Source organism: Equus caballus, chromosome 19 (genome assembly GCF_041296265.1).
Source record: "Equus caballus isolate H_3958 breed thoroughbred chromosome 19, TB-T2T, whole genome shotgun sequence".
In the NCBI taxonomy this organism is placed as follows: Eukaryota; Metazoa; Chordata; class Mammalia; order Perissodactyla; family Equidae; genus Equus; species Equus caballus.
Window position 1 is genome coordinate 58,863,106 of NC_091702.1, and position 72,089 is coordinate 58,935,194.

Sequence of the window (72,089 nt, forward strand, 5' to 3'; positions counted from 1 at the left end):
CTTTTTTTTCTGTGGGAAAAGATGCAATGTTGAACAGCTGGCTTTTCCTTTTTTTTTTTTTTTAAAGATTTTATTTTTTCCTTTTCCTCCCCAAAGCCCCCCAGTACATAGTTGTGTATTCTTCGTTGTGGGTTCTTCTAGTTGTGGCATGTGGGACGTTGCCTCAGCGTGGTCTGATGAGCAGTGCCATGTCCGCGCCCAGGATTCGAACTAACGAAACACTGGGCCACCTGCAGCAGAGCGCGCGAACTTAACCTCTCGGCCACGGGGCCAGCCCCTGGCTTTTCCTTTTTTTCTTTCACTGTTTCTGTGCCACAATTAACAGGGGACACTTTATAGTTCAGTCTTTTTTTTCTTCTTCACAACAATTAAGGGGAAAAATAATTCCTGATACTGCTTTCAAGCCAGGCTGCACCAGCATTGTGCCTGGGAAGGAAATGGCTAGGTTCTGGGACAGGTGGGTTTTTCCACCAGCCAAAATACATAAGTCGTTGGAGGGTTTCTCTCCAGCCAAAAGGCAATGTTTGACTATTTCATCTGAGTGCTATATAACTTTCTGAAAATGTCTGAATGTCTTATGCAGGCGGCATGCCTTGAGATAACATCTATCTCCCTGGGTGTATCCAATGTACCTGCAAAGTCTGACACTTTTTTGAGTCATTTAAAAAGCCACAGGTTGCTTGCTGATTAACCAAGCACCCCAAAGCATGTATCTCAGCTTTTTTTTTTTTTTTAAAGTTATACATCTATCTTGTACTCAGAAAGTTATACAGATGTTCAACATCCCTCACCCACACGTGTACTGGTTTGGGGTGGGGATGCATGGGGGAGAAACACTGCTCTAAGGCGGCAAAGAAGAAGACCAATTTGGCAGTGGGGTAGAGTCAAATCTAGTTTTCCAACTCATCTTTATTAAAAGTAGCTGGTTATGACTTGCAGCAGGCAGACAATGTTACTAATTTAAAAAACAGTTCTCAGGGGCCTTCTCCTTTAGGTTATTTCCCACATAAATCAGTTACTTCACCTATTTCCTTCCTTTAGTAAATAGAAACAGGCATTTGCCTTTCTGATCTTTCGACACTTTTATTAGTATCAGGAACAAGTTAGGTCTAGATTGATAATAAAATAAAAAGTCATCTTCTGCCCATTTTTCTAACAAAACCCAAAAGATATTACAGATAAATTTCAAACGTCGGTTATGTCAAAAGATGTGACTTCTATATTCTCCAGCAGCAGACAGAAGAGATCAGAGATCCCTCAAGAACCACATTATAAACACAAACCCACGTGCAACCTCTCCCCATGAATTTGCTTCTCCCTGACACTCACCTCATTTTTTATCTAGCTGTTGGGAAAACTGCTTGATACACAAGCCCTTTTTGAGAACTGTAAAGCTGTGGTCAGTTCTGTCCCCTTTCTTGTATTTTCTAAATCAGTAGCTGCAGCGGACAGTAGAGCTATAAGGAAATTCCTTTCAAGATTATCTCTTCTATTATGTTGGTTTTAACAGGGAACCCCAAAACTACAAGTAATGGACTTGAAACAGATGAAGCATCAGATGCGTTAAGCATCAGGATCTTGTTCCTGGGGTGGAACCAACCCTCCCCGACGCCTTCTTTTTGCTCCTCCGCCGCCTTTCTCCTCCCCCAGACCCTCCCAACCGACAACCCCTCTCCTGGCGCTGGAGTAACAGTGGGCACTCTAATACTTCAAGCCTTATAAAACACTGTTAAATCAAATACACTGTTCCCTAATGAGACAAAGATCATGTTTAAGAAAAAAAAGCCTCTCACTGGAAAGTTCCTGAGCTAAAGGGAAACCTACGATTTCCACTCTTTGCAACTGTGAGAACTTTGAATTTTGAGAGGAAAAATAAAGGAGGTATCAACGGGCTAGCAGAGCCTTCAATACTGCACGTCTCCCTCTCTCTCCTTCTAACCCCCACTCACTCGGACGCCCTAGGTGACCACTACGCCACACCCCCGCCCCACACCCGCAAAGGGTTGGCGGGTGACCCCGGCGGAAACTCTCACCGCCCCTGCTCCGCCTGTAAGTGGCAGAGGGAGGAGGCGCGGCCGACGTGGGGCGCGGGACGCCACGCCCCCACGGGGGGCGGAGCCGCCTCCTAGCCACCTCCTACCCAGAGGCAGGGGAAGGGGCGGGGCCCGAGGTGACGTCATGCAGGAAGCCCGCCCTGGTTGGAAGGAATTTAGAAGAGCCCCGGGCGGGAAGGAGGCGGAGTCTAGTTTCCCTGGTGACGGGTTGCCCGGCGGTCGCCTGGTAACCGGTCGCGGCGGTCCCGGCTGCTGGGGCGCGGGCGGCAGAGGCCGCCGAGGTCTGTGGGCCGGAGCCCACGCCAGGCCCTTTCTGCCTGTGCTGCGATGGCGGCCGCCGCGGCGGTGGTGACGCCTTCGGGTTTGGAGGATGGGGTGTCTCGGTCCCGGGGCGATGGGGCGGGGGAGGTGGTCGTGGAACGGGGGCCCGGCGCGGCCTACCACATGTTCGTGGTGATGGAGGACCTGGTGGAGAAGCTGAAGCTGCTCCGCTATGAGGAGGAGCTCCTCCGGAAGAACAACCTGAAGCCCCCGTCCAGGTGGGTGCCCTCGTCCCCCGGCGCCCGGGTGCGGGCCGGGCCCCGGGGAGATGCCCTCCTCCGGCCTTCTGGGGAGCGCCAACGGGTTAGCAAGCGCTCGCCTCCATCTTCCTAGGCAGGAAAGGGCGCTTCGCTCCAGACCTGGCGACGGAGCCCGCGGAGTTTAGACTTGGTGTTTTTGTAGGGAGTAAACAAGTTCTGGAACGGCAGAAAGGACCGGAAGAGAGGTTACCTACTCTTTAAAGCACACGCGCATCTCTGCAAAACACAAACTGTGTTTTTTCTGATTATAAAAGTAATAAAAGTACTTGTAGAAAACTCAGAAAAACACCAGAAAGTGTGTAGAAAAATACTAAAATCACCCATAATCTCATCCTCAGAGATGATGCCATTATCATTTAGATCTGTCTCTAGAGTTTGTTTTCCTCTGAGAGGACCTGTCGCTGGAGCTGGCAACCTGGGTACCTAGGACCTTGTCGAGCTCTGCACGTACAGTTAGCACACTTGTTGGCTCTTTGCTATGGTTTAAAAGACTTCTGCCTTTGCACTAACGGTACTCTCAGAAACTAAGTGGAAGAGACAAATGAAATGACAGCTACTGGAATTGTCGTTTTATCACAGAACCTAAAGTTCTGCCCTTGTTCTGGTGGGGAAAAGTCCATTGTATCTTGAAGGCAATTCCGTGAGTTGCTGAGGGTAACAGACAGCCAGAGCTTTCTCCTCCACTCAGTGTAGCGTAGTGATAGCCAGATAAATAAGCTTTATAGCTTTTCCTTCATGTTAATACTTACGTTTATTTTATTTTGTAAGAAGTAATTTAGATTAAGAATCTGTAGTACTTTCTCTTAATGGCTGTGGCTAGGCTCAAAGAATTTCCCATGGCGGTACTGATCTCATTCCTTGCTCTCTTCCAGTAACTTGAATTGTAAGATGTGTAGGTTTTCTGTAAACTGTCCGTATTGGTAAATCAGTCCATAGTAGGAGAAAAGTTAGAGGAAAAAGTAGTGTTGTTTGGTCCGTGATAGAAATTGTAGGATTGGGAGTTATTACTTAAATGAATTGATCGGGATAATACAGACAACCAACATTTTCTATGTTAATAAAACTACATTTTTTTCCCAAATGTATTTTTCAAACTAAAAGGAAAATGGCCTTAGGGTTTTATTAATATCACCTCTGTATTATTTCCTGTTTCAGGAGTTCAGCAAGATGTTTGCCAGTGGTTCTCAAAGTTTAGTCACCAGACCAGCAGCATCAGCATCACTTGGGGCCTTAGAAACGCAGTTCCACAGATCCGTTCCCAGGCCTGCTGTATCAGAAATTCTAGGGCTGGGGCCTGGAAGTGTGCATTTTAACAAGCCTTCCAGGTGATTCTGATGCATCCTATGGTTTAAGAACTGCTGTCCTAGGTCTGCAGTATCTGTCAGTGTCCATTCCTCTGTCCAGGAGTTATCACCTGATAAGGAAAAGATGAGTTGTTAGTGTTGGGTGTTTTGAAAAGGTTGTAAGCATATACCTGGAAGGACTTCATGGCCTTTTTTCTCCCTAGCTTTCTGTTATCTTTCAGAACATTTACACTTATCCTGCCGGAAAAAGTTTGAGAAACGTGGAGTAGACTGCTGATTCTTATGAAGAATAGTTATAATAGCTATAAATACATTATAAACATAATAGTTATAGCTATACGTAAAAAAGCAGAATAAGATCTTTGATGAAACTGACTTGAGTGTTGTTGCTATCAGGTTTTATTCCTAACATGTTTAGGTATAAATCATGTTGATCCTCACAGGACTGTTTTTAGTAGGCTAGGTAATTTAGCAAAGGTCAACAAATGTTTGTTAGACTGGGGGTTTGAGACACAGGGCTCCTTAAGCCTGGCTGCACCTTAGAACCAACTGGGAAGCTTTTGAAACATACCCATTCTGGGGCTTCCCTCCCAGAAGTGCTGATTTAACCCACGAGGGAAGAAGCAATGTTTGACCCAGTAGCAATGGTTTTACAAGTTCTTCAGGTGATTCAAATGTGCAGCCAGTTGAGAAAACCTGTTTAACATGGCTGATAGGTTTGAGCCGATAACATACCAGTGACATTGTAAAAATGCATACTGAATAATCATTAAGGTCTTTTTTTAAACTCTGAGATTCTCTTAATTCCAAATTACCATTTTCAGGAGATACTCTCTTATTAATTATTCCTTGCAAATGGTTTTGGCAAAAGTTCTACAAGCTGTTTTTTAACATGCGCTGCATCCTGTGGGTGTAAAGTCTTTGATCTAATATTTTGTGTACAGTAGCAATTGCCCTAATCTAAAGTTGATTAAAAACTTTAATATGAGTATTGTGGATTACTAGAAACTTTAGAGTAAATTATCAACGCCTTTTGATTGTAAGACCATTAAAAAAAAAAGTCCTATGGTCATTTTGGACTTGGCTTCTTTAGTTACTGTAGACTTATCTGCAATCTTTCATATTTTGTATTCCTCCCTTCCCCCTTGTTTTGAAATAGACACTATTTTGCACTGCCTACCAACCCTGGTGAACAGTTCTACATGTTTTGCACTCTTGCTGCTTGGCTGATTAACAAAGCAGGGCGTCCCTTTGAGCAGCCTCAAGAATATGATGACCCTAATGCAACAATATCTAACATATTATCTGAGCTTCGATTATTTGTAAGTGTAAAGAACTCTCTTCTTTCTGCATGTTCTCAAGTTATGAATTTCAATATTGGTAATTCAGCAACGTAAATACTAACCTTTTAGATAATCCACTGTGAAAACTATATATATTAATTTATTATATATAATTAAATATATATACACGCATACATAGATATATAAAATTATACCTGGATTCAGTTCCGAGTAAAACTCTCTCACAATGGTTGATGTTATTATTGCCACTTATAAAAATGGTCAAGATACACTCTTTATAGCCCAGAGTAATAATATCTTCTTAATCTTGATGTGTCTCAGAAGTAAATTTATGCGTGCTTAGTTCTCCTTCTAAAAAGTGATAAAAAACTAGGAGGCTGAAACACTGTATTTTGAAAGGGAACTTTGATTTAACAGACCATGAGAGTAGTTGTACTTTTCATTTTTGACTTTTCCTGGGGACAGGAGGGAAGAATTTTTGGCACACGTTATTAATTTTTGACAAGTGAGTCACTCTGTCCTTCATGTGGTTGTTTAATGATATGATACCAAGCTAGTCGTTACTGATTTTTCACCCTAACAAGATCAGTGACTTGTTCTGCTGTCATGAAGTTATTGCCTTTTAATTTGCTGCTTTGACAATAAAACATCTTTATTTTCCTTTGGTTTCTTATGTATCAATGGATTAAAAAAAGACTAAAGAGATGGATTTCTAAGAAGCAATGTAATTACAGTTATTTTATATCATATTTGAAAAATAGAGAAGTAATACGTTTATTCAGCAGTACTTTGCTTGAAATGTTTTGACATTTGGAACATAAATAATAAATAATATCCTATTTATCTTCTGTATTTCAGGGGAGAACTGCAGATTTTCCTCCTTCAAAATTAAAATCAGGTTATGGAGAGCATGTGTGCTATGTTCTTGACTGTTTAGCTGAAGAAGCGTTAAAATATATTGGTTTCACCTGGAAAAGGTAACGCTCAGCCACCCTAGTAATAGGACTTGTATGTGCATAGCTTTTTCCTCTGAGGGTTCGGAGCTATTTAACTGAACTGATAAGAAGTATTTTCTCTTGATTGTTCAAAACTGAAAATGCCACAGGTGATTAAAAAAGGTCAGCTTAGACAAAACTGAAATATCTCGTGTCTTCAAAACCATTTCTGAAGTAATGTGTTAGATATTATTGTGCCCCTTCCCAGTTCAAATATATAATTCTTGAAAGTTTAACTGTAACTATATATCTTTGTCAATTTAGGGAATTTAAAAAAAAAATCTCTTTGCATGTATTTATTTACGTACACAAGCATAATATATACGTGGAGGTAACTGATAGCTGCAGATTTAAGGAAAAAATGGGAATTAATGTAGTACTTTAAATAGGATTTTCTCCTTTGCTTATAGGGACTGGGGTGAGAATAATGCTGAAGAAGCCACCTGACGCTGTCTTGGACGTTGGTCATTGCTTCTGTCTCTGACCTGACAGTGCCTCATTTGTGCTTCTATTATCATATTTATCCCATGGTATTTAAATCATTTGTTTACAGGTCTGGCTTTTTTGCTAGAGATTATGAAATCTTCGTATGTACTCTGTGGCAATTAGCATAGTTCTTGGTATATCATAGATGCTCAATAAATGTTGACTGCATGGATGAGGGAATAAAATATTCAGAAACTGTCAATTTATATACGTTATAATTAGAAAATACATAAATTTGGTCCTTTGACAATTGGAATTATTGGTAGGTCAGAGATTGTGGAAGGTATTATTCAGGTAAAATATAAGCATTGATTTTTAATTTAGAACTAACTTCTGTAGAAAGGGGTACATATTGTTTCCTGTTAATATTTTAATGTATATTTAATTACATTCTCTCAGGTAAATAATCTATTCCCTATTAATAAGTACTTTTAAAAATCCACTTGGCTTAGGTTGAACTGTATGAAATTACTAATATTCATCTGTTTTTGAACTAAAAAAAGGCAATTTCATTGCTTCAACCCAAACAGTACTAATACTTCTTTACTAGATTCTAAGAAAAGATAAGTTATGAGATGTGCTGCTCCATTGGACAGTTTTTAAAATTACTAAATCTGTTGCCCAGTGTATTCTAAATTCACCTATTAGTAGCTAATAGAAGCTATTAGTATTTCAACCATTGTTCGATTTTGTACTTCCTTTGCTTCTGGGCCTGTCTTATTCTTGGCCATGTATTGTGAGGTGGATAATTTATAAGGACTGTGTATACATGGGGAAGAACAAGGGGAAAGCATTGAAAAGTAATAGGCCTTAGAGCATATGTCAGCTATGTCATTTATAAATGGCGTAGACATTACCTCTTTACAGACGATTATTTTATATACCTAAATATACCAAAACAATCCTAGAGCATTTTTGAGAGATAATCTAATTCTAATTAATGAAAATTAGGAAATTTATTCTTTAAGAAGATTGATTTGGTTCACAGTACTTTCCTTCCTTAATATTAAATGTTGATTTTTGTATTTTGTTAACTTGTCAGAGGTATTGGTTTTTAAAATAAGTTTCCAGAAATAAATCCAAAAACTTTTAAGTTTTTTTTAATATGGGAAATACATGTCATTAATCTTGATGGAGAAATGGTTGTTCAATACTAAGTGTTGGGACTACTAATTAGATTTTGGAAATGAGAATAAAGCTAGAGCCCTTCTTATTACCTATATCAAAATTAACTTCAGATTGATCGAAGAAGTACATGTGCAAAATGAAACTAGAGCCGTACTAAAAGACCAAAGGGATGTGGGATGTGTGGTGTGAGAGAAAGCCTTATATACGTGATGTTAAAGCTAGGATCCGTGCAAAACAGTTGCCAAGTCTGTGTAAGAAGAATTGTAACAGTCCTGAATAGCCAAGATTATAGGTAATAAACTAGGCAAAATATTTTTAACACAGATTAGGCAAAGCATTAACTTTCTTAATATAGAAAAAGTCAAAGGACAAAGGGCATAGATAGGCTTTTCACTGAAAATGAAACACAAATAACTAATTAAAACATGAAAAGGTATTCAACCACTCTCATGAGAAAGAAATGCAATTAAAACAAGAATGAGATTTTTTCACTTAGATGATTGGCAAATTTTAAAGTTTTTATACCATATTGGTGAATGTATGGAAATGGGGTCACTATTGTTGGGAGTGTAAATTAGGCTAACATTTTGGAAGCTGGTTTTGGCAATATCTAGCAAAATAATAAAATATACAAAGTTGTTGAACCAGCCATTCTGCTTGCATAAATTTATTCTAAATGATATACATAATGATAAATGTATAGAGATGATCTTTGCAATATTGTCTAGTGAAAAAACTAGAAACAACCTCAAAGTTCAACAATAAGTTGCTAGTTTAATTATGGTACCATTGTTCAGTGGAATACAGTGCAGGTATGTAAAGCAAAAGAAAGATGTATATGTACTTAAATGTGGTATTAATATCTACTAATGTAAGCAAAGAAAGTATGTTGGATAACAATATGCATGGTATCACCCCATTTGTGTAAACTTATTTTTTAAATTTAGAGATAAACGTTTTTGCTTCTTTACGTGGAAGATTTCAGGAAGAATACGTGAAACATTTAACAATGGTTTTGAAAGGAGGAGGTGAAAAGGACAAGATCTGATGTAGAAGGGGTCCTTAATTTTCACATTATAGCTTTCTGTCCTGCTAAAATGCTTTGTTTTGTTTTCAACGCTTATCTCATATTAAGCCTTATTATTTTAGACCAACATACCCAATGGAAGAATTAGAAGAAGAAACTGTTCCAGAAGATGATGCAGAATTAACGTTAAATAAAGTGGATGAAGAATTTGTGGTATGTGTGTTGCTGAACTTTTTGTTCGTTTTCACCTGTTGATGTCTTTCCCTTCTCTTAATTCCCCCAGACTTCCATTTTCTGGGATACGTTTTATTGTTTCTAGAGAAGAAAAGCTTTTAAATAGAGTACAAAGCATCAGTTGTTTAAATCTTTGGTTATGTTAATGCTCGTGTTCTCCAATAATTGAGGTCGGAATTTTAGCAGAGGTTCTTAAACTGTAGACAGGAAGTAGTAGACCACTAGTTATATGAGTAAACATTTTATTAAGAACCATTCATGATCTTAAATAGGCCATAAATAATAAAGAATTTAGAAAAGAACATTAAAATTTAGGGATTAGTACATTCTACTTCATAAGAACACCATTTATTTCTCAGAAACTTCTTCATGCTTCTAAAATTAGGATGAGTACTTCCCTGCAGGAACTTTAAAAAATACTTATAAATATCAACATTATTTAAATTGTTTGGCAGCATCTGAACCTTTGCCCATTCTTAACATCCTATCCATAGTGTGAAGCTAAACAATCAAGTCTCTACAAGGGATTCGACTAGTGAAATGCTAGAGACAAACAGCTCTTTCTCAGGACCAGAGGTGGATTGACCCTCGTGTTTTAGGAAGTATACATATGATCTGAAATTGAAGTGTTGGCAAAAAAAACTTCATAGTGTATTTTATTGTCATAAACCAATTAAATTTTTTAGGTGATTTTTGAAATCAATAGGTAATAAATATATTCTATATTTCAGCTTAAGGTAATTTATTAAACTACTCTATGCTACAAAGATATTCATCATTGCATTGTTTTATAACGAAGGCTGAAAATAACCATTAAATAAATTAGCCTGTATCCCAATAGTAGAATATTATGTAGCCATTAAAAATTGTTTACAAAGAAATGTTAGTGAGAGAGGGATGATAAGTTATACTAAAGCATAAACTCAACTATGTAAAATATGGAGAAAAGAAAAATAATATCAATATGTTAACATTAGTAATATATGGATAGAAGGATTATGGGTGATTTTTCTTTTCTATGCTGCTTTGTATCTTCAAAGTTTTTAGCATGTATTTTATTAGCAGTATAAATATCTTAAAGCATGTATATAAAAAAAGATGACTCTGCTATCTACAGAAGGAAAAAGACCACTGTAAAACTAATTAGTTTAAAAGTTTTATTTTTAATGTGATAAATTTTAAAAGTTAAGGTAGAAATATATTCATTCATTCTGAAAATGTTTACTGAGCACCTATTATGTGGCAAGACCCTGGTAGTAGTGCATGTATGAAAGCTGAGGCGGAAGGAGCTTACTATGATCAAGGAACTGAGAGGAAACCATTGTGGCCAGATCTCCTGAGTGACGGGGCAGGAGGCTTAAGATTAGCTGGGAAGATAGGCCAGGTCCAGATCATTTTGGGCATTTTAAAGAGTTTAGACTTTATTCTTGGTGTAATAGATGTTTCTATTCAGGTTCAGAAAAATTTAAGTTCTCACATATTCCTGATTGTTCACCTCATTTATTCCACTCAAGTATTTTCCTCATCTTTTCTTAGTAACTGTTTATTAGTTACTAATTTATCAATCTATACCTGGTCCCAGTGCATCAACATTTAGCTTCAAAGACATATAACTCAAAACTGCCAGTCAGGAGAAAAAAGTACAAAAACCTGCTAATCAGAGGTCTGGCCCTGTGGCCGAGTGGTCAAGTTCGTGCGCCCTACTTTGATGGCCCAGGGTTTCGTGGGTTTGGATCCTGGGCACGGACATGGCACTGCTCATCAGGCCATGCTGAGGTGGCATCCCATATAGCACCAGCAGAGGCACTCACAACTAGAATATACAACTATGTACTGGGGGGCTTTGGGGAGAAGAAAAGAAAAGAAGATTGGCAACAGATGTTAGCTCAGGTGCCAATCTTAAAAAAAAAAAAACGTGAAAAAAAACTCCTAGTAATTAGAAAGAAAACTCTATGAGGGCAGAAACAACTTTTGCCCCTTTTTTGGGTATCTCCAGTTTATTGTGCAGTGCCTGGTGCATAGTAGGTGTTATTAAATATTTGACCACAAAATCATCTGTCATCACATTGCTATGTAACTTTTAGAAATTACAGCTGATTTTTTTTCTGAGAACCCTTTAAAGTTCAAAGTGGCATTATTAGGTGTATAAATTAGAGAAACAAACTAGAAAGCAGCCTCTTTGCACATTTCTTCCCAACTGTGAGGTCGAGGCCTTCTCCTGTCATAAGACCAAACCAAAGGCTTTCCTCGAAGGGTTGCCTCTGAGTGCATTAGTTCCCTTGTGTCATGTCTCTTGAATTGTTTTCTTTCCCTCTTTGTTATCGTCGTCATGCTATTCTAAGGAGTCCTCTCTTCCTTCTCCCATTCCTCTTGCTATGGAGAACTGAATCAGTGCCCAAAAGCCTTTGAATGGTGGGGTATTACTTCACTTTGTTGCCAGAGTTTGTGGGGTGCCTCAAGGATGGTGCACATCACTTCTGACAGAGTCAAGTTCTGCTATAATCATCTAGAAGCTAGAAAGCTTTGGTTTTAAACTAGCCAAATCAAGATAGGACACTTTGATAACTGTAAAAAAAGGGAAAAAAAAGTCTTGGTCACAACACAGGTATTCTCACCTGCTGTGTATAATCACATCCTTAGTAATTGGCCATAAAAGAAGAAGGTGCATATTAGGCAAAGAAATGGTAGGAAGTTGTTGAATGTCTTCCAGATTACTGAGATGAGAATCCTCTTAGTTTATTTTAAAACTATTTTTTCTAAGTCTGTTTATATTCGAATTCCTTTTGAATGCTCTCTTAATAATATTTAGTAAGTTAAAACCCTTTTTCTGGTATCTACTATTAAAGCCGTTTACCTGTTAGTGTTCAGTTCAGTACAGTCCCACATTTATTGATCGCCTGTGTAAACAGTGCTGATTAGCTTATTGTAAAGGCATTATAGACTTGTCTCTCCTCCCAGGGGCGTTGTCATTGGCATTTCAGTCATTTACTCAGGTTGTTAAGTAGACCATTGTCAGTGCAAACACAGAATAGACTGAACTGCTTTGCATGGGTGTGCATCAGTATATATGCTTCAGATTTAAGATGTAAACAAATCAGTTTGTCTACACCGCTATATGCCACTGGCCCCCCCCAAACAAAATCAATAAATGCCACTTGAATGTGTAGAATCTACATTTATATTGGTTCATATTTTACTAAAATCTTTCCTGTTGCCCAAAGATTAGCATAGTTCTCGTATCTTACCTTAGTGGCCCCACCCCCAGAGTTCCTGAGTAGATCTGGGAAGGAGCCTTAGTATTTGTATTCTAAAAAGCTCTTGGGTGATGCTGATGCTGCTGGTCTCAGAACCACATATTGAGAACCACTGTCTTACACACTTGTAAATTCTTGAAAATAAGGATTGTCTTTGAAATCTACCATTGCAGTTTTTTTAGAACTCTACACGTGGAAGTGTCTACCAGACGACACTCAGCTGGTTTTTTTCCCTTTACAAGACCTGAGGACCAAGCTCCATTGGCTTTATTGCTATGCCCTTAAGCTTAGGATATAGGTAAATTTGTTTCACGTACTATGTCACTTGTCACCACAAAGATTTGAAGAGAAAGGGGAGCTCATGTTTGTTTTGTCCTACATGCTCATAGAACCTGCTCAGAATCTGTGCTTACTGTATATGAGGGGAGGGATTGCCTCTCAAAGGGTTACTTCTAACTCCATCCCCAACACTTCGTCAGACCAGCTTAGAATCTACCTGAACTATGCTTTTAGATAGTTAATATCTAAGATACAAGGTTAATATCTTAAACATATATATTTCATACCTTGAAATAGACTTAATATTTTAATATCTTTAAATAGATTTAGGGGCCAAGAAGTACTGGTGACTTATTAACTTATTAACCTTGAATGTGTAAGACATGAGATGTCAAAAATATGCATTAATGTGATTGGTCCCTGGAGCAGGTGAGAATATTCTGTGTCTGTCAACCTCTCATTTTTGTCTATTTTAGTCATATTTCTCAAAATTTCCATTAACTCCTTCACTGTCTCTTTCAGATATGCCACTTGGGACTGTTTAATGTTCTGTTCCTATGTTTATTTATCCCTAGTTCTACAGCATGGCGCTCTTCTGTCTTCTTTCTTTTCTTCTTTCTTCAGTGCCTATGAAAAAGGACGTATTTTAAATGGTACCATCAAAACCTCAAAAAAAGCAGATGAGCTGCTAATAATATTATGCCCTACTTCATGCAGGATATTAGGCTGTTAAATACCCTTTCCTGCATTAGTCTTTATATCGAGCTTAGTATATTATGTATGTGAAAGCTGGAAATACATTTTTTAAATGATAACTTTTTATGATTATTAACTTTTAAAACTCTCTTATTTTCCTAAGGAAGAGGAGACAGACAATGAAGAAAACTTTATTGATCTCAATGTTTTGAAGGCCCAGACCTATCGCTTGGTAAGTTATGTGAGATACACACAGGACCAACAAGCAGTCAGTACATGTGTTCTGATGTTGGAGATTAAAACAAGTAGAAACCATTGTTGGCCATTGTTTTATGTGTCATTTGAAAAGTAGCTCTCAAAATTTTTTTCTATATATAAAATGTTATAATTATAGCAAATATAGCAATACAGAGGGGCAAGTGGGAAGCCTCCTGTCTGTACCATGGAAAATCAACACAGTAAATTCAGAATAATTTATTTGCCTTATGTCAGTTTTTATTATGAAAAGACATATATTATTGGGTTCATATCATGAAGAATTCCTTGGCTACCCCACCCCAAGATGATCTCTTCATTTATCATTTACTGCCTTAGTATTGTTAGTCAGTATTAGTTATTATTAATGATTTCTGCACAAGTTGAAATGTAATATAACATGATATAATGTTGATGCTAACTTGCCTGAGTGTATGAGTTGACCTGAATACTTTTAATACTTACTAGGCATGTGACCTTGGCCAGGTTTCCAAACTTCTTGTGCCTTATCTTCCTCATCTGAAGAGTGAGGGTAAAAATACTCCCTTTTTCGTAGGATTTTTAAAGCTTAAAAGAGTCACCAGAATACTACTCAGCCATAAAAAAAGACAAAATCATCCCATTTTTAACAACATGGATGGACCTAGAGGGAATTATGCTAAGCGAAATAAACCAGACTGAGAAAGACAAACACCAGATGATTTCACTCATACATGGAATATAAACAAACACATGGACAAAGAAAACAGTTCAGTGGTTACCAGGGGAAGGGGGGTGGGGAGAGGACACAGAGGGTGAAGGGGAGCACTTATGTGGTGACAGTCAAGAAATCATGTACAACTGAAATCTCACAATGATGTAAGCTATTATGAACTCAATAGAAAAAAAAAGATATGCAAAAATAGCGAGGAAAATTTTAGGCATGGTTAATAAAGAAGGAGGTTTCCCAACCAGGGAAAAATAAAGATTATTATGTGTAAAGCATTGATAACAATGTCTGGCACATAGAAAGTGCTCAGTAACTGTTGGCAAACACCAAAAGCACGTTCCGCCCTCATACTTCCCCTCCAATCTGATTTGTACAAGCTCCTTGATAACAGGGATAACTATCATTTCTTATAGTCTCCAGAGTGTAACCAGAAGATACTGAATAAATACTTCTTAAATTAATGAATGTATTTTTTATTCCTCAGTTGAAATTATATCAGAATAATGTTAGCATTTAAATCCAAACAAATAAACTGCATTGTAACAATACGTTTGCAGATCACTTTGTAGTTTTCAAAGTACTTTAAGACGCATCCTTTACTGACCTCCTGAGGTATTTGGGTAGACATCGTAATCTCCATTTTACAGATACAAGAACTGAATTTTATAACCTTAGGCCAAGTTAATCTTTTAAAAAGCTAATAAATTAAGAGTAGTTGAATTTGAACTCAGTTTCTCCCAAGTCTATTGCTTTTTTCCCTTTATCTTATTACAGTTGTTCAACAGGACAGGTATGGTTTGATTCCTGCCTTAAGCAAGAACACTGTGTGATTGGTGTTCCTGTATGTGTTGAAGATGATGATGACAAAGTTCTCCTAAAGTATGAGGAAAAAAACAGAAGTGAAGATGCATACACAGTTATTCTCAGAAAGAAACTGTCATTAGTGTTATTCATTCTTACATTGATGGTGTAAATAGAGGCCTGTACAGGCCGCCTGGGATTCCCTCTGGACAAAGTAGTTTGAGTATTGGGAGGGAGGAAAGTAATTTCATCTGCATCTGCTGGTACTCTAAGTCCCTGTTGGTCCTGATTTCAGTTTTTCATCTCAATTAAGCTAAATAAGGAAGAGTTTACTCCCAACTGTGCCTTTTTAATTATCTAGGTGTTAGATCTTTTGGACAAGGATTATATAACATATACCCTTTTGAACTAAGACTCTGTATGGTTGCATTTTCAAAGAGGAAGTCTGAACACCAGGTGTTTGTGGATGGTCAGCCATGGAGTACTAAAGAAGCAGAAACCCCTTTCATATTTTAAAAAATCTGGCAAGTTTATGATGTTGCCCACCAAAGCCATCTGCCTGAGACAGCTGGATCTGACTATAGCTTATGATGTCTCAGACTGCTCTTTCCCCAGACAGAATTGCTGTATAGGTTAGTAACAGAGATTTAAGATTTTGTGTATCATGCAGCAGGTGGACTCACAAAGCAGAAGAAATGTTATTTTAGTAAAGTTGAATGTGATGAATTCTTCACTGGAACAAGAATGACATATACTATCTAGGAAATGGATGTACTAAATGTACATGTGACTGCGCCAACCCGGCAATGTATGGGTTACTGCACTGCCTCTCTACCTGTGAGTTAGAAACAATAGATGCTTCTGCAGTCATTCTCTGTCCTCTCACCCTGCTTTATTTTTATTCACACCATGGCGTTGTATTAATTTCTGATTTGTTTAATGTCTGTCTCAACCACTAGAATGCAAACTCCTCTAGAGCAGGAGCTTTTTTCACTTGTGCCTTGTGTGTAGAAGGTGCTTGACAGTGAATAGTATCCAATGAATATATGCATGAAAGAATGCTATTTTATAGTTTTATAGGCAAGGCATAGTTTAATCTTCATAGAGAAAAGAACTTCTCAACAATAATTGATTCCTCTTCTATGTACCATGTAGGATAATGCAGGGGGAAATCTACTTATATTCCTTTCTTTCATTAAATAAAGTGAAGTCTAGACTCTGGAAATCATGCTCATGATAGTTCAAGAAGTTGGGTATACACAAGCATTTTCCTGAGATTTGTGGTAAATAGAGCAAGAGAAAATGCAAATGAAAAAGACGTGTGTTGCAGATTTGTGTTCTCTGGAAGTGGACACTGAGACAGAGTTTGGGATACAAGTTGTTTATTAGATGTGGACACCTGGGAAAGGAAGGAGGAGCGAAGGATTGGGCCGAGGGAGGAGTCTGCCTGTGATGGGGGCCTGACAAAGCCTTGGCCAACCTGCTGCGGAGCTCTTCAGCAGAGTGTGGCCTGCTTGGCTCAGTTCCTGGGGAGGCCATACCGCCAGGTGTAGTGAGGTGGTTCTCTGCGGGTGAGGCAGAGCCTGAGGGAGGCGACAGCAGGAGGCTGTCTGCTGGCCACAAGCGCTACAGCTGAGCACCAAGTTCTTCCTTGAAAGGGGACCTGGTGGCCCATCCACTCACTACTTCCTGTGGTATCTTTGAAGCCTGTCACTGCTAATTCAAAGAATTTGTAAGGAGACGCTGTGTGCCTCTTGACTAAACTTGGAAGTGTCTGCTTAATTGGATCATGACACAGTGGTAGTGTTTCACGAACATTGAAAATGGTGTTCTAAGAAAACAGTTCCTCCTATAGATGATGAGAGCTTACAGTGATAATATTGGTTTGTTTTGGAAGCAGCTGATTTTCAGAACAGTTATTTACTTTGAAGTTTAAGGATATATTTAAAGGCATTCTTGTTGTGTGATCCTCCCCTCTAATTCTATTACCTGAATTATGGTTTTGCCAAATATAGTACTTTTCAAGAAAACTGTAATCAGTGAGGGATTGCTTTATCTTCCAAAGTTTCATTTGTAGGTTAGTTATTTGAATTTTCACATAGCTTTTCTAAGAAGGAAAAAAGTTATGAATGGATGTTAGACTTTAAGGCTAGCCCACAAAGTTCCACATTCTCTCTGTCCCTCTGATTCCTGAATGTTCTTGAAATCTGAAATTTAGCCAAAGCCTCCCCAAGAGCGGTCATGGGGGAGGACACCGGAGCTGTATTGAAGCCTTGACAGCTGGGCAGGGTCTGTGACGGTTAGGGAGACAGTAGAATGTTCAGAGATGTGCAGGTGGGAGCAGGGAAGGAAGGCTTTGCTGGCAAGGTGTTAGTTAGGGAGGTGTTCTGGTCCTTTCTGTTCCTAACTTGAGTTTGTCAGTTGGAAACTGCCTGCGTGTTGGTGGTAGCTGCGCTGTAATTCTGAGTGGTCTTTGTAGCCCCCTCCATGCTGAGCTCAGTGGAATCACAGCAGCAATGTGCTGGCAGCGTAACGCACACGTGTCATTCTCCTCTTCCAGGGAAAAAGATGGGAGGGAAGCTGTGCGCTCTCCGAATTCTATTTTTAAATGCCCATCACTTCATTTCAAAACATTTTTTTCAAACATGCCACAGATACCATTCTTCCTTGAGATGCTAAATTTGAGGTTTTAGAAACCAAACTCTGAGTTATACAGCATAAAACCAACTATCTCAAAAGGTTTAAACACAATTGGTTTTTAATTACTTAGCATAAGTTGATTGTACCAAGAATGAAATAATTTTTAGGTTAAAAAGCAAAAGCTGTCATGAAGTAAAAATCTGGACTTAGAATAAAAATGTCCCTTCAGTTTCAGTTTAGAGTATCGTGGCAAGTCTGCAATATCGTAATCGAAAGGGGGAGAAGATAGTCTACTTTGGTTAATATCTTAAATACTTGAAATTGTTGTTCTTTAACGTATGACTTACGCTTTATTTCCTGACACAATATCCTTTGTGAGTAATGCAGGAAAACAATACTGTTCCACAACATAACTTGCCCCATAGGTTACCACTGGTTCTGATTTTTGGCTGAGGAAAATGTTTTTTCTCCTCTTTTCCTAGAACATTTGAGTGTTAGTCCTCTTGTCTGTGCTGTGCTGTGAGAAGTCTGTGGTTCATATTTCACAGGGGAAACAGTTAAAACACTGCATGTTTGAATGTGATGGAACATCTTGTGACTGAGGAAGTACTTTTATTTCTCTGGTAACTCACCTGCCCAGCCCATCAGTTTTACATCTGGAGGTGAATAGCAAATGTAGGTTAGAGAAAAAAGCCGTACTCCTCGCTGCTCAGAGGAGGCTCAAACGGCAGTTCTTGCTGGGTGTAAAAGAGAATTTTGCTTGATCTTTAGTGTAGCTTTTGAATCCACACTTGAAATAGGGAAGATCCTCATTTCCATCCTAGTTTTATTGTGAGCCTGACAAGAAGTAGGAAGGAAGGACTTTTCAAGGTCTCTTCCAGATCTGAGTCTGTACCTTCAAGGCTGACACAATGGCGGAAAAGCACCCTTAAGATAAAATCCTGACCGCGGGTCACTAGCCACATGGCCATAGTGAATTAACCTCTCTGTGACTCTGCTTTCTTGTCTGTTAAACAGGGACACAATTCTTCCCAGGGTTGTTTTGAGATTAATATAACCTAACTTGGGGACAGCACCAAGCATGATGCTGCCTAGAGTATGCACTTGATACATTTCTTATTTCGTATAATTTTTCACCTTTCCTAGAGATTGGAATTAGTTACCAACGTTCTTATGTGCTTTAGGAGAATAGAAAAAGTTCCCATCTCTCAGTACAAATAAGTTTCTAGATTGGCATGAGTATCTTTTTTTTTTTGAGGAAGATTAGCCCTGAGCTAACATCCACCACCAATCCTGCTCTTTTTGCTGAGGAAGCTTGGCCCTGAGCTAACATCTGTGCTCATCTTCCTCTACTTTATATGTGGGACGCCTGCCACAGCTTGGCTTGAGAAGCAGTGCTAGGTCTGCGCCAGGGATCTGAACTGCTGAACCCCGAGCCCTGAAGCATAGTCCGCCAACTGAACTGCTGCGCTGCTGGGCTGGCCCCATGGCACAAGTATTTTTCAGTAAGAAGTTTATATAGGATATAAGTTATCAAGAAGCTTGCATTTTGATATAAACTAGGAAGCCCTGGTGATGTCATGGCTTTATTTTCATCATCTGTCACGTGGATTATTATTGAAGGCCCGTTAAACTAAATCTGCTGTCTCATAAGATCTCCCCTACAAAAATGACTAAGGGGAATTTGATAAAAAGTAGTATAATGATTTCTTCCAGGAATCTTTTGAGAGCTGTCATTTTATAAGTGGATAGGTTATATTTCCTGAATTAATGCTAATAGCAGATATTTGTTATATAATTCAGTGTATCAGAGGGGTACCCAGAATGTGTGCTTTTTTCAGTCTTCTACAAGCCTATATTCTTTAAATCCATCCCCTCGACCCATCCACCCCTAGCAGTGGTAGTGCTTTGACTATCAGACGAGTGATTCATTTTCATCCAGGGAATCTAGTTAGTCGCTAAGACCTGTGGACGCTGCCTTTGAAATACCGCTCATATCCATCCCTTCAGCTGTCTTTTAAGGCCAGGTCCTCATCATCTCCTGTCTGCGTTATGTAACAGTAATGTCCTAAATGGTCTTTGGTCCTTATCCTTCAATTCCAGCCCCACCCTTCCCAAAATATTTTTCACCCTCCTCCTCTATCTTGCTTACCAAAACATGACTTTTATCAGGTCATTCTGAGTTCAGTAACTTTTGATGGCTTTTTACTGCCTAAAGCTCAATTTATATAGATTATAAAACAGTAAATTTTTGGTCTGGCTTTCAAGACCTTTAGCAATTTGACAACTGTCCACGTAGCCAATCTTATTTTCTTCTGCTGGAATAACTTTATTCCAGGTTAACGGGTGCTCTCATAGGTTTTCAAACGCCTCATGAGCGTATCTGCTGCCATCTTCTTTTCCTCTGTCTGTTATCTAAAATGCCTTCCCATCATCTCTGTACCTGATTCGTATGTTGAAGATTCAGCTCAAAATCTGCCTCCTTAGTAACACCTTTCCTTATCACTCCAGCCCCATTTAATCCTATTACCCACAAATCTTTGACCCATAAGTTTTCATAAAACATAACTAGAATGTTCTTCCATGAGAATTTTTATTATTCACTCTTTCTGGAATAGAACAGTACCTGGCATATAGTAGGCACTAAATAAAGATTTGCTAGATAAATCAATAGAGTCATTTTACCTTACTTGTAACTCTTTGCTTCCCCTCTGGCTTAGAAGACAAAATTCACATTCCTCAGCCTAACTTCTTTCACAGTGTATGCAACTCTTTTTGTTGCTCCCCAATATTCATCTTTCTAAGCCCCTAGTGTCTTTTTCTCGTTGTGATCTTCACAAGCCATTTTCATTCCTATTTCAGTTTTCTGGCCTATGATGCTTTCCTGACTATAAACACTTGGCTTGTCTCTTTTCTGCCTATTTATATCCCATACATCCTTGTAAGGTTAGATTTAAATCTCACCATCTCCATTAGAATACACTTCTCTTTCTTATTCAAACTACTAAAGCATTCACCACCTGTACTGGCTAGTTTTTGGAGGTTAATCAAACTTACGTTTTTGCCTGCTTTTAACGATAAAACTTTATTCTTTTTAAAAGTGAAATATAGTCCTTTTTTTTAAAAAAAAAATGAAGGCGCAGAAAAGTACAAAGAAAAATTTTAAAATTTCCCCAGATCTCAGCCCCCAGCTATGAATATTATATCCCTTTGTGCAGAACTGCCCTGAGGTTATGTAAGATGCTAACATTTGGTGAATCTGGGTGAAGGGTATATGGAAATTCTTTGTGCTATTTGTATAATTTTTTGTAAGTCTGAAGAAAAATTATGACAGCGCCACATAAATAGATTAATGAAGTAGTGCAGAGTTTGTGAAATAATCCAGATACGTAGCAATGTCAGTATATGAAGCAGTGCAAATCAGTGGGGAAAACTGAACTATTCAATTAAATGGTGATAGGATAACAGGCTATCCATTTGGAGAAAAAAGATGGACTCCTCCTTCGTATCTTACACCCTGATAAACCCCATATGGATCAACAAATTAAAAAATGATGAAGCGTAAAAACATGAGTGACAAGTGTTAGACTCACCAGTTGAAATAGGCATGATAAAGCATGGCAAGAAAACTAAAAACCGTAAAAGAAAAATACTGATAAATCTGAATGCTTAAAAATTAAAACCTTATTTATGGAGGAGTGGTGTGGGGAACACCATAAAGTTAAAAGACAAATAATAAACTGGGGAATATAGTTGTAACCTATATGACAGAGGATCGATAGGCAGATAGATAGTAAGGTGTTTCAGAGTTTGTGCTCTAGGGTGACATTGCCTGGGTCCTGCCACTTACTAATGGTAGGACATTGGGAAAATTACCTAACTGATCTCTACCTCAATTTTCTCATTTGCAAAAATGGGAATAAGACTCCCTTGATTCATGTGTGGTTATTGGGCATTTAACCCATATGTGAAAGTGTCTAGTACCACACTTGGCATATAATACTGATAATAACTGCTAAAATATTTTGGGAGCTTGCTATGTACTAGGCACTGTGCAAACCTTTTAAATACATCATCTAATTTAATCCTCACAGCAACCCTTCCAGTGAGGAGAGTATTATTATCATCCCCATTTTACAGATGGGAGCCCTGATATTTAGAGAGGTTACCTAACTTGATCAACAGCTATTCAGTGATGGAGGGAGGATTTGAACAGAGATGGGATTCCAGACCTATCCTCTTAACCTTTATACCATACTGTGGTTGTTCTCAAGATGATATTGAACCTGAAGTGAGTTCTTTCACCCATTGCGCAGCAAACCAATCTGACACTGGGTGTAGTGGAAGAAAGTAGGACTTTATTATTGCAAAGCGCCGAGCGAGGAGAATGGGTAGCTAATGCTGAAATCCCAAACTCCCTGAAAAGCTACAAGCAAGGGTTTTTATTTGGGGTTTTAGGTAGGGGAGGGAGCATATAGCCTTGCCGGCTGGCTTTTTCTTACCAGCCTGCGTTTGGCCTTGAGAGGCTGCTTGCAGGGAGAGGGGATGATTGCAGGTGGGCCTCCTTGGCTGTCTTGCCTTCGTGGATGGTGGAGTCTAGTGTCAGGGAGCCTAGAAGTTGAGGTCTGGGAAGCCTCAACTTTCTGACATTCTCTAGACAGCAGTTTCTCTGTGGTGGACTGCACCGACGCATGATTAGCTACAACTTTCATATGAGCCCAGTGCGGCCACCTGGGCTTTGACAATTTGTAACTTCTACTTGGTTGTAAAGCTCAGGGAGTCAAAGGTTAAAGAGACAGATATTTACATATGAATGTCACTAAAGAAGCAGGGAATGAGGATGAATGTTTTTGGTTTTAACCCCGTATCTGCTGGGTTCAGTGTAGGGAACCGCTATCAGGGCTGATCTTAACTAAGAGCCAGTAACAAAGACAACTCAATTCCCTTTTCCTCGGGACTATTTAATCTTGACAATTAATTGGACTTTCATGTCCCTGTCAGCGGCTATATGAATTGAACTTTTCAGATGTATTTGGGCACTGGTATTTTCATGAGGTGCCATCTCAAAGAAAAGAGGCCTCAGAGAAATTCAGGCCATAAGGAAACTTATTTTGCATGCTCTACAACACTAAGTATAATGTCTATAAATGTCTATACTGTGTAATACAGTAGTTTCTCCATACGTACTTATTGGGGTACTTTCTTTTGGTTTTATTTTCAGAAAATAAAAAAATCAGAGATGATTTTACCTTTTTAGCACTTAATATACATTAAAGTAGCTAAAGCAGCAGCAAAGGTAGGTGTTTGATAAACAGAAATGATATGGCAAGTTGAATTCTCATGCAAAAATTTCAGATTTCTTATTGGAAAATTCAATTGATTTTATGTGAATTTGGGGGAGCTTTTGATTTGTGGGAGTATAATTTATTCAAATCTTAGTTCATATTATAACTCAGGATAAAATTCTTTTGATAGTCTTAAAATTGAACTTTAAAAAAACTTTTATGAACTTAATATATTTAAAGACAGTGGCTACCATCTGTCTATTTCTTTTGATAGATTATACCAGGGTTTAATTTAGTTATTCAGAACAAATCTGAAAATACTTTTTGTGTGGTATTAGACATTTTTCTACATAGTAATATAGTGTTAAATCATGTAAAACCTAATTTGGAAAGAAAATAGTGAATCAAATGCATGATTTATGCTTCTTTAATCATGAAGACGTGATTAGTAGGGACATGAGAAGTTTTAACTCTCGCCTTACGTATGATTGTTGAAGTCATTGGATTTGAGGGAGCACTATTCTTGATTGAAATAACTTGTTATTTATCCCTCTATCTAGCTTTTTATTGCTGGACGATAAAGAAAGAGGGACACTAGATACCTTTAGGAGAAACCCTGTTTAATTCATAGTAACACCATATATATTATATTTAGTACTTAGCTTCTTGGCCACCTATTCTATCTTGAACAAAGCATCAAAAGAGGAAAAATACAAAAAAGACAGCTGAGCAACCAAAATAAGTATAATCACGTCCATTTTTAATAATTTCCACGAGGGGTCCCAACCTCCCTTCCCCTTCCTGAGGTCTCACTTTTCGCCCCTATATGCTTACTTTGCCTAAATTCTAACAAGCATGGATATTAGGTTTCTAAATGCACAGCAGTTTAGGAGGAGAAAGATTTGCTGCAAGCAATCAAGGAGACAGCCAAAGACAATCAAAGATCACGGGCATCATGACATCAAGAGAAGCTACAGGAACACTTTAAAAGCAGACCTAAAAATGCAAAAATTATGGCTATCTGGGATCATTTAGTTTGGGAGCAGTCATATCCAGATTTCTCAGCCCTGAGGGCGTCATTGTATTACAGGATAGTACAGTAAGAGACATCAAGAAAGAATTAAGTTATGGTCGATAAGTGTCAGCTTTTACCAGTATCCAGTCTCAAGGTGGTGCCTCATCTTCCTAGGAGGTAGAGATTTTGGCTTGGTAATTGAAGACTCAAGCACCTCCACTTCCTCGTGCCTCATTACTAATTGAGTCTTGAGGTTTTCTGTCTCCCCTTCATCTCCCATTTTTATCTGGAAGTCTGTGAATCCAGTTTCTGCCCAGGCCCTCATGATCTAGGTTCTCCTGGCCAGGCTCCCATCTGAACTTGTGATCCCTCTATAACTTCTGATTTGGGGTCTCCATTCTCACAGAAATGTCTTCTCATGGATACGTGAGCCTTGAGCTTCACTCTTGGGTCTTCCCATACAGCCATATACATTCCCTTTACCAGACAAGGTGTTTCTCAATCAGTGATTAAGGAAAGTACTATAGTGAAGTTTTAGAAACTCTGCCTTACCCTACTCCTCGCTTTCTCCCTTCTTTATTCCCGGTGGGGAAATATCTTAACCAGAGTCAACTGTCCAACCTAGCTTGGACCCTTGGGATCCAAAATGTCTGATAGTACCAGACTTTTGTTGTCATGGGCACAGCAGAGCTGAATGAGTGGGTAACTGTTGGTGGTATCAGAAAGTCATAGTCAACATTGCTTTCTCCAGTAACCTGTTTTAGTCTCCTTTCCCATATGGTGTTTTCCAATAATGAGTATACAGTACATATTAGGAATAGTTTCACGCCAAAGACATTTTTTTAAGTTCTTTGCTTAAGATGGCAATTCATCAGGTATACCAAAAACGTGACCAGTGCTTCTACTGTATATCACCTGTAACAGTTTTCTGTATTAATCCTTACTTGTTAATAGGTCAGTCTCCCTGTTAGTATCAAGTCCATCACTCCCCCTGCTGGTTGTCATGGCCTACCTGGAGTCCCCAGAATTAAGTAAGAGGTGAAGATATTTTGAAAGTGTATCAAGTTTTGTATTTAACACATAACCTAGTGGGACCAGAGCAGCTTTGCAGCACTAAACAGGCTGTCTAACAGCTCAGAGGCTGCAAAGGGCTTTGTTTACCCTGCAAAAGACCTTTCTGTATTCCAGCCCTGTAATCATAAGAACAGCCACATCCAACTATGTGTGTGTATGTATGTATATATTATATATATAAAAATATGTATAGTGTGTGTATATATGTGTATACACACATATTTCCATATATATATATGTACACATATATGTAGTGTGTGTGTGTGTATGTACACACCCAGAACACAGTATTTGTTCAGATGCTTAACCATTCCATTAATATTACCTGAGCAAAGGGGAGATTCTTACTGGAACAGGATCTGACCAGACTGTTAACACTGCACATTTGATCCTTGAACTGCCTTTGGAGCTATGCTCCACTCTTGAGCCCAAGGGTAGGTTATGGGACGGTGTAGACTGTTCTCTTTAATTCATCCTTTGGCGGTCTTAGGGTCAGTTCTCCTCAGTTTCCTTTTCTTAGGACCAATTATTACCCCCATTAACTAGCCTCAAACTCTTTCTAATAGGCTGTGAACTCTTTGCAGACAGGGATTAAATCCTTTTATCTTTCCACACCAAGCACAGTACCTGGATTCTTACCTTGCATGTTGTAGGAGCTTAACAAATGGCTTATTGGTAAATTAATTAATTATAAATGAGACTTCCGGATAGCCTGTGTCTTATTGAACTTCTAATTGTTTCTTCAGCAGCATTAACTGGAAAACACAATTTCCCCAGAGCTATGCTTCTCTTAGTTAATGTTGTTTCAGAGAGGGACTTTGTCATGATGATATAAAATTTTGATTAAATGGAAACAGCCATTTATTTCTCTTTTACTAATAGCTCCACATAAACACCATTTGTTAAATGGAGAAACAATTGGAAAGGAAAGCTTTTCTCAAAGTAGTATAACCAAGGCATGGTATAGTTTTATAATTATTTATGCTTCATATGTAAGATTTTCTCAGTTAATATATCCACTTATTAGGCATTAGGAAATTTTGATTGAAGCACAAGGTTATGAAATAGATCTGCAAACATGGAAGTAGAAAGAGACTGTATAATTTAAATAAGTTAATGCTGCTCTGCTAAACCTAATGTTTTCCTTTTGCCCTTTCTGCATCTAGTAACCAGGCCATTTCCCCCAGTATAGTAAGTGTGGCCTGGGAGTGAGTGAAAACTTTTGAGCTGCTACATTAAATCAATTTAGGACATTGGGAGTAGGAGTTAGCAAGTCATTGCTTAAGGGAACCAAATAATAAGCTAAGAAGGCTAAATGCAATTTACTAAAGGGCCCAATATAAAGGCAAATAGTAGCTTATGCACTGGGTTATCTCAATGCAGTGTTTGATCTCCCTGGTCCCTACTAACTCTTAGATTCTGAGTCTGATTCAAACAGGGGCACTGCTAACCCATTTGCCTTTGTGAAAATTAGAAAAATGTGCCCTTTCTTGAGTAAAATTTTTTAGTATGTTATACACAACAATTGAACAATCTTATGTTCAGGCCTGAAAAAAGTAGGAATGTAGATGGGCACCTCTCTGGTCTTGTCTGGTGACTCGACTCCACCCTCCTGTAAGGAGGGATGGGAATGAGGGGACGGGACTGGGGAGCATTGGTTCAGGGAGTAGCATCTAGCATCAGTTTACCCAAACGGTGGTTCCATGAATCAAACTTATTTTTAAATCAGTGACCGGAGCATCTACATTCTGTTAAGAATCATACAAAACTGCTGCTGAGAGGACACGCTCCTTTGGCTCAGTCTGGCCCTGGGGGTTTGGGATGTGGGGGCCCATAACTGTCAGGGCTCACATACCACTGGCAGTGCATACATTCTCCCACCCCCATTCCCATCCCCGTAAGTCTACCCTGTTTGGTATAGAAAATGAGCCAGTCAGAATTGGGCCTCCTAGAGCTGAAGATAGGTACTGGGATGTGCCAGTGGGTGTGCAGGTACCTGGCTCTCCCAAGTAGGTGCATGTTGTGGGTACCACTGTGGAGTTACATGACAGAGAGCTTTCCTCATGGCTTTAGGTTTCAACCAGGAGACCCAGTGTCTCCTCTCTTACCGTCACATATATTCTCATGTAACTCCACACATCTGCTCTGTGAATACTGCCATCCGTCTCCCAGCTATGGTGCTCTTGTGCTACCCGGGATTCAATTTATATAGACGTATATAGCGTTCTATTAAGTGCTCAAAATGTTCCTTTATTTAAATGAGCACTTTAGTGTTTAAAATAGATTCTTGAACATTTTTCACTTAGAATTTCCACATTTTACTTTTCTTAAATTAATGCTTATATTTTTTATACTTCTGATTTTTTAAATAGACTGTAACTGAGGAAATTCAGACCACATATTATAAAATGTAAGAGCATGTATTAGTTATCCATCCCCTAATTGTGTGTTTAGAGCTATATAGCCCCCTGAATTTCTGAACAAAACGCAATATATGCTCCTTTTAAGGCTCTGAGTCTGTTCAGGACTTGCTCATATGAGCTAAGAGGTAGGGGAGAGAGGATTTCTTATGTCATGGTGCCCTAGAGACTCAGTCAGGAGTGAGTTGAAAGCCCCCAAAGACCTCAAGCTCCCACCAAAATACAAATCCCACTGTAAGGTTATTCTTGTCTTTAGTGTTAGACTAGATTGGAAAGATTAGTCTAATGAGCTTTCGTTTAAGAAGTGTCCTTTCATGGCATAAATTCACATTGAGAATGTAATTTCACCATGAGGTTGGTGTTTTTTTTTTTTTAAGATTTTATTTTTCCTTTTTCTCCCAAAGCCCCCTGGTACATAGTTGTGTAGTTTTAGTTTGGGTCCTTCTAGTTGTGGCATGTGGGATGCCGCCTCAGCATGGCTTCAAACTGGCGAAACCCTGGGCTGCTGAAGCGGAGCCTGCGAACCTAACCACTTGGCCACGGGGCCGGTGCCATCAGGTTGTTTATATAGTCTTTTATTTTTAAATTTTGCATTATGGGAAATTGTAAACATATACAAAATTAGAGAGATTAAGATAATAAATCCTTATGCAATATTACCTAGTTTCAACAGTTAACATTTTGTCAGTTGTTTCCTCTAAAGCACCCCCCTGTTTTCTTTACATCATAGTATTTTAAAGTAAACTTCAGACATCAAGTCCATTCACCTGTAAATATTTCAGCATTTATCACTAATTCATAAGGCCTTTTAAAAAATATAACCACCATGCCATTATCATACCTGTAAAATTAACAGTTATTTAATATCTAATACTCTTCCACATTCAGATTTCCCTGATTGTCTCAAAAACAGCTTTTTGCAGATTGCTTGTTCAAATTAGAATCCATGTAAGGTTCATACCTTGCATTTGGCTCTTTATGTCTCTCAGGTCTCTTTTTTTCTATGTTAATAAATTTTTATATTTTTTTCCTTATGTTTTCTCGTAATTTATCAAGGGAGCTTAAAGGAAAACTTTCTACCAAAATTAATGCTTTAGGCTTTATCTTTAAATCATTAATTTGTACATTCTTTACGTTTTCAGATCCATACACACTTAATGCTGTAATGTGAAAGGCTGGGAAAATGTTTTTAAAAAAAGGTTTTCCTTTTGTGATTCAGAAACAGGCATGAATTGATTTTATTACTCAACAGCAGAAACCAAATGCAGAAATTTGGCCCCCACCCTATTTGAGTTCAAATAGGTCTGTATTAAATCACATTTTTAAGTTACAGTATAGTTTGACTTAACCAGAATATCACTTTAATTATGAATATAAAATTTCTAAATAATGAGCCCTTTGCTTCTGGGATCTTACCTTTTTTATCTTTCAGATTTTGAGTTTGTATTTCAGTATAGTAAATTCAAACTAAAACAGCGTTTTCTTCCCAAACGTGTGTTTGTATCTCCTCTACTGTTAACAGCTAACATCCCTAAATGGCTTGTCCATTTGTTAGTATTCCTGTTGAGTTCACTCTGGTATCTCAAAAGCATTGTTTTTTGTAAAAGTGGTTGAAGCATATATTTTATTCTTTTTTAAAGTACTTATTTTGCTATTCTACCAGGTTGGTGCATTATTTTCTTTCAACATGGATAGGAAGAATTTCTTCTGCCACTATAATTTTAACACTACCATGCTTGATATAAATTGTGCAGTACTGCTAAAGCGCCTCAACATTTTACCATTTCTTTTTATAAACTCTCAATCTTGTGATATCTTTCCTTTCTTAGGATATGAACGAGTCTGCCAAACAAGAAGATATTTTGGAATCCACAACAGATGCTGCGGAATGGAGTCTGGAAGTGGAACGTGTACTACCACAACTGAAAGTCACGATTAGGACTGACAATAAGGTATAGAAGAGAGAGCACATTTTGTCCAAATAGATTTTTATAGGACAATTTCAGGGTCGGGGTACTCCCAGTTATACAAATGATTTAAGAAAGGCAGTAAGATTCTAGTTTCCAATGTTTTATCTTAATAGAGATTAAATAAATTATTGCTGAATGAATAAATAATACAGTTCAGAAAGCAGGGCATAATAGATCTTTAAAGTGATTGGAACACATGACGTTTCCCTGGTATTGAGGGATACGTTCTCAATACATTTTGATATATTTGCTTGGCAATCATATTTTGTTTAGGTGAATAGTGAATAAAATTGGAATTCCATGACTGTAAACCAACTGATTAGAGTTAGAAGATAGTTTAGAACTCTGCTGGATGGCAAAACAGAAGGCATCCTGGAAGTTGCCTTATGTTATTTACTCAGTATGTATGGTTAAAAATTAAATATTAAGAAAATAATTGAGAAATCATATGCAATAAGATTTGGGGGTTAGGCCAGATGAACTGGCCCATTTAATCAAGTTTCTACTTTCTTTTTACCTACAATTTGTAAGTAAGAACTTCAGAACAAGCTAATGGGTGACTAGACAATACTATTCTCATTAGTACCATAATAATCTCTACAGAAGGTGCTAGGGAGACATCAGGGTGAACAAATTGAAGGATTTTCATCCTTGGAGGCCGGAGACAAGCCCCAGCATTATGGAACAAGGCTCCAGGGAAGCTTGTCTCTCTGAAAATGTGGTCCTGTGTCTGCGCCCAAAATAGAAGCCCTACAAAGGTCACTGTTTTCAGAGAGCCTTGGAAGCTCATTCATTCTTACAGTGTCTGGATTTGGGCTTGTAGAACTGTTTCCTAGAGAAGGTACTAAGTAGCCTGGACTCCTAGGGCAGTCCTAGGAGAGCATGAGGATAGCAGAGGTCTTCCTAGACTGTGAATAGCTGTGGAGCAAACTTTAAGGTGGGTGGGCAAATCCTGCAGCCTGTTCACCAAATATTTACGAGTCATTATGGAGGCCAGCCATGATCTGACTACATTGGGGGTGAATTCTCTGTTTACATATCTCTTATGTGTAAATACGTATTATAAGAATTTCTTCACTGATTAGATCTCTACTGGATTTGATCTCTAATTTGAAAAAATGTAATTTTTTTGTAAAAATGTAATTTCAGATTCTTTAGTTTTGTCAGAACAAATTCTCTTTATAAAATTAAAAATCGCTATTATTGTGATTCTAGTTAGAATGACATGTTAAAATAGTTGTGTAGTTCAGGACTCTCAAGTATATCCTAATCCCACAATGAAGCAAGTTAATGTGCTTATTTTCAAGCTAAGTAACTCTTGGAATCAAACCTCTCATTTAGAGCCTGATAGGATCACACAAGAGTGTTTTTTTTTAAGCATGGTGCACATAATAGAAGTAACTGAATACAGAAAGAAAGAATATAGATATACCTGCTAACAAGCACAGTTTTACAAAACTGAATACAGGGGCCAGCCCCGTGGCTGAGTGGTTAAGTTTGCGCGCTCCGCTTTGGCGGCCCAGCATTTCATGGGTTCGGATCCTGGGCTCCGACATGGCGCCGCTCCTCAGACCACACTTAGGCGGCATCCCACATAGCACTACCAGAGGTACTCACAGCTAGAATATACGACTGTACTGGGAGGCTTTGGGGAGAAGAATAAAAGAAAAAAAGATTGGCAACAGTTGTTAGCTCAGGTGCCAGTCTTTAAAAAAAAAAATCTAAATGCAGATCAAATTCTATTACAAACCAGCATTGCAGTAATCAAAATCCTGGATTCTTAAAGAATCAATGTTTTCGTAATTTGGGGAAGATTAACTAGTTGAAAATTGGACTCTTAGTCTCACGCCATTCATTACCAGCCTTGATCTTATGAGGATATACTGTGCCAAATTAATTATACAATCAACTTTTACAGGCAGCATTCCAAAATGTCAGATAAAGTTTTGGTGGGATTTTCTGTTTAGCATTTTTTTAGAGTATGTGAATATCATTTTGAATTTAGATTTTTGTGGAAAACATACCACAATTTGTATTTGATTGCTTTTTCAGAATTCTTCTCTAGATCTTTTGGTCTTTGTGTCCAGTCTTTTCACAAACTCTTCTTCTAAGTATTTCAGATGTAGCAAATGGGAAATACAGCTTTAGGAGTAATTCTTAATTCCGCTTACTTAAGAAAAATAAATTATACATTGATTTGAGAAAATAAGGGACTCATGAATAGAGAAATGTTTTTCATGTCTCAGAAATAAAACTAATCTGGTTGCATGTGAGGTTTCTCATGGCCTCATTATCCTCCTCCATCAGATGAGATGGACCCAGCATCACAGTGCATCCTGTTCTTCCTCAGCTCCTGGCTCTGCCAGAACCAAACCCTCTCCTTTACTTTTGGCCAAAACAATAACCTTTTACTCAACACAGGCAATTGAGGACATTTAGAGATTTCAACTTTGTGTTTGAGGGAAAAAAAGGAATTAATTATTTTCAGATCAATGTGTTTTACTGATCGCTGTTAGATTAATTTTTAAGTAGTGTAGAGTTTGGGAGATAAGTAATAAAGGGCCTCTATTATTTAAATCCATTATAAATTTGTTTAAAATGGCCTCATGGTAGGAGTAAATAAGTCCCATTTTATTTGGCGTTGGATCAAATGTTTGTTTTGCTTTTTTTCTCACAAGTTTATTCCTTGTATGCTTCCTAGCAGGGAATTACAAAAAAAAGTAAATCTCCATTTCTGTTCTTTTTGCATATTATAGTATGCATGCTTTGATGAGATTCTATCCTGTACCAATGTCTTATTTGTTATATTCTCCATATTGTTGTAATCAGGTTTTTATTGCTAGGCTAGTTTATCCCTGTTTCTGGCACCACTTGTTACTGTTGCCAGTTCTCAAAGAATGCAAACAAATTTTAATATTAGCTTAAACAAATTACAATTGGGAAAATAAATATGTTGCCAAAAATATAAATAATATGTTTCACAACTGAAGATGAAGGATTTTTGTCGTATGCTGGCTCGAATGGACTCTGTTGTAGTCCCTGTTTAGAGCTGGGTGTAGGCAATGCCCCTCACCTTCACTTCTACAGCAGTTCCATCCCCAGAGGCCCACTCATGTCTGCCCCAACTTGGACTCATGTGTGTGAAGACAGAAGTTCTGCCAAGGGAGCCAGTAAATTCAGCCAAATCCTAGGTCATTCCACTCGAGTGAATGCTTCGGTTATGAGTGAGCGAGCAGGCTCAGGAGGCAGTTCCTAGAAGGGCAGTCTGAGGACACCTAAGCTAGAGTAGACATTGGTGCCGCCTAATAAAATCGTCTGCCGGTGTTGTTGGTATGCTGTCACTCCACAGCCTGTACTTTTGGTTCTTTCCCTCATTTTTTTCTCTTTATTCCCCTTATGCTTTCATCTTCTGCTGCATTTTTATCTTTGTTATTGTTCTTTATTAGACCCAGTAGCAGCACCCACAAGTGTTACATAACTACTGTGGTGGAATTGAAAACTAAGAGCAAACATCTGTGATTATGCTCAGACTTAAATCTGTGACTAGTCAAGAATTATCCTAATCTCTGAGTCTTTTTAAAATACAATTTTGTTTTTAATTACAAAAATAATATGGATGCAATAATTCATGGGGAGAGGGGGCAGGGAGTGTGCTGTGAATTAGAAGCTAGTGACCACACATTTAGTCCCACTGTATCAATTCCTGATTTATTGAGCCAAAGCTTCAGAAACATGGTGGAACTGTGGTAGCCAGGAAGACCCAGAGAAGATGGGGCCTGTCTCACACACCTTCCCTTGGCACCCAGAATTCATATTTACATCACTTGTTAGCTGTGTGACCCAGGGCAAGCTGCTATACCTCTCTGTTCCTCCTTTTCCTCATCTGTAAAATGGAACTAATTATATTACTGACCTCAAAGAGTTGTTGTAAAGCACCAAAACAGTGTCTGACACATAGCTAATATCTATAAATGTGAATTATTGTTAGGTTACAATATTGTTATTGTAATAATATTGTGTTCTATCATAGCCCTCTTGTATTCAGTGCCTATATCAGTATTCAGGAAGAATTTCCAAAATTTCTGCACTAATGCTTCTATCATTTAAGGAGATGTTTATAAACATCAGCCTTACATTCTTACGTGGGGATGTAATCAGGTTCATTTAAGTATCACTTTGGTAAATCTTTCCAGTTTTCCCCTACTAAAGGTATATATAATATGATACTAATAGTAAAAAGTGACATTTACTAAGAGTTACTGCGTGCCAGGTGCTGTCCTTAGCACTGCGGGCATATTAACTCACTGCATCCTTTCCATGCCAGTAAGATGCAGGTACCTTTTACTAAGAGGAGGAAACTGAAACATGGAGACGTTAAGTAACTTGCCTTTGCCTAGTGAGTGACGGACATGAAATCTGACCCTACGACCCAGGCTCTTATGCAGCCCATTAGTGACAATATAGCATACTGGTTAAAAGCACAAATTCTGAATCCAGGTTGCTTGAGTGCAAATCCTGGCTCTAACACTTATATAGCTATTGGACCTTGTGGGCCAGTTACTCAACCACTCTGTGCCTCCTTGTCTTCATCTGTAAAATGGGGTTGTTGTAAAACCTACCTCAGAGAGTTAGTAAAGGATTAAACGAACAAACATGGCCAAAGCCCTCTAAATGGTGCCAGAGGAATCACTGACGCTTTGTCCACCACTATTTCTGTGTGCCTTTATGTATGCAGTTGACATGACACTTCTATTTGTTTTTTTAAGATGTTATTTTTCCTTTTTCTCCCCAAAGCCCCCGGTACATAGTTGTATATTTTTAGTCGTGGGTCCTTCTAGTTGTGGCATGTGGGATGCCTCAGCATGGCTTGATGAGCGGTGCCATGTCCGCACCCAGGATTCGAACTGGCGAAACCCTGGGCTGCCAAAGCGAACTTAACCACTCGGCCACGGGGTCAGCCCCCCAGATGACACATCTTTTATTTAACATATCATTGCATCATGAGCATTTCCACTCATCCTTAGAAGTTGTAAACCATAACTTGAGATGGCTGTCTCCAGTGCTGGAAGGTCACCGTCAGTCCCCAGCTCAGAGCCAGGTGGCAGAGATGATTTGGACAAGCTCAGCAGCTGGGGTCAAACCAGGAGGTGGAGCATCCCATTGGAGGAATGACGGGGCAGAGTCGTGCAAGCACTGGAGGTTAGGATATGTCTTGTCTGGTGTCCCTTTGTCGATTTAGTCTCTGAACTTCACTTATTGAACCACGGGAGTGTGGCTTCTTAAAATGGCCAATCATATTAGTCTTTTTCAGAAAGATGATGTTTTTCAAGTCAAAGGTTTTTACTATAATAGAAATCAAGTAAACATTAAAAAATATTTATTCCTGTCCCCTAGAAATAAGGAAGAACAGAAAGTGTCAAATCAGTTTTCAACTAAACCTTACATAGTCCCTTTTCTTCAATTATACAGTATTTATTCCCAAAAGATTATGTATTATAATGATTTAATATTAGGTATTTAATGCAATGAAGAAATGCTCTATCATCCTTTAGTGCCCTGTGGATACTGTAATTAAATTTTTGATTAATGACTTAAGTAGATTTTTTTCCCAATTGTAATGAAATGTTTCCTGCTTTGTTTTAAAAGATAGTTGGCTAGGCACCCCCTTCATTCCACCAAAATGTCTTTAGTCATTATGTAAATCTTCAGGTTTATTACAAGGAATTTAGATGAAGAGATTTTTTTTAAAGGATTTGGAAGTACTACAGTGTTTCTAATTATTTCAAGACTTTTATTCACTGAACTGCTTCTTTACATCCTTACCTGTTCTTCAGTGTCTGACTTTCTCAGAGTACAATTGTAAAAAGAACCTTAAACTTGAAGTTTCAACTCCAAGCAATTGGATTTTGCTTTACCATAAATAAACCATACAGGTGTTGCCTTGGGTAATTCACAGCAGGAAACCTTCCAAGGAGTCATTGTGCTAAGGACGGAATCATTGCAATAGTCTCTAGCCCTTGGGCTCTTTAGTCACTGTGAGAGCTAAAACCTAAGAGGGAGGAGCGAGGCCTTCATTAATCAGCAGGTGCAATTCCATTTAAATGAACCTGGAGGGACCACAGAATTGCCGTATTAGATTTAAGTCTCTTCAGATTGGAGGCCAAATCTTGCAGAAATGTACAATGGTAGGCGTTCTCGTTTTCCTATTATAGACAAATCTGTATCTGGAAGCAATAGAGGGTATTTTTCTCATTCCAAAGCAGTGGAGAGAGTAACTTGCTTTGACCTCCTGCCATCACTGTGTTTGGATACAGTGTAAGAAGAGTGTTAATAAAAGCTAGCTTTCTAAATATTTTTGATCTGTAGGGATTTACAAATTGTTATGGTTTGGGAATAAAGAGCCTTTTTTAAGCTCTGTACGCTAGTTGTTGGATAGGCTATATTGATAGGATTCTTGCATCCATGAGCAAAATGGTATAATATATTCTGTGGGCTAGGATACAGGAATGCATTTTATGTATATATCAGTCATTGAAATGGGATTCTGCCTGTTATTAAATAATGGAGAAACTGCATTTATAATTCCTATAGATTTTCTGGTAGACAGACTTTTTGTTGAGAAATGCTCACATAATTTAAAAAAAAATAAGGCACCAAATAAAAAAAAAAACCAGCTTTTACAATTACCAGTAACAAATGTAAATACAGGTGGCAATAAGTTGGTCTCCATGAGGCTCCATGCAGGAGTAATAGCTCCAATTACTGTCACAAATGTTTGTAATTGTATCTATTGCTGCCAGACAATAAATGCTTTTTAATATAGTAAGGCCAGAAATGTGCATGCGGCTGTTGTTTAAATAAAGTACAACTTTCAGCAAATTTATCCTTGAAACACCTGCTATAATCAAAAAGAGGTGAATGCTATCAAAATAAACTGCCTAAATTAACTAGATACACATACAATTTCAGAACAGCCTGCATGATTACTCAACCGCACTTCGCCTCTGAGAATGAGGGGAAATGTTCATTGATGGACTTTTACAGGCAAACTTTCCTTAAAGGGGACTGCACAAAACAGTATTGTGTTTGGTTTTTGTTTTATTTTTTTAAAAACATGCTGTTATTTTGTGGACTTATAAGTTGTGTTCACAAAGTTTATTTTCTTTGTAGCATGTGGGACATGGACAGATATCAGGATTGTGGGAAAGAATAACTATGCTTAGAATTATACATGTAAATGTGCCGCAAAGGGCTGGAGAAAGACCTAGCCATGCCTAAGCAGCTGGAAAAGAATTCAGCTGCCTCTGTCCCATCTTGTTGAACACTGAAGATATTCTGTGTTTCAAGATCGTTGTTGATGCCTTCATCCCTATTTACCCTGAGTGTGATAAATGTTTCAACTGGATCAGGGAAAGGTTTCATATATCACAGGCTGAAATAGGAGAACAAGTGTTTTTGCTTGAGAGATTCCCATCAGCTCTAACTAAAGAGCTTCAGCCGTGCTAGCAGATTGTAGGGAAATAGCCAACAACGACTGCATGTTATGTAAATACTGCAGAGCGAAGTTCCTAGTGCCTCACAGCAGATAGACTCAGTTAGACATTTGTGATTGACAGCAGTGAATTAATACATATTGATTATAATTAGAATTTCTAGACTGCCTAAATCTTTCGCTATTGCAAAGTATGATTTAATGTTTCCTTTAAATTATTACTATAAAATATGAATTAAAGGAGAAACCCTTTGTCATATGGACCTCCCTATAAAATGTGCTTTTTATTTAGCTTGACTCATTTTTCCAATCAATGATATTGGAGTAGTTCTTACTATCATTGTGTTTTATTACAAATTTCTTTGTATTTGGACAAATTTTACCCCCATAGTCTTTATCCCATTATATTTGATTCTGTTTCCTTATGCTAAGGTAACAATTTATGTTTCTTGGTTCTTCAAATATGCAGATGACTATATTTATTTTTTCAGTTTTTTGTTTGTCTTTTGAGTATCAGTATGAGATCAAAATTTTGATTAGAAGATTCTTGAAGTTGAGAGGGACTGTTCAAGGTCATCTCTTTTGGCTACCCAACGTAGTTACTGAGCGTCCTGTAAATACTTAGCTTCTGACTTGCTCTAAGAGTGTCCTGCTTTCTCAGAGGACCCCATTAACTCCCTGTCTGTCTTGCCAACTCTCTTCTCTGGGCTTATGACTCCTTCTAATGTCTGGAAACCCTCACTCAGAAGATCTGTGTGGCTATATAAAAGGGGTGTGGATGGAGTGAGCATGAATAATGAGTCTGAGTCAACACATGAAAACGCTGTAGTAGCAGATGGTAGTCAGTGAAGATAATCTCTCAGCACACGTTAGAAATGTAATTATTTAACTGACAAGGTATTTCATTGAGAGATTATGGATCTCCAGTTTCAGTTCAATTACTGGCAGGTGTGAAAAGACCAGTGCTTGTTATGATGGCCTTTGCTTACCCTCTGCGCACACTGTTGTATTTTTCTCTACAAGAGGAATATCTAGAAAGCAGGAACTTTCCTGAGGAAACACATATTTCTAGCAATTATGATTCCCACACCCCCTGCAACAAATATGCGCATACAACATACACCACACGTACATGCTCAGCTCTGCTTAAGTCGTATGTTTAGTTCTTTGAACACATATAAAGAAAAATCATAGTTTCGCACCACAAGGGTGTACCACAGGGCACTTGATGCTGCTGGCAATGAAGGAAAAATGTCACATTTAAAAATTCAGGAAAGCCACATTCTGTAATTATCCTACAACCCGGTGGGCATTTTTCATTAAGAAATTAATTCAATCTCATGAAAAAGTTATTTAATTTAATGGAAGTCTCACGCTCTCTTCTTCTCTTTCTCTCTCACACACATACACAAATACATGCACAAATGAGAGCAGTGATGAAGCTGAAGATTAATCTGACAATTAGAACAAGAAGAGATTGCAAAACTGCTTGTGCAAAGTGGCAAAGAGAAAAAACAGACAATGTTCTGTTATTAGGGAAGGGGGTGCTCTGGGTGGAGGGAAATGTGCTGCTCATATCCTTGCAGAAAGCATAATAAATTATTAACCTGCCGAAGAAATATTTGCTACAGTGAACTTAACATACGCAACTCCTTCTGTTAAGCTGTCTTCTTTGCTTCTTTTGCATAACCCGATTTCTAGGCATCAGATTTCCAAAGAGTTGTATCATTGACCACGGATTAGGGTATTAAACGTTGTCTCAGAACATGGGTATTCCACATTGAAATCTTGAGACTGATCGATTTTGGACTGCAGCTCACACTTGGCCCTGCCTCTCAACCACTTCAGCTCTAGTTATAATTTTAATAACTAAGTCTCTCTGCCTGTGGTTGAAACAGAGATGGACTGTCCAGATCCGCTTGCAAGCATGGACTTGCTGCCCAGCCACAGAGAGTGTGGTTAGCAGACAACTTCCAGCCGTACACTCCTTCAGTGGCAGAGAGCTGCCTAACCCTACGTCACGCCCTTGGAGAGCAGCCTGCATCTGGGCTTCCATCAGTTGTTTATAGTTTGGGACAATTATAAATAATGCTGCTTTGAAAATTCTTGTACATGTCTTTTGGTAAACATACATCCACATTTCCACTGGAATGTCTGCTAGGAATGGAATTGCTAGGTCATAGTGCATGTATATGTACAGCTGTAGCAGACCTTGCCAAATAGTGCTAGAAAGTGCTTGTACAAATTTATATTCCTTCCAGCTGTGTAGGACAGTTCCAGTTGCTCCACATCTTTATCAGCATTAAGTATCATTTTAATTTTCATGATAGGTATGTTGTGATGTCTCTGTCATTTTAATTTGCATTTCCCTGATGACTAATGAAGTTGAGCCCGTTTCCGCATGTTTATTTGGCGTTTGGCTGTCCTCTTTTCTCTTTTGCAATTGGGTTATCTGCTTTTTCTTTTGATTTAAGGAAGTTCTTTATATATTCTGGATGTGAGTCATTTGTCAGATAGATGTATTGCAAATATCTACTGTTTAGCTTCCCTTTTCACTCTTATTGGTGTATTACGATAAACAGTGGCTTAATTTTAATATACTCAGAGTGATATTTATGTTTTAAATATTTAAGAATCTTTGCTTACCCCATGTTATGAAGAGATTCTCCTATGTTTTCTTCTTGAAACTTTATTATTTTACCTTTTGCATTGAGATTGCAGTCTATCTAGCATTGATTCTTGTGTATGATGTGAAGTGGAACTCAAGATTTATTTCATTTTCTTATGTATATGCAACTGACCCAGTTTATCGAAAAGGTTATCCTTTCACCAGTGTGCTGCTTTGTCATAAAAAGTGAGCATGTACCTGCAGATCTGTATCTGGACACTCCATTTGGTTATATTGGTCTATTTCTTGTTATTTGCTACTGTGGAAATAGTATCTTTTTCATTTTATTTTCTGTTTATTTGTTGCTGGTATGTAAAAATACACTTCTATATATGGGTGTGCGTATATGTTTATGTACACACATCTCCATTCATTCTAACAATAGGCCTGTAGATTCCTTTGCATTTTCTGTGTATATGATTATATCATCTGCAGATAACATCGATCGTATTTCTTTCTTTATAAGCCTTATCCCTTTTATTTCTGTTTTCTTGCCTGACGTACTGGTTAAGAACTCTAGTCTTTGTTTGCTCTAAGTGGTATTAGAAGGAAAGGTATTAGAAGGGGGAAAGAGTTTTCACCATTTCAATTGTACCATTAAGTATGATATTCGCTTTATGACTTTTATAAATATTCTTTAGTAGATTAAGGAACTTCCCTTTTGTTCCTAGTTTGCTAAGAGTTATTATTATGAATGGATGTTAAATTTTTTCAAGTGATTTTTTTCTTCGCCTATTAAGATGATCATATGATTTATCTCCTCATTTTTTCTCTCTTGTTATGGTAGATTATATTGATAGATTTTTGAGTGTTAAACTAACCTTGCATTTTGGAATCAAATGCAACTTAATTGTGATATATGATCCTTTACATATGTTACTGGATTCGATTTGCTGATATTGTTGAGGATTTTTGTATCTATTTTTACAAAAGATACTGATCTGTAATTTTTCTTGTTTTTTAGGTGTCTGTCAGGTTTTAGTGTAATGCTATGCAGGCTTCATAAAACAAGTTGGCAATTGCTCTCCCTTTTTCTTCTGTTCTCTGGTAGAGTTTGTATAAGATTGTTGCTATTTCTTTCTTAAATGTTTGGGAAAATTCACTGACAAAGCCATCTGAGTCTGAATATTTCTTTGTGAGAAAATTTTTAATTATGTATATTTTTCCTAAAAATGTTTTAAATTCATTTTTTCATTATATAATTGATATATTAATACATTCTTATAAAAATTCAAATACTACCAGTAAAACTGAAGTCTCCTTTCACCACTCCTCTCTTAAAATTTTATGTACTCTTTACTCCCTTTCACCAGGGAAATGCTATGTTATGATAGAGTGGTCTTTGCAGGTTTGGGCTCTACCACTGATTTGCCTGGGGGAGCTTGGGCAGTCCACGTAAAACTAGCTATGTCTCAATTACCTCATCTTAGTAGAGTTTTTAAGAGAATTGTGGGGCTGGCCCAGTGGCACAGCTGTTAAGTTTGCACCTTCTGATTCAGCGGCCCGGGGTTCTCCAGTTCGGATCCCGGGTGCACGGGCACGGCACCGCTTGGCAGGCCATGCTGTGGTAGGCGTCCCACATATAAAGTAGAGGAACATGGGCACGGATGTTAGCTCAGAGCCAGTCTTCCTCAGCAAAAAGAGGAGGATTGGCAGCAGTTAGCTCAGGGCTAATCTTCCTCAAAAAAAAAAAAAGGAAAACCCCAATTAAAGGTGTAGGGTGTATGTTTAAAAAAAAAGAAAAGAATTGTGTGTGATGATGTGTGGACAGTGCATAGCATAGTGCCTGACACATACTAAGCGTTCCTTGAATGTTAACATTGAGGTTGTTATTGTTAGACTTAAAAAGATCTCATGATGGATGTGACTATTGGTGACTACTCTATATCCCAGGAAGGAGATAGAAAGGTTTTCTGAGTAGCCAAAATAGAGATCCCAAAAACTCTGTACTAAAACTTAAGCATTTTGTTTATAGGAGAGTTTGATAACTCCTTTTTTGGAACTTACGGAGACTTGTTTTAGAGATTATTCTAAAAAGGTTGGTAATCCAGCTTGTTTGTCCACAGCAAATTAGAAGCAGCAGACCTCCTATAGCATCTAAGCTTTAGCAAAACAACCAAGCTGAGAAACATTTATTTAATGTGCAAACTTGAATTGGGAGTTTCAGTTTCTTGTGCTTCATATTGAAATTAGGTGACAAAATAAGGAAATGAAAGAGGCAGTTGGTGTAATGGAAAATCTATAAGTGACAGAAAGGACATTTGGTTTTCTATTCATTTTGTGATTGACAGTGTAAAAATCCCACAACCTCAATTTGTTACCCAATCTGTGACATGGAGGTACAGGATTTCTTCCCAAGTGATCTTGAAAATCCCTAGAGAAGGTGAATTCAGAGTTGAAACAAAGTCCTAATGAGAAAAATGGGATTAGGCACCTTAAATGGAGGAAGCCCATAAAAACCCTTGTAAATATTTTAATATTCACTAAAATAAAGCTGCAGAAACAGAACATTGAATTAAGATTTCATTAGACTATTATTCGTAACAGAATTGAGGGAGGAGCAGTAAGAATAGAGGAGAAAGGTAGCATGAGTGGCAGAAGTAGCATTTTGTGGTAGAAAGCAATTTCAGTCACATCAGAAAGTTGGAGCCCTGCTCCTGCTCTTGGGGGCTGGGGAAAGGCACTGACAGACCCGTGAACTCCCAGAGTCAGCTGTGCTCTGGCATGGACCCCCCCTGAGCCCAGGAAGACGTATCCCCGTCCACAAGTGTCTTCCTCAGCTTTTTTCCGTCAAGGGTCCTTTGGCACTCTGCCTCTCCACACGTAAAGAAGCTCAAACTTGGGTGAAGAAAACTGAGAGTTTGACATTTCACAAGTTGTAAATTAGTGAAACTTATACACAGATTTATGTTCCATTTGCCATCACAAGCTCCTGTTTCAATCTCTCTTTCCCCAGCAGTTTCAGAGAGGAGCTCTAAGCATTGAGTTGGAGATACAGACAAAAAGATAAAATGTCTCTGCATATACAAAGGAAATCATTGTGCGGGTGTTGTTATATTAAAGTAGAACCCAGAGATCTGTGTAGTATTGCCAGCCACCATAACAGCTGCAGCTAGGTCTCATACAGTGTGGTTTTACGGTATACGGTGAATCACCATCTGCAGATATGTCATCACCGTTCTCTAGTTTCTGAAAAAGGGAGATATATAATTTGGTGCTACAGAATTTGGAGTGAGAGGAGGTGATGGCTCCAGCAGTTCCTTTGCTGTCTACCTCACAAGTGACAGAGAGAGTTATACGTGACATTTTGTATGAAAGGATTTCGAAAGGTAGAAAGTCTAGAGAAATGATATCCTGTGTCGTTATTGGTTTTCTCATTTCCACAAAGAGAGGAAATGTGCTAGATTAGGAGAAAAACCCCCCTTCGATAAAGAGGAGAAATGATGCTTAATGAACACCCTTGGAGCACTTTGGACTAGGTGACCAGTAAATTCTAGCAGCCCCTGGTCTCACTTGATAAATAACAAAAAGAAATCTTGGTTTACCATGGTTCCCTTTGGTAGTCCCTTTTATCACAAAGAAAAGCAGCATGTAATATGTGGAAAATACGCTGGTTTGGGAGTGCTTTCCATTTTCCAGACATGGAACTTTGAAAGGTCGTTTACCTACCTGATTCTTGGTTTTCCTCCTACAAAGTATGTATATATAGTCAGTTTTTCTGTATCACAAAACAACCCCCAAATTGCAGTAGTTTACAATAATAATAACACATTTATTCTCACTCAAAAAACTTTTCTGATGTATGGCTCAGCTGTGGCTCTGCTCCAGCTGTGTTCCGTGTTTCTTATTCCCAGACCCAGACTGAGAAGGATAGCCCCCGTGTGGGGCATGCCTATTATCATGGCTGAAAGAAAGGGTAAGAGAGCTTGATGGATGCCTCTTAGCGCTACTGCACGGTTCTGGCATAGGCCATATCCACCGTCATTCCACTGGCCAAAGAGAATCATGTGGCCAAGGGCAGTGCCCATGGAGCAGGGAAGCATACTCTTCCCACAGCCAGCCGGCCAATCACAGAACCCTCTACAGGGAAGGGTGGAAGTGAGAGAAGGGAGGGGATGTCGACTTAGCGCTGCAAACCTGTGTGAGTATCATGTAAGGAAAGGTATAGAAAAGTACACTGTAACCTATGGATTCCTTACTAATGTGAGAATTGCTATCATTGTGGAACAGTTCCTTTTACTGTTACTTATTTTGGGGATCAAGTCTTAAATATCATTAAAATCCATCACTTCTCCATTCTTACCACAAGCCTTTGTAGAGTTTTTAACCATCTCAGTTGTAGTTTTTTCAAAGCTATGTATTTTGCCTATTTATATTCGTTTTTAAAATTTTACAAGTATAATCATTTGTATTTTCCACTATAACTATATTAAACCCCTTTCAAGGACTTGGGCATCTAGGTTTTTTACTTTTTGTTTCCCTTGATGATTTAAAGTGATAAAATTCTCTCTAGGAAATTTAGAAACTTTTGGAAGGATAAAGAGGAAATTTAAAACACCAATATCAAATCCCTGTCTTAATATACACACAAATGTACACAAATATTAATTTTTACTAAATGATTGTACTCTTTTGGCAATGTTTTTCCACTTTACTGTACGTTAGCATGCATTTTTGCTGATTATTGTATATTTTTTGAAAAAATGAATTTAACATTTTGATATGCAATATTAATATATGTAATATGCAATACATGTATATTTATGAAGCTCAATAATAAAACAAACACTCCGCACTTGAGAACTGGACCCTCACAAAACCTGCAAAATTACATATGTGCTCCTCTGCTACCGCCCCCCTCAGGGGTAACCACTCTTCTGCGTGTTGTCAGTAGCTTCTTCCATTGTTTTTTAAGTGTTTTCACATATGTGTGTATCTCCACACAGTATATTGTTGAGTTTTGCTGGCTTGAGCTTTATAAAAATGGTATCATACTGCTTTAATTTTAGTGGTGAAATGAATGTTACAAAATTAGTTTAAACTGTCCTCTACTGTTAGATGTTTAGAGAGTTTTCTGATATTTTACTTTTACAAAGAACTTGTACATTAATCTTTGTGTTTATCCCCAATTATTCCTTGGGAATAATTTCGAGAGGTGAAATTGCTAGGTTAAAGGGTAAGAACACTTTTAAAGCTTTGTTTTTTTAATAACTGCACAGGAAATATGTCCATCTAGAAGATTTTAATAAAACAAACATTCAGTTTTGCTTGGCAGATAATTATAAGTCATTACTAGCTTTCCACTTTAAAAGACAATAAGAATACACAGAATTTCTGACTCCTTGAAATCTATTCTGTTCTTGTCACACTGTGATATTACTATCCACTTAGTTGCTAAGGCTGGAAACCTTAAAGACACCTTCTGTCTGCTTACCCAGCTCCACTTCAGCCCCCAACGTTTCCCCTTAGTCAGTCCTCAAGTCCTGCCAGTTGTGTCTCTGCACTGTCCCTTGAATCCATCCTTTGCCTTCCATTCTTATAAGCACTGCTCTAATTCAAACCCTGCTCATCTACCACATGGACCATTCATAACACAGCCTCTTAACTGGTCCCCTCCCTGTCTTGCCTGTCTAATCAGTCCTTCACGCTGTCACTTTCTCAAAACACAGACTTGTCTTTAAAACTGAAACCAGAAATCTTTGATACGCCATTACCGCAAGATAAAATCTACCCTCCTTAGTTAAAGCCCTTGATCTAATTTAACCTACCTCTCCAGCTTTATTTCCTCATGATTCATCCTCCCCACCCCATTTCACCACAAGAATTTTGTGTTTTATGTTCTAGTCTGCCTGGGCTACTTGTTCCCTATATATTTTCCAGATTTTCCTTGTTCTTGCTACTCCCTCAGCCTGAAATACCCTTCCTCTCCCACTCCTTTCCAGCCTGTTGCCATGCTGCACATGCTTCAAGGCTCCACTGAAATGCCAGCTCCTCCGTGGAGTTTAACATCAATGTAAGTTACCATAGTTATACATAGATGAGTCAGGCATGTTTGCGTCTCCCAAAATACTTCGTTAAAACACGAAAAGAATATATTTTTTACATTTGCTGAGTAGAAAATAATGCTGGGTAGAAAAAGCAGAACACAAACTATTTTAAACAAATCAATTACAATAAGTAAAAAAAATATATATATGTAATGTGTATATATGTGTGTGTGTATGTGTGCGTGTGTATCTGTGTGTATATAGAGAGACAGACAACAAGAGAGACTAATAGGGATACTTGAGCTTGGTGTTTATTAAGCTTCCGAAATTCTTTTTGGAGTCAGGCAGGATGCTTACTTTTTAAAAGAAATTAATAATATAATGCTACTTGTTAGGTTCATTTTCTTTCATAAAGATGCTTGCTTGGGCTTAAACAGGTTTCCATTTGGAGCTTAACCCTAGTTGGTCCAGTTGCAGGAGGCCAGCCAGCTGCTTCTCCTCCCCATGTGAGTGTTAACTGGCTGCGGCGGAGGGGCCTGTCTCCTTGCCGGGTCTGTCTAGTTATGGTCACAGGTGGTGAACCGTCCCTCAGCTCTTCACTAGATGACTGCTAAACAGATGAGCAGGTGATCTTTATGGTCTCGCCAGCTCTCGTATTCTGAGATACTTTTTGTTCACGAGGCACAAAAATGCTTAAGGACAGAGGAAAGTGCCGACTTCTTCTCTGTTCTAGCAGCTTCGCTGGTGTCAAGTAGCCCATTGCTCCTTTTCTTAACTCTGAACTGCCAAAATGTGTGGTGTGGGAATTAGTCAGTTGGGTTCTGATCCAGGTGCACCACTACCTATGTGGCCCTGGGTGTGCCCCTTTCTGTCACTGGGCCTCTGTTTCTGTATCTGTGACATGAAAGGCTGAGACTAGATGTTCTTTGAGGTTCTTTGGAGTTTTAATATATTGTAATTTTATACGTGGTATGTGTAAAGTGCCCAAGCATTTTTTTACCCTATAGTCACTAGCCCTTGTTTCAAAGTTAGGAAATCAGTAGAATGGGATTATTCACAGAATATTTTTCTCTTCACAAAATAGTGTAGATAGCAAAGTGGAGCATCAGGGTATGTAAACAGATATGTGTGATTGAGGACTATCCTGGTTCCATCGCTCACTTCAACTTACCTTAATATTTTTTCTCTTATGATGGGTATTTCTCAAGTCTTAAAATTGTTACCATTAGTAATGTAAACAAAAAATTTTTGAAGATATCTTGTAGGAAATTAAAATGTTGGAGCAGACTTCAAATATGCACGCTAATTCTGATCAGTCTAGTAGCGGCACAGTATATCTTAAAGTATCTGAACTCTAACAATCATTATAGACTTCCTTTCTTAAGAAAGAACCTCCAAAGTCTTACTGAAGAAGAAGGCCCCATTTTAATTTCCAAGGGACAAACTAATATTTGATATATGGTACTTGATTCTAGAGTTGCTTCTGGCAAACATAATTGTTATTGCTTAAACAAGTGTTTTCTAGTAATTAGAATTTTTTTTCATTTTGATGGCTAGTCATAAATATTAACCACCAGCAGTGCAGGAATAATTTATATTCAAATTGTCAGACATCACTCTGTGAACACATAAAATAATTTACATTTATTTCGAACCTTTTATCCTAAAGTGCTCTACACATAATTCTTTCTAATCTGATTGCAAAGCTATATATAGGACTCTCTCACCTGAAATAAGGCAGCAACCAAAGTAATTAAAATAAAGGATTCAACTTCAAAAAAGTAAAGGAAAGAAGGAAATGTATTTTTTACTTCTTCCTATATGCTCTTATGCCTGTAGGATTGGAGAATCCATGTTGACCAGATGCACCAACACAAAAGTGGAATTGAATCTGCTCTAAAGGAGACCAAGGTATGTGAATTACTTCAGATAAATAAATGTCCATATACTCATCTGGGGAACACCTATTGAGGGAGAACATGAAAGACAAAAAGACACAATCCTGGCCTTTGAGGAGCTTACTGATTGAACGTACCATATTACCTTTTGATAGCCCTAACACTTAAACCAACTAAGAAAGGTAACTTTATATAAAAGCAAAATAATATATATATATTATATTATGTATATTATATATATTTATCTAATATATTTATATATACAGTCATGCCCTGCATAATGATGTTTTGGTCTACAACAGTGGTCCCATAAGATTATAACAGAGCTGAAAAATTCCTATTGCCTGGTGACATCATAGCTGTTGTAACATTGTAGTGTAATGCATTACTCATGCATTTGTGGTCATGCTGGTGTAAACAAACTTACTGCGCTGCCAGTTGTATAAAAGTAGAGCACATACAATTATGTACATTACATACTACTTAATAATAAATGACTATGTTAATGGTTTGTGTATTTGTTATACTGTACTTTTTATTGTTATTTTAGAGCGTATGCCTTCTACTTATAAACAAAAGTTTAGTGCAAAACAGTATGCTATGTTATGCCTGCAGCAGCCTCATACTTCTCATGTTTACCACATCTCTTGATTGCATCATTTTGCCTTGTGCTTGATTTAATCTCGTGTTGTTTTGTTCATCATGGCCCCTAAGTGTATGAAATTCACTGCTAATGTTGCCAGTAAGAAGTCACATAGAATGATTGACCTGGAAATGAAATTAAAAGTGATTAAAGACTACAAAGGTAGAAAATCAATGGTGGTTATTGCTCACCAGTCAGGCATGTCCCATTCCACCATAGCTACGATCTTGAAGCTGAACAAAGTGATGGAAGCTGTTAAAGTATCTGCTTCATTGAAGGCAACAAGACTAACAAAAGTTCAAGAAGGGTCTATATCAGACATAGAGAAACTTCTAATGATCTGGATGGAAGACCAGACACAGAAGCATGTCCAGTGCCATGACAGTCATGACCAAAGCAAAAAGTTTGTGATGTTGAAAGAAAAGGCTGGACCCAACTATGATGCTGAATTTACTGCCAGCTCTGGGTGGTTTAAACCATTCAGGAAGCATTATTCACTACATAATGTGAAAGTGAGGGGTGCGTCAGTGAGTGCCGGTGTGAAGGCAGCTGAAGACTTTTTGGAAACTCTAGATAAGCTGATTGTGGAGGAAGATTACTTGCCAGAGCAAATATTCAATATGGATGAAACCTCCCTATTCTGGAAATCAATGCCTGAAAGGAGTTTTTATTCAGAAGGAGGCCAAGTCACTGCCAGGTGTCAGGGCTTTTAAGGGCAGGATGGATGACAGTCTTGCTCGGGGGCAATGTTGCAGGCTACAAAATGAAACCCTTTGTGATCTGGCACAGTGAGAACCCCAGGACCTTCAAACATATCAATAAGCACACGCTGCCTGTGTACTACAAGGAGTAATAAGAAGTCATGAATGACCCACCTCCTCTTCCAAGATACTCTCCTGAATTGCTATGTCATTGAAATGGAGAAGTATTGTTTGAGAATAACATACCTTTTAAGATTTTGCTTATCATTGGTAATGCTCCCAACAACCTCCTTTAATTGATGATCTTCATCCCAATATCAAAGTGGTGTTTCTCCCTTCAAACACCACCTCTTTGATCCAACCAATGGATCAAGGAGTTCTGGCAGCTTTTAAGGCCTAGTACCTGTGGAGGACCTTTGCCAAGACTATTGCTGCAACTGAGGAAGACACTGAGAAGACACTGATGCAATTCTGGAAGGATTACAACATCTATGACTGTGCCAAAAACCTTGCTTGGGCTTAGGGTGATGTCACCAAGGAGTGTATGAATGGCATCTGGAAGAAGACACTCAAGAGGTTCATCCGTGACTTCAAAGGATTTGCCAAGGATGAAGAGGTTGCAAAAGTGAACGAAGCTGTGGTTGAGATGGCAAACAACTTTACCCTGGGTGTGGATGAGGATGACATTGAGGAGATCCTAGAGGTGGTTCTGAGGAATTGACTAACGAGGAGTTGTTGGAACTGGAACAGGAACACATAGCTAAAGAAGAGGCAAGAGAAAAGGAAACTGCAGGAGAAGAAAGAAGAACCCCCAAGAAAATTCACAGTGAAGGGTTTAGCAGAAGCTTTTACAGACCTCAACAAGCTCCTCAAAAAGTTGAAAACATGGAGCCCAACAATGAAAGGTTTTCATTAATAGAGAGGAATGTTCATGCTGAATTATCTGCTTGTAAGCAAATCTATGATGAAAAAAGAAACAAACCAAGCAACCACCATCGACATGTTTCTGAAAAGAGTGACCCCTCCTCAAGGAGAGCCTCAGGCAGGTCCGTCAGGAGCTGTTCCAGAAGAAGACATTGTTATCATAGGAGACGACAGCTCCACACGTGTTATTGCCCCTGAAGACCTTCCAGTGAGACAGGATGTGGAGGTGGAAGACAGTGATGTTGATGATGCTGACCCTGTGTAGGCCCAGGCTACTATGTGTGTTTGCATCTTAGTTAACTAAGAAGTTTAGGGGTGAGCCCAGTGGCGCAGCGGTTAAGTTTGCATTTTCTGCTTTGGCGGCCCAGAGTTCACTGGTTCAGATCCCGGGTGCGGACCTGCACACTGCTTGGCAAGCCATGCTGTGGCAGGTGTCCCACATATGAAGTAGAGGAAGATGGTCACGGATGTTAGCTCAGGGCCAGTCTTCCTTAGCAAAAAGAGGAGGATTGGCAGTAGATGTTAGCTCGGGGCTAATGTTCCTCACAAAAAAAAAAAAAGTTTAAAAACTAAAGAAAAGTAAAAATTTTAAAAACAGATAAAAGATTATAGAATAAGGGTATAGAGTATATTTTTGTGTAGCTGTACAATGTGTTTGTGCTTAAAGTGTTACTACGAAAGAATCAAAAAGTTAAAAAAATTTAGAAGTTTATAAAGTAAAAAAGTTACAGTAAGCTAAGGTTAACTTATTCTTGAAAAAAGACAAAAAATTTTTTATAAATTTAGTGTAGCATAGTGTACAGTGTTTATAAAGTCCACAGTTGTGTACAGCAACGTCCTAGGCCTCCACGTGCACTCACCACTCACTCACTGATTCACCCAAAGCAACTTCCAGTCCTGCAAGCTCCATTCATGGTGAGTGCCCTATACTTGTATACCATTTTTTTATCTTTCATACTGTTGTTTTTCTCTACCTTTTCTATATTTAGATACATAAATTCTTACCATTGTGTTATAATTGCCTACATTAGTTAGTACAGTAACATGCTATACAGGTTTGTAGTCTAGGAGCAATAGGCTATAATATGGCCTAGGTGTGTAGTAGGCTATACCATCTAGGTCGTGTAAGTACACACTATGATGTTCGCACAACAGTGAAATCGCCTGACAATGCATTTCTCAGAGTATATCCCGATGTTAAGAGACGCATGACTGTATATATATATATTAGAAACATTTCATTCTTTCCTCTCTGAATCCCGAGGGATAACAGAGCACCAGGCCAGCAATGAGTAGAACCTACAGCTTCCTCAGGCTTGCTGTCCTGCCAGATACAAGGGCTTTTGGAGGACATCACAAAGAAGCAAAGTTGGAATGAGAAATTATGGGTCCCAGGCTAGAGCCATAAGTTTAATGATCTACTTCCAACTGGAACATTCCAGGCATCTTTGAAGTGTGCTACAAGAAAGTCATGTTATTCCTTACCTGCTTTGATTATGAACTTTTATATAAAGCAAATTCCACTCACATACATTTTAGATGTGCGTAAGGACAAATGAATTAGCTAAGACTACTAGGTGCTTTTTCACTTTAACCTTCTGCAAAGTGTAACTGAAATATTTCTCGTTGCAGACTTCTTTGCTATTGAAAATTTCAAACTGTCTACTTTTTCACAAGTGGTTGAGAATTTGGGAAATGGATTGGGGGAGATTTAACCCATTTTAAACTATTTTTGAAAAATATATTTTGAATTCTTTTACCTACTAAAATCCCATGGAATTTCTAGGGATTTTTGGACAAACTCCATAATGAAATTAGTAGGACCCTGGAAAAGATTGGCAGCCGAGAAAAGTACATCAACAATCAGCTTGAGCACTTGGTTCAAGAATATCGTGCAGCCCAAGCCCAGCTGAGTGAGGTAATTTAAGAATGATATCTGGGGCTTTATTCCAATTAATGACCTTCATCCCTAAACCTGACACAGCGCTCTTCATTTGGGAATCGTGAAATCCTTTTCACAAACGGCAACACACTGAGTCTTTGCCCACTTTAGGAAGCCAAATGAGGCAACAGAACTTGTCATGTCTGTTTTACATGTGGTAGAAATTATCTCCTATTACATTTGTTCTTTCATTTGACTGAAATAAGCGAAGGTATATATTGTTGGGGAACCTGGCTTAGAACAGGAACAGAGTGTCAGGACACCTGGTTTTGTTTCTAAGTCTGCTGTTAATTTACCGTATGAGTAGGAGGAAGAATAGTCTGCATTTACATGTGTCAGAGGGAAAAGACATCCTTGCCGTAAAGACTTGCAACCACACAATAAGGAATGTGAAAGCAAGACATATTCAAAGACAAGCAGTTTAATTAATTGAGCAAATTTTTAATCCTTTCAAAGTTTCAGAATTTCAACCAAAAAATAAATTAAACCTTCAGGCTTTGAAAGCGCAGTTCCTTGTCCCAGCTGTAGGGACCTACAGGCTTTCCTTTGGGATCTGTGCCCCCTCTTTCCTGATGTTGAAGACGAGGAAGAACACTCGCAAATGTCAGTTGAAGGCATGTTTTTTTTTTTCTTTCAGCAGACAAGGTTAGAACAAGAAAAAAATGGAAATAAACTTGAGATACTTCTGTATTTCAGAAGATCTCAAAACCAAGCAGAAAGTAATCTTCACTTTTTTATTAGGTTATTGTTTAATTATTCCTTCATCTACACGTCTATTTATGGATATTGTTACTTTTAAAATGCTGTCAAAGTCTCTGATTAAAGCCACTGTGTATCTCTCAAACATTGATATTAAATAATTGATTGTTAGATTAGTTCCCAAGAACATATTCCGTACTGTCATACTGTTTATTAATTCTTATTAATTGCTGATCCTAGTGCTCTCTTATGATTGATTTTTTAGAACTGGTTTTCTCTGCATAGCACGCAAATTAGATCAACTGAGAGCCGCTGCCCTGACCTGTTTGGGAATGGCTGAGGACAGTTTTTATCATGAGCCATGCCCACGCACGTCACACAGCCGTGTACGAATGTCACGGTAGTTCATTATCTACAGCGCTGTAGTTAGATACCTGATGCCTGTTAGGGACCTGAAACAGCTGCAGTTAAATGTCACTTTCTCAAATGCATTCACTGACCAGGAGGGGAGTTGTCATAAAATGATACGCAGAAATTGCAAACACAGTGAGGTGGTATTTAAGTAATCTGCTTCTGTTTTGAATTTGTTGTTAAACAAAATGTTTTCTCCCTCAGGCAAGAGAGCGATACCAGCAGGGAAATGGCGGCGTGACGGAAAGGACCAGACTCCTGTCTGAGGTGTGCGCCGTGGCTCTCACTGTCTTCTCACCTGTCAGCTGGGCCCCAGCTGTTCAGAGCCTCTCACGGTTCAATGCTGCGGCAGCCGTGGGTTGTTTATTTCAATACTTGCTTCCTGTGGCTTTAAATCCTTTCCTTTAGGAGAAAATACCTAATTTTCTTATCAGTGAATCCATCATGTATGTATATACTGCTTGTTGCCACAAAATGCCTGACGTTGTTCTATTAAACTGCTGATAATATTAACAAATTCTTAAGTTTCTTTAATGTTTTTTGAAATATAATGATTATAATTAATATATAGAAGAGCAGGTAAAGCACTAACTTAAGTGTCTATAACAAACTTTAATGTTAGTCTGGAAGACAGAAGATTTGTTTTTAATGATTGCTGTTGATAACTTGTGTGTGATCCCGAGTATTTCTCTGTCCACAAACTGGGAGTGACTTGTAACCCTTTCCTTCTGAGAACTTCTGGAATATTTACATGTCTTGTTGTATTTATTTCCATGATCTTGCAAGAGAGGTAAAACCTAATATATTTTCCCATTTTTCACTGAAGAGCTGGGAGGGGAAAAACCCTTAAACTGGGCCAGTAGGCAACGTGGGACTAAAATCCGAGAGTATCTTTGGTTACAGTCCAGTATAATCATCCCAAACTTTGCTACGTAATAGAATTAAGCTTCTTTTATAGAGATTATTTGAGGAGTAAACAGTTATTTTTAAATACTAAGAATCTGACTTTAGAAATATTTAGACTCTAACCCCATGGTGCTTCTAGCGAAGCAAACGTTATGTAGAAGTAAAGTGCTCACTTACGTTAGGTAAATTAACACTCAGCACGCGTCCTGGGAGCCGTTTAGTTCTGACGGAGTAGGTAGTTATCCCCACTTGTAACATTTCAGGGTCCTGAAAAAAATTAATTTGCTTTACTTGGATGAGCACTTTATTCCCAAGGAAGTTTTTACTCACTAGTATGATAAAAATAAAGACTACTGAGTTACAGTAATTATGCCTTACTTCTAGATCATATCAAAAATTTTCAATTTTTTAAAGATGGTATTTTTTACCTGTATTAATCCTAGTTTGGAATTTTGCTAATAATAGAGGCGATAGCAGTATCATTTTGAGTATGATGTAGAGTACAGATAAGAGCCAACGTGACAGCACAGTAAGCCTCTGGGAGTTCATGGTTCTGATAGAGCTGTTAGAGTATTTTTATAGAGCCATATGGTATAGACATTATTTTTAGTGTCTATAAAGAAAAAAGTGGTATGTTCTCTTATAAAAACTATATATTAAGAAAGATACCTAGTAAACCTTTATAAATCCAAAATCTTTTTAGGATGTTTATACTATTTTAATTAATAACTGATTATTAGAGACTGGCATGATAGATGCTGTGTGATAACTGCAAGGTGCAAGTGCCTAACGCCTAAAACAACTTAGCTCGTTTTTATTCTATCACGTTACCTCCTGAGGGGGTCAGTGAGGAAGAGATTTGGTGGAGGTCAACATTAGGAGCACTCTTAGAAGATAAAGAAGCTTTGCATATCTACGTACTTCATCTTATTATTCAAATATATCCAGAATACTCCTAATATCTTTATATCCCTTTATGTATTATATCTAAATTAATTTTCCTAATACATTATTCAAAATTTTTGAAAGTTTATTAAAATTCAGTGCTCATGAAAACTTTTTTTTTCAATGAAAGGTTACAGAAGAACTAGAAAAGGTAAAACAAGAAATGGAAGAAAAAGGGAGCAGTATGACTGACGGTGGTGAGTACGTACTCATTTAAAGGAGAAAATGAGCAAGAGAAGAATATCTCTTCAAGGACTCTATTTAACAAAATGTATTAATAAAGAGGGAATCTGCTTTTTTAAATCTACTTGTTTGATGAGAGGTACATGGTGCAGAAATGATGTCTGATTACCAGTATCCTGTTTTCCTTAGAAATCGGCTGAGAAGAGCCATAATATTTTTACTGTCATTTAGGACTTTTAAAATTTAAACTGTATCAATTCAGAGATAGAGTTGGAAATATCTACATATGCACTTTGTTATGCTGGTTTAAAAAAAACAGTATTTTCTATTTTTGACAAATGAGCTTCATTATTCCATTTCATATACAAAAGAGCACTAAGTATATGCCCAAATGGCACAAAGGCAGTGATGTGACGACCTTTGTTTGTTTTCCTCTTCCCCAGTAGACCTGACTGGGCAGGGGTCAAACAGAGAAGAATTAATAGTCCTCCAGTAATCATCCTCCATCATGAGCTAGTTGTTTTGACCAGTGGCGATTGCCTAAGATCCTTCTGTGCTCTAGAAAGATTTCCTAGGATTCTGATGGTGTATACTGAGTGAGCTTTCAGGAGGGGATCGAGAGGGGTTTTGTAGTATGTTTGAGTGAACCCCTTATCTATATCTCCAAGGTAATTCTTCCTGCCCTTTTTGTCCCACTGGATCCCCTTTTCCTTCAGACAGATATACTGGCCCATAAAAAAATGTTGAAGACACCATTAAACACCCTTTTGACAACTCTTCCCCTAGTAAAGGAAGGAAGTTCAGCCTCAGTGCATCAAATGCTGTATCATTTCCCATCCTAAAAGTCTCAGGTGTTTAAATGCCACAGCAAAACTGTGTGAATGTCAGGAAGTTGTTGGCTGTGTTTTTAACCCTATTTTTGGCTTAAGACAAAGTGAGGAAAATGTCATACGATTCTGTAATACACTGAGACTCCAAATGGACGTTTTTATTCCATGTTATTTTCATTCTGCAGCTCCTTTGGTGAAGATTAAACAGAGCTTAACAAAGCTGAAGCAAGAAACCATTCAGATGGACATTCGAATCGGTGTTGTGGAACACACATTACTCCAGTCCAAACTGAAGGAAAAGTCCAACATGACTAGGGACATGCATGCCACAGTCATTCCGGAATCCACAATAGGCTCCTATTAAAACATACTGTTTCTCATGCTTCTCATTAGTTGGTTTTTTATATCAAATTATATTTCATGTTGCATAGATTTCAACACATAGTTATACCTCTTCATGCATGTTCAATGGATATTTTTTGCATATGTACATGCACACATTGTATCATGGTGATTATGGATGGTTAAAGCCTTTAAATTGAATATAATATTTAATAAAGTAATTAAAAATTCTCACTTTCACAGAAGCTTTCACTAATCGTTACATATGTTAAACAACATACCCGCCCACCACCCCAGCTCACTTTTCTTGTTGTCCCCTGCATAAGCTAGTGTATGTGATCCCTGCTTTCCATGGGTGCTGCTGCCCTGTCACTACACGGACCTTTGACACAGTATGGCCCTCAGCTGGGTCCACCTCTGCAGCGATCACAAGTGCTCTGTGCGCAGAGGCAGCTAACACGGCTGCGGATTCTTTCAAAGAACCCAAACTACCCTTGCCTCAGCTTTATGGTTACCTAAAGTTACATTTTTAAAAAACAATAAGAAAAAACTTCGGTATCCTTATCAACATCTGAACTTTATTTGTCATGAGTGTTTCGTATTTTACATTTTCTGTAATCTAGGCCACCTAATAAATACTTCAGTATGTTTGACTCCGCTCCTATAGTGACGAAAGGGCTTGTACTTGTCTCAGGTCTACCTTTTCCTGTGGCACTGGCTCTACTGAGGGGTCATTTTGTCGTGGAAGGAGAGACAGTCATGGGAAGATGAGCCTCCGGTGCTGGGGATCTTTCCTGCCACATCGCAGCAACTCTCTAGACGGGGATTTCTAAGTTGGCGAGATAGGCAATATTTGAGTGACCAGTCTGAGAACTGGGGAACCTCTGGAGGGGAGCACAGACCAGAAGATAACCCACGTTTATTTCTTAAAAAGAAAAAAAAAGCTCTGGTGGTAAATTTTGATAAGAATACTGTATGTATAGGACAACAAAAATAATAAAATCCCTTTCTCGTTTATTTATCCTAATATTTTCTCCCCCCAATTTTTTTCTTAGCCTTTACTTTCTAGACATATACTTTAACTCACACATACGCACGAATCTTTTTCTTCAAACTCTCTCTAGTTTAAGATTAATTAGATAAAAGGAAATCTGTGTATAAACTACTGTATTATTAATCAAGGAGTGACAACACAATGGCGAATAGACTGGTTTATTTAATTTGTAAAGAAGAAGGTAGGTGGGGGGTGGATAATAGGCAGTTTGAAAAAGTCCAAGTCCAGAACTTTTCCCTTCCTTTACGGTCATTGGGAGGGGCCTAGCAGAGTGGAACCCAACCTTTGGTCCCACAAGCTAACATTGATTCCCCGGAATTTATTTGCATAGATATTGTCATGGCTGAGCAGTTTTCTGATGAATTCAATCAATGCAGAGAACCCTTCTAGATAAATCAGAGCTCTCCAACAAAATGTACTTTTGCTCAGAAGCAAAGTGCGCTCTTCATTTCGTGGAAACACATATAATCCAAGAACCCTTCCGAGGAGTGGTATGAGCAGCCCATTTTTCCTTCCTCCTCTGAGCTAATTCAGTTTACTCAGGTTGGGCTGGGTGCCCCTCCTCGCTGTTCCCATAGAATACCCAATACCTCTAATACAGAACCTACTGTACTGCATTGCAATTTTTTTCTTCTACCCTTGTTAATAGGTTGAGCTCCTTGAGGATAGGGAGAGTTTCATTTCCCTGTTCCTGCCCAAGCACCTGGCACACAGAGTGTGAGTTAGTAAGTAACTGGTTGGATGACTGGCATTAGGCAGTTCCAGAATATCTCGTAGCCCCTAGTCTGCAGCATGGCAAGTTTAATGACTTCAAGCCTGTGAGTTTTGACACAGTTTCAAGATAATAATTATAAGTTATGGGCTTTTTTCCCCCTGTGGTATTGGATTGGAATTGGAAGCATCAGGATGAAGTCATGGTTTTTTCATATATGGAAGTTAGTAGAAATATTTATAGAAATAACATGTATACGTATACACATGTATTTACTAGTTTTGTCCCCTAGAACACCCTAGAAGCAGTGACAGCCCAGTAACAATGAGAATACCTAGCACTCAGATCTTGGTTTCTCAGTTTTCTACTTAAAAAAACAGGCTTCTTAGAAAAATTTTTGGTTCCTGGGCTGGAGCAAGGAAAGCACAAAATGAGGCTAAAATATCTTGCTCTACCAGAAAATAGGGAAGTGCTCAAAGAATGATGGGGGAATGGCTAAAGGACACAGATTGAGCGGTATCCCACCAGCCAATGTGGGACAACTGAGCATCTAAATAAATATTGTAATGAATTATAACCCATAGAATATAGCAAGAAACCAGGAGTCCATACAGATAGAAATAAATGAATCAATGGGAGAAGAGGAAGGCCTTCCTTACAGCGGAATGACAGCTGAGGTAAAGGGAATACCGCGTTTGGAACCACCGTGTGGCAACTACCACAGCAGTAACTCTTGGGGGCAAGGATCATCAGTGGATGCTAAACCTAGTAGGTGACAGTTGAATGAAAAACGATATTTACATATGCTCAAAGTGCGTAAGATGCTCCATGAAGAGAAAAAATTGTGGCTTTACAGTAGAGAAATCTGGTAGACACGACCTTAAGTGATCAAGAGTTAACATGACTAGTAGTGGAACAAAGAGGCATCATGGGTCTCCTGCAAAGTGCGCACACGTACAGGGTCACTGCCAAGAATGCACGACCTGGATCACTCGTGAGGAAGTGACAGATGGACCCAGTGGAGGGACACTGAACACAATGGCTTATGTTCTTCAAAAATGGTAAGGTCATGAAAAACAAGAAAGACTGAGAAACGCTTCCAAATTGAAGGAAACTAAAGAGACGTAACTAGGTGCAACAAGTGATTCCAGATTGGATCCTGGGCCAGGAAAAAAGTCTTTTATTTGTTATAAAGGATGTTATTAAGACAACAGGTAAAATCTGATTAAGGTTTGTAGATTGGATAATAGTGTTAAATCAATGTTAATGTTTTGATATTTGTACTGTGGTTGTGTAGAAGCATATACTCACCCCAATACGCACAGATGTACGTGGAGGTGAAGGAGCATCGTTAGCAGCTTGCTAGCAGATGTTTCAGAGAAAAAAATGTATTATGTATATATGTGTCTGTTTCTATATTCACACATGGAGAGAGATAAGGAGAATGGTGAAGAAAATGGTGAATTGTTAACATTTTGGGCATCTGGGAGAAGGATATGTAGAAATCCATTGTCTTTTTATAACTTCTTTTTACAAATCTGAAATTATTTCAAAATAGAGCATGAAAAAATGATAGTTTTGGGAATTACATGCTGTATAAAAGTTAGCCTCTCTCTGAATCAAATATATAATAAACTTGTTGAAATAATATGACCTCCCAATAAGATTATGTTGAACACGTCTTAAACTTACAACTTTATAATCATTGACTCGTTGACCCAGTAGGAACAATTTTTTTACTAGAATAAGGAAGTTTTTTTCTACTGCCTTCTAATTTGTCTAGGCCAGCATTTCCCATGAGTTTTACACACAGAAAAATTTCTGTAACCAGTAAATTTGAGAAATGCGAAACAAGCTTCATTTTATTCAGGACTTCCCATCTACATTGTTAATCATTTGTTTTGCCAATATGTGTTCACAGACCCTTTCACCCAAGAAAGCCCTTTGAGAATGCAGAATGCAGATTTAGAATGAGCGCGTGAAAATCAGTATACAGACCTGAGATTATCTTCCAACCTTTTATTAGAACCAGCCAACCTGTGTAGGCAGACCAGGAGACAGGAGCCAAGGCCCCTGCGTGGATGGTTAACAAGCATTCGATGCTCTGTGAATGGCAGTAGACTGAGGATTTGGGAGACTGTAGAGAACCTAGGGTTACATGGCCAAATGCTTTCTTCTTAAAACTCTTCCCTGCCAGTCACAGAGGTTTTTTGGTTTTCCTTTACAGCAGTCTTTACGATAGCGATGCCGTGATAGTAGTTAGAATGTACTGCGCTGTTTTGTAGTCAAGTAGCAACCATTGTCACAACTTTACCTTTTTCACAACTTAATGTGCCTAACAACCAAGTCACAAGTCCTAAAACTTTATCTTTAAAAAGGAGGCATGGCATTTTAAAGGGTAAAAGCAAGTTTGGATTCACTAGTTTGTTTGTGGGTTTTTTTGACACGTCTTTTTAAAATACGGGAGAGAGGAGAGCAAGAACCATGCTCATCTTAATGTGTCCTAAATAACACGTCTCAAGCATTAGATTTCCATAATTGGGTGCGGAGTTCAAACCTGTGATTGGCAGACTCACCTTCGTCTTATTTCAGCCCCGCCTTGGTCCCTCCATACTTTGTCCGCGCACTGCTGTGCACCACAAGGTCACTTTCCAGTCGACCATCAGACAGTACCCTGGAGCCCATCACCTGCTCCCTCCCCTCCCCTCCTCACGAAGCCACTGGAGAGGCTGAAGATTCCTGGACGTGGCCCCATCACTGTGGGTCAGTAGTTAGCACGTAGCTACCACTTTCTTACCCAGCAGAGCAACCTCTGAAGTTCCTGACTCTACTTGGGCATCAAAACAAATAGGCAGCTTTTTAAGAAATACCCAATTTGCCAGCCGTCTCCCTCAATTCTTACTTTCTAGGTCTTGGGTGGTTCTAGGGACCAGAAGTTTTAAAAAGCTCCTCAGGTGACTTTGATGCTGCTAATCTAAGAACTACTTTGGGGAGCTACCCCTCTAGAAATGTTCCCTGGCTGGGAGTAAACAGATAAAGCTTCTTAGATCTGAAGATGTCTTTAAAGAGGATCTAAACCAGTGTTTCTTAAAGTCTGGCCTGTGGGATCTTAACATTAGCCCAACCTGGGGCACACCAGAGTTTGAGACAAACCAATATTAAAAACGATCACTTAAAAAAATGATAAAAAGAAAGCCCAAAAAGGTTAAGTAGCCTGCCCATTTATATACCAAGATCCCAAACTGCACGCTTCCTGAATGGTTTTCAACACAGCTTGGAACAGCTCTGTGGGAGCTTCATGTCCACAGCTCCTGTCACCCATGCTGGCCCATCCTCATCCCAAACAAGATGACGGTCATGTTTCCATTCGTGTCCAATGACTGCTTTTTTCTCTATTCCTCATATGAAGGTTTTTGCATAGAATACAGCATGGGGAGTCCAGACACCTGGATTCCAATCCCAAGTCTGCTAGTAAATTTCTGCATGACTTTTAGGACATCATTATCCTCAGTGTCAATATTTTTATTCTTCAATTTTTTTTTTCCGCAAACGTAAAGAGTAGGACTAGAATATTCTGAATGCTTCTACTTCTAAAATTGCATGATTTTAAATCTTTAGGAAGATCTCCTCCACTTTTTATGACTTGCAACTATGACTCCTAAGAGCTGACTGTCAGATATTCAGAAACTTTGAGAGCAGTTGTTAAACTCTTGGTAGCTTAAAACCAGCCCACAATGGGACTATTTACATCATAGAAATAGGAAAACACTAAAAATCAGGGCTTTAAAAAACAAAAAGAAAACAGAGAGCCGATTTACCAGCACATCACTGATAATAAGTATTATAATGTTCCATGGACCAGAACCAAGTGCAATAAATATATAACAGAATGTTCCACCATATTTTAAGGTAGATTATTACACTGCTAATTGAATTAGACCAGATTTGCAAATTGTTCTCCAACATCATTAAATCTCCATAAAGCTACCCAGTGTGTCAAATGTGCATCCCCCGCGCCATCTTATTGATGTTACTTTACTGCCTTCCTAACTAAACCCAATTCCTTTTACCGCTTCTCGAATCAATAGGCTAAAGCGGCCCAAGCGTCTTCCTACCAGATAGATTCAAAGATGATGCTTGTACAACTGAAAAAACGTAGAATGCACAACTAGTCCAATTACTTGACTGTAAAAAAAACAACTAATTCAGTTCACTGCATCATTGATCCATTTAATTGTATAGCAGCTTCCTATTGATAACAGGAAGTGTCCCTGACCCAGCCATGCTGAAACTGAAACTGGCCAGTTTTCCACAACCATAAATTTCAATAAGGATTCTCCATAATACACAGGGACTAAAAATCACAGCCAGGGTGTATTTGATTTTTCTTAGTTTCACTGACCTATTTCCCTTGCTATGACCCAATTTCTCTTATGCTTCCTGGTTTGGTTAGTCATTAAATATTAGCCTATATTTATGTTCGTGTCTGGATATTTCATTTCAGATAGAGATTGTGATTAACTTTGAGCCATTTATTCATTTGGTTCTTGGAAACCATTCAGCAAGAACCCATGAGCTTTACAGAGGCTGATCCAGAAGCACCACGGTCAGTCGTGTTTCTGACCTCTTGGTTTAGGCAGATGCTATTTGGTACATCTAGGTATTATAAATATAATAAAAATTTGATAGATAACTGCTATATTTCGAGCACGGTACTAGGTGCTGATGGAAACAAGTATGAATAAGACGTAATCCCTCCCTCCAAGAGTTCACAGTCTACTGGAAAAAATATGTGCATATAATTAAAACGTTATAACAGTAAGTTTCCTAATAGAGAATTAAACAGTGTGATGGGTGAAGAAGTAATTCTACCTTGGAGAAAACAGAGAAGAATTCATAGAGTTGGGCCTGGATGGATGAGTTAAGATTCCAGTTGCACAGAAAAAATGAGAAAGGCCATTCCAGGCAGACAGGAAGACACAAACAAAGTCATGGGGGTGTGGAAGGGTATTAAGAGATCAGGTGGTCAAGAGGAAGTATTAGAGGAACACTGGGAGAAAAAGATAAAACGTGAAGGGTTTTGAATGTCAGGATAAGAAGTCAAGCAGGAAAAGTGGTAAATATGCATAATACGATAAAATACAGTAATGGAACTGGATGCAGTGGAACACAGCTGAGGAAACATGAATCCACTGAGAGGAAACGAGCTTTTAGCCAGGTTTTCTAGAATTTTGCAAAATAGAAAAGAGAAGAAGCAGCATTTCAGGAAGAGGAACTAACATGAGCAAAGGCACAAAGGTAGTGATAAAGATCATTATCATCACTCTGTATGCCAGACCTTGTGCCAAGCATTTTATCTGTTATCACATTTTATTCTGCAAGTGAGCCAGGGAGGCATTGTTTCCATTTTAGAGATATGAATTGAGATCCAGAGCTAAGTAACATTCCCAAGGCCACACAATAGTGGACTCAGGATTTGAACCCATTATGCCATGAAACCTTCAATCTGAGAAGTGTAGAGATATATGATGTAGAAGGGCAATAGTAAGTCAAGTTGGTTATAGTGTAATAATTTTTTTAAATTATAATAGCACTTTATTGAGCAGCTACTATTCTGCAAGGAATTAATATATGTATCAAATCATCACAATAGCTTGAAGAAAAAATTTGACCAAAATCAGCCAGTTAATGGCAAAGACAGAAATTCTGGATGCACAAAAAGGGCAGAAGAAGCTGAGGAGGAGAGGAAGGGAGGACACTCATCATGACTTTGCAGAGAGGTATCAGTGGAGAGAAAGCAAGGAAGTTTTGGCAGCTATGGATGACAGCTACACGATTCTATTCAGCTAACCCTAACCCTAACCCTGAAGCCAGATACCTGAGGGTTACTGTCAATATTCAGTAACAACACATGACCTTTGACCTTGTTCCCAACACAGACATAAGAGAAAAGAAGTTAATCTTGACAATTTGCTATTGTCTTGTTTAACCTGAAGCCATGACTCAAGGGTCACAAGGATTTATGAGCTTGTTTTACAGAAGAAAGAGAATGCCCTCAAGGAAGTTACGTCATCAGATAACCAGCCCCCAGCTGCAGTTGATGCCGCAGTCAGATTGGCCAGGGTTTATCAGGAGTGAAAGAAACACACATTACCCCTTTGTTTCTCTAAAGCTCATTCAGCCAAACCCCTTAGCTCTAGAAAACCCCCTGCTTTCTTCTCTTGTTAAGGTGGATTTGAGAGAACCTCTCCTCCCACCTTCTCATTTTCGTTAATTAGAATAAACCTTTCTCCATCTCCAAGCCCAATGTCTCACTGATTGGCTTACTGCACATGGGGCCCATGAACTTGAGATTAAGAGGTTCAGTATCAACCCTAACAGGATTTTAATATAATGTTCAAGTCTAGCAATTGATATTTACAACAAATAAATATTGCCCCTCCCCAAGTGGTAAACATTTTTTTTTTTTTTGGCCTTTTATACATATACTCCATCCCCCTCTTTCTCCCCCAAATCCTCCTTTCCCACCATTGACCATTGCCATTGACCCTTCTTACATAATGCACATAGAGAAGGAACCAGACTCAGGGTCAGGAGAGAGATCCCACTTGATTTAAACCTTGTTGAATTTGAAACATGTTCAGAACATCCATGTGGATACATTCAAATAGACAGCTACAAATACTGTATCCAAATAGACAGCTACAAATACTATCAGTCAAGAGCCGGTGTGAGATATCTTGTAATGCATGATGGTGGAGGAATCTGACTAGAAATTGTAATGGGATATGAGAAAATGGACCAAGCTTCTATTTCCCTGGAGGGAGCCAATATGGCAAAGACCAAGTCCACTCAGGAAGGTCATGATTTAGTCCAGTCTGGGATCAGGAAGTGGCAGTCCTAGCTTCAATCTAGGGGCAGCAGGCCAGGGATCAGAGAGAACTGGTCTGATACCAAATGCTAAACTAGGTAATGCCAGGTCATGGAGAATGAGAGTGAGATCTGGTCTTCCCAGGCCTGGGGCTGGTAGGGAAATAGCAAGTAGGCAGGGATCCTGGGTGGGATCTCCCTGCAGTGACCACACCTTGAAGGGGTCCAAAAAATCCAGGATACCAGAAAACTGCATGGCCCTCAGAAACCATTCAGTGGTCTCCAAGCATTATTTCTAGAAGGTGCTGCTGATCCCAAAGTGCCGCCTTCAGTCAGATTTCTGATCTCTTGGTTTAGACAGATGCTATTTAGTCCTAATCTCACTGGGATTCTGGAAAAGGCTGTACTGACTCTAGGCCAACACACACCCAGTGGCTGTGAGCAGTCCGGCTCCACTTGGTTATGTGTAAGGTGGCTAGCTAGGAGCGGGTGAGGTTCTGGAATGTGGGACAGAATCTGGACCAGTGGCGGGAGTAGTGTAACAGGAGGCTACACCTCAAGCCTGGAGTAGGTAAGATCTTTCAGAAACCGAGACCTGGAAAAGGACCAAGGATTGGAAAGGCTAACCCTTACTGACTGGCCAGAGGAAGAGGACTAAGAAAGGTCAGTCGGATAAATTAAAGGCAAGTGAGAGGACCAGAGCTTCTAATGTTTCCCTTCTTTGCCTTCTTCCCTCATTTCCTCTGAATCACTTTTATTTTACTCTTTGATTTGTAATTGGAACAAACCTTCAAAAAGAAAACTCGCTTCACTGTAAAACCATGGTAATGACACCTCCCTCTGGGGAGGTTGTGAGTATTAAGTGGGATGCTGTATGTGGCTGCACCTGTTAGGTGTGTTCCTTCTCACCTCCTCCAGCACTCTGCCCACCCTGCCCTTCCCTGGGGTTATATTCCTTAGTTTAAAAATCCTTTGATCTTAGCATCAAAATAGAAGCAGGTGCAGTTAAGTTAGGTGTGGTTGATTTCAATGTACAGGCTTAACAGTGAGGGAAAAGAAAAGGATCAAGCCTTTGCTTTCCAAAGCAGCTTTCACAGTGTATTGAAAAGGTGTTCTTGGCCTCTACCATTTTATGGGTGAAAAAATTGAAATAATCAGCTGAACAGCAGTGCCCTCTCCAACTTCGTAGCTGTCATCCATGCCCTGGCAGACACTTTCTTGCCTGTTGCTTAGCATTTGGGAAATTCCAGGGAGTCAAAGAGGCAAGACAATGACTCATTTGGTGGTACTTATCCTTCCAATTCTGGAGCAAACCAGTTCCCCAGAATCACCTGCTAGGAGGTCTGTTGCTTGGCTATCATATTTCACCACTGCCATTTTATAAGTGCAAAGATGGTAATCATCAGCCTGTTACCTTTTCCCCTTAGTAGAAGGAGCCAGTGTTTATGATGATAGGGGTCACCATTTGTTCCACTTCATGGACCCACCTTTCCTGTAATGTGATTCATACAGTTTATCTTAGAAACTCACACAGCTTTCCAAGCACAGTTCCATTATGCACGTGTTAATTCCCTTAGGGCCAGGGGGACCCATGGTCTTTGACACACCAAATGGGGAATCTAAAACAGCTGTAAAGGGGCCTTCCTCAACTTCCAGTCCCTAGGAAGGTGACAGATGTTTACATGCTGGCCCAGAAGCCTCTCTACCCCTACCTCAGAGGTTGGGCTGAGCTCCAGGAGAGAACACGACAGTGTTGCCACAGTGCTAGGTAATAATCATGTCTGCTCCTCCTGGCTGGCGACACCCTCTCCCCTCTGTCACCAGAGAGTCCAAGGAGACCACTCCAGTTTGTTTCACATAATGATCTGTAGATGTATGTCTGAGTGTGTGTATGCTCACCTGTACTACACTATACTTATACACACACCCAAATTCAAAAATTAGGAGAATTTCGCATAAAAATCCAGATTGCAGAACTTGACTAAGAATCAGAAGATGCACAATACAAAGCCTGCGTTCCCACCTGTGACAATCAGACCAAGAGGAGTAACGCCGTCCCTTGTACCTCAGGCCTTGCCACTCCCTATTGATTCCTGAGATGAGGCCATGAGTTGCAGCTCTGAATACTAGATATAATGACACCGGATTATAAGAATGCTTCTCTGGGCTGCTCCACTCTTCTGCATTACCTGCTTAGCCCAGTCTGCATTTAAGTGGAAACTAGTGAATTCTCACTGCCCGTTACTCTAATCACCACCGCAACGTACCAGCATCACCAGCCCCGACTTAGCTTCCACTTTCAGAAAAAAAAAATGACTGACAGGTCTTTTTCCTCTCACTGAATCCCCAGAGCTCTTGGAATAGAATCTGTGTCGGGCTCTGAAGGTCATCCAAAGGCCACAGGCCCGCTCCCAGGGCTGGAATGCACGCTCCAGGCTCTGAGTTTGGCATTGGGCCCCTTTGACATTTCCTGGCTCTTCCTGGGGACAGAAAACCAACTCCTCTGATAGGCCAGTTCAATGTGAGCTGACTGCAAGGAAGATATGTTTATTGTTGAAGTATTGACATCCCTATATTTTATATCCATATACGCATATTTTACATACATCCTATAGGCATATTTTACACATATATAGGGCCATGTGATTTTGACATATCTCAGGAGGAAATTTAAATATGTTACTGGTCTGTAGTTCAGTTGATATTGGGAAGCCCTGGCCTTTAATGCATGGACCTTGTTTCCCAACATCTCAGTGTTCTTTCCAATTTGAGCAAGTACCCTGCATAGACATTAACAACTCTATTTCTCGTTAGTGGGCCGTATTCTGCTGACCAAGCTTGTGCGTCCGTTCTCACTCACTGGACTTTCCCATTCACCCAGAGAGACGCCAGGGCAGCAATCATTCCCCTGCTTTAGTGGAAAGGAAGCCGAGGCTCAGGCAAGGGGAGCTGCTCACGGCATTCAGGTGGTTGGGGTGGAGTCAGAGCAAAGCCCACCTTCTGGCCGGCAGCACAGGGCTCTTTCTGAAACTGATGCCTCCATCCAAATCCAGTGAACATTTAAACACATCTGCTGATTGGATAAACTACCCACCGTCCCTGGCGTTGAGTACATAAGAAGATAAAGCAGAATATTATAAACACATCTGCACTGGGCCGAAAGTTCCGAGATGTCGTGTGGGGGCCAGGGGCTCAGAGCAGCTCTCTAATGAAAACTGGTCATGGTCGGAATGACACCTTTAGCTCACTAATTCCATAACCCAATTTTTGTCAAGGACTCCAGCTTAAAGAGCTCAAATTGCATTTTAAAGCTTATCTCATTAATATTCCCCACCACACCCTCAAAGGGTGCGGGGTATGTGACATTATCTTCACATTTCAGATGGAAACACGGCAGTGAAAAGAAGCAAGCCACGTGTGTCTGGGGTCAGGATTCAGAGACTGTTTTCTTTTAGCACCATCATCCGTGTCCGATTCACCTTTGCCCTCCCCTGTAAGAAACAACACTGAGATAAACCAAGTGAGATGCTGTCATTTCAGCCTGGCGTCCCTAGTGTCACAGTCTGACCAAAATAATAAGATCAAAGCCCTAAGGCTATGCTAAAATGAAAGGCTGCGATGAGGCGAGATTGGCCAAGAAGCCATTATATATTGGCCTGGGTACTCAAATGTCCTTAGAAAAATATTAAAAACTCAGATGTGCATTATTACACAACAGCAGTTAAAACCCATACTTCACAGTGGAGACAGCCAGCTTAGAGATCCAAGCCGTGGCCACGGGAGAGCTGGGATTTTAGATTTGATTCCACTGTGATCTTGCCGCACGATCTTGAGCATTCATGTGTCAATTTCACCGCTTCCAAAGCTTCTTACTGTTTCTCGTGCTGCAAATCTCTCTGCATTTTTAAAAAAGCAGGCCAAAGACACCTGGCATCAGCAACCTCAATGACCACTAAAAAGAACATAAGAAGTGTCATGCTGGGCAGAGCAGGGGTCCATTTGATCAAGAATTCTGTCACCATTACCTGAGACATTTGGTGAGGACACGACTTCTTAAAAACTGGTGTCTCACTTCTGACAGCCCATGCTACAAATACAATAATCACACAGATTATTCACTCCAGTGATGTTTGTAATAGCAAAAACCTGGGAACAAACTAAGTGGCCATTAACAAGAGATTGGTTGAATAAATTATGGTACATCCATCGAGTGGAATATAACGCAGCTCTGAGGAAAGGATGAAGTTCTTTGTGCCAATGAGGAAAGATCTGAAGGATATATTGTCAAATACATGAAGCAGGATGTGTCCAAGCAAGTGTGTACAGGATGTTACTATTTGTCTAACAGTTGTGGGGTGAATATATTCGGTCATTTAACATGTGCTTATTGCAACCCTTCTAGTCCCAGGAACCTCTCTATGGCAGCTAACAACACAGGCTAAACTTCCGCCTTCAAGGAATTTATTCCTGCTTGCTTGTATATGCAAATATTTTTAATCTATTTGAAAAGATACACAGGAAATCCATGACAGTGCTCACTACCTGGTGGGAGAGACAGGGACTGGGCAGATGTGGGACAGATGCAAGAGAGCAGGTTTCCACTGTGTGGCCTTTTATATTTCCTAAATGTTTAAATCAAATAAAATGCAAATAAAAAACCCCAGGAAAATCTTAAATACCTTTCCTTATTCATCTGATATAGACCTGCACTCACTAATTTATCCACATCTGCCTGGAACCCAACCTATTTAGCCTAAGTATTCCACCCTAAAGCAGAGCCTCTTCCGCATACTTACCCGCGGAATTTAATAAAATAGCATTCCTCTTGTTTGTCCTATAGGCATTTCTTTCTTTGTTGCAAACATTCCTTTCATCTAATATTCTGCGAGTAAACAAACATATTTATTTTTATTGTCCTAAAACCATTCATTAACCTATACGCCTTAATGAAATCTCCCCATTATCTTTGCCTCTTCTCACTGCAGAATTCTGATTCCTGCTAATAAATTCCGTATTTCCATTCTATTAGTTACATAAACCAGCATCTCCGCTTGTAATTGAGGCGACTAGGGCTCCATCTCTCCCACTACTACAACCACCAGCCACCAGCTGCATAGCCCCACAACCACCATTCACCCTCATTTTTATCCATGAACTCTCATCCCTCAGAAAACATCCAAAGATGATCATCGTGGAACATAGACACTGTTTGTTCTCTTTTTAAATCCTGGCAGTAAGTTCATGTCTTCCTGTCCCCCATCCTCCCTCTGACTCCCAGTTTTCAGCCTGCCTCTGGTTCCCTTTACCCCCCGTCCTTGGTGATGCTGGGCCCATCTGGCCATCGTTGTTTCATGTTCGGCCCAGCTGCTCATCATTCCAATGTGCTTCCTGCCCCTCTTCTCTCCCCGCTGCCTCTAATGGCCAAACGAAAAGACGTTTCCCTGCTCCGATTGTCCTCAGCCCTTCTGCAGCATCTGAAACGGTTTGAAACCATTTATACCTGCCATGGTCACAGGCTCTTATTGTTAAAAGGGTCCTCGGCTGCTAGTTGACCTCCAGCATCCCCGGCCTCTTACAGAGATGCCTCCACAGGGTCCTGTGGATCCCACTCTCTCCAGCTCAGGGATATTCATGCCTCCACTGTAGCAGATGCCCTCAAGCTCTGCCCACGTCCCCTGGGATCCCTTCCCAGGGTGACCAACTGTTTGATGTGCCCAGGACTGAAAGGGTTCCCAGGATGAGGGACACCCCATTTTAAATACAGAGTTGCTGGCAAACTGGGACGAAGCAGTCACTGTACCTTTCCCATTTCACACATGCTGCCTCGTGTGCCTTCACGCCCAAATGCTGGCACCTATGTCTCCAGGTTGGTGGGCTGCCCTCAGGCTGCCAACACTCCTGCCCCTGCTCCCCCAGAGAGCACAAGTGACCAGGAGTTTCCATGTCGCTGGGGCAGCCCTTAACCAATGGCTGAAGGATGAGGGAGTGTAGGTTCTTCAGTGTCTTTGACCCTGATGGGGACAATGCTGAGCTATTGCAGAGCTCCTTGCAGGATTAGGTCGAACACGCCCTCCGTGGCACTTCACTTGGAGCCACATCCCCGCTTGGTTCTCCTCCGTCTGCTGTCCCCTCCCCATGCCACTTCCAGCTTTCCTGGGAGTACATCCTAAGAACTCACTTTCTTAACTCAGAGTCTTCTTCTAGGGAGCCCAAATTTTCTGGTTGTCCATTGCTGTGTGACAAACCATCCCCAAAAGTAGTGGTTAAAACAACATTTTGTTATCTCTCACAATTCCGTGATTTGATTGAGCTGGGCTGGGTGGCTGGTTCCTCTATTCCGTGTGATGACAGCTGGGGCTGCATCCCCTGGGCTGGAATGTCCACGATGGCCCGTGCTGCGGACACTTACATGCCTGAGGCCGCTGGACAGCTCTGCTTGTCTCACTTGGGGTTTCTCATGTGGTTGTGGTCAGACAGCAGCCAGGGTGAGAGTCACCTGAAGGATCAACCAGAACGCGGGAGAGCCAGGATTCCTTCCCTCTCCATGTAGTTTCTAGGCCTCTCCTCTTGTGTTAGTTTCCCAGGGCTGCTCTAACAAGCACCACAAACTCGTGGCTTAAACCGGCAGAGATTTCTTCTCACAGTTGTGGAGGCCAGAAGTCCAAAATGAAGGTGTCAGCAGGGCCAGGCTGCTTCGGTAGTCTCCAGGGAAGACTCTTTCCTCGCCTCTTTCTAGCTTCTGATGGCTGCTGTCAGCCCTTGACATGCCTTGGCTTACAGCTACTGTCATCACATGGCCTTCCCGTGGGCATCTGAGTTTCACGTGGCCTCCTCCCCGCGCACCTGGGTTTCTCACCACCTTCTTAGAACTATACCAGCCGTTGGATCTGGGTTCCACCTAATCCAGTATGACCTTGTTTGACCTCGGTCCCATGTGCAAAGACTCTATTTCTAAGTTCCATTCACAGCTTCTCTTGGGCTCATGGTCCCTCCTAAAGAGTAGCTGGACTTTTTACAGGCAGTTCAAGGTTCCCAGAAACACAAAAGTAGAAGCTACAAGGCCTTCTTAAGACTTACTACGTACTCATAATGTGCCCAGCAGTGTTTTAAATGCTGACGTTACCGTGGAGGACGTGTCAGCCAAGGTGCCTGCTGTCATGTACCTTCCACTGCAGCAGAGAGAGCATCACTGCCACTTGCCTTGCCTAGGACTCCTTGAGCTGACGTGGTGTGGTGGTGTGGGAAGAAGAATGAACTGCGTGTGACACTTGGACTCTAGCTGTGCTTCCGGTTCTGGGCAGAATGAAACATAACGTAGCCTATCTCCTGGCTCAACCATGCGATGTCCCCGGGCCTCCATTTCCTCATCTA

The 72,089-nt window shown here is 39.3% G+C and overlaps 1 protein-coding gene across 1 annotated transcript; it reads left to right on the forward strand.

Moving 5' to 3' along the window:
- Window positions 1-2,142: 2,142 nt before the first annotated feature.
- Window positions 2,143-56,741, forward strand: IFT57 (intraflagellar transport 57). The gene is made up of 11 exons (XM_001503311.6): window positions 2,143-2,593; window positions 5,099-5,261; window positions 6,102-6,220; window positions 9,002-9,092; window positions 13,506-13,574; window positions 29,371-29,493; window positions 47,498-47,569; window positions 51,611-51,742; window positions 53,081-53,143; window positions 54,858-54,924; window positions 55,926-56,741. The coding sequence occupies exons 1-11, from the start codon at window positions 2,382-2,384 to the stop codon at window positions 56,102-56,104; spliced, it is 1,290 nt and encodes a 429-aa protein (XP_001503361.2). The 5' UTR covers window positions 2,143-2,381; the 3' UTR covers window positions 56,105-56,741.
- Window positions 56,742-72,089: the final 15,348 nt, after the last annotated feature.

Excerpts from the sequence above, each read along its gene's own strand:
- IFT57 (XM_001503311.6), top strand. The coding sequence starts at position 2,382 with ATGGCGGCCGCCGCGGCGGTGGTGACGCCTTCGGGTTTGGAGGATGGG. Across the intron at positions 5,262-6,101 it reads TATCTGAGCTTCGATTATTT|GGGAGAACTGCAGATTTTCC; the intron begins GTAAGTGTAAAG and ends TCTGTATTTCAG. Across the intron at positions 6,221-9,001 it reads ATTGGTTTCACCTGGAAAAG|ACCAACATACCCAATGGAAG; the intron begins GTAACGCTCAGC and ends TTATTATTTTAG.